Genomic DNA, 72,089 nt, shown 5'->3' on the forward strand with positions numbered 1-72,089 from the left:
CAGGTTGTTTTCATTAAACTTTGAGGTAGCACAGTCTCATTCCTTATAGTAGTTCACATAAAGCTTTGAGGTAGTACGTACCGTCAAAAGCCTCACAATAGTTCGCAAAAAGCTTTAAGGTAGCACTGTCCAAAACCTTAAGGTAGTTCACATAAAGCTTTAAGGTAGGACCGTCAAAGGCCTTTCAATAGTTTACATGAAGCTTTAAGGAAGCAACGTCAAAAGCCTCGAAATAGTTCGCAAAAAGCTTAAAGGTAGCACCGTCTAAAACCTTTAAGTTGTTCTCATAAAGCTTTGAGGTAATACCGTCAAAAGCTTTATTGTAGTTCACGTAAAGCTTTAATTTAAGCACCGGCTAAAGCCTTACAATAAGTCACATACCACTTTAAAGTAGCACCGTGAAAGGCCTCACGATAGAGTAGCACCTTCTAAACCATTAAGGTAGTTCACATAACGCTTTGATGTAGCACCGTCTATAACCTTAAAGGCGTTAACATAAAGTTTTAAGGTAGCACCGTCTAAAACCTTTAAGTAGTTCACTTTATATAAAGCCTTAAGGTAGCACCGTCTAAGGCCTAACAGTAGTTCATATAAAGGTTTAAGGTAGCACCGTTTAAATATTTAGAGTTGTTCACATAAAGCTTTGAGGTAGCACCGTCTAAAGTCTTATACTAGTTTACAAAAAGCTTTAAGGTAGCATCAAACTAGATATGACTATAGTCTACATGAAGCCTTAAGGTAGCACCGTCTAAAACCTTCAGGTTGTTCACATAAAGCTTAAAGATAGCACCGTCTAAAACATTAAAGTGGTTCACATAAAGCCTTAAGGTAGCACCGTCTAAAACCTTAAAGTAGTTCACATAAAGCTTTAAGGTAGCCCCGTCTAAAACCTTAAAGTATTTTGCATAAAGCTTAAGGTAGCACCGTCTAAAACCTTAAAGTAGTTCACACAAAGCTTTAAGGTAGCGCCGTCTAAAACCTTAAAGTAGTTCACATATAGCTTTAAGGTAGCGCCGTCTAAAACCTTAAAGTAGTTTGCATACAGCTTAAGGTAGCACCGTCTAAAACCTTAAAGTAGTTCACATAAAGCTTTAAGGTAGCGCCGTCTAAAACCTTAAAGTAGTTCACATAAAGCTTTAAGGTAGCGCTGTCTAAAACCTTAAAGTAGTTCACATAAAGCTTTAAGGTAGCACTGTCTAAAACCTTAAAGTAATTCATATAAAGCTTTAAGGTAGCACCGTTTAAAGCCTTACAATAGTTCACATAGATCTTTAAGTTATCACTGTTGAACATCTTACGGAAGTTCAAATGAAGCTTTAAGGTATCACCGTCTAAAACCTACCAGTAGTTCACATTAATTCTTAAGGTAGCAACAGGTAGAACCGTAAGGTAGTTCACATAAAGCTTTAAGGTAGCACCGTCTAAAACCTTAAGGTATTTCACATCAAGCTTTAAGGTTGCACCGTCGAAAACCTTAAGGTAGTCCACACAAAGCTTTAAGGTAGCACCGTCTAAACCCTTTTAGTAGGAGTTCAACTCTAAAAGGTGTCCAATTCCTTAATGATAGAACGGGGATTGTGGTAACGGCCGTATTTGTACCTAGCTGGTAGATTAGTCAAAGGGAGATAACCGGAAACCAGGACCTCTGGAGAGGTGAGACAAGACTTCAGGCAAGGAACATGCTTGCTGTAGTTGAAGGTTAAAGCCACTTTCTTATATGATTGTACGGGTTATGCAGATACCTTAAAGAAAGGTACTTGTCTTCAATAGTCTAGCTACTATGATATGAAATTGCCACACAGGCTTAAATCGCTGATAAGCTGACCCCAATATCCAACCCGTGAATTCGTCGAAACCATCTTCACCTTGTTTTTAATCCTGGAAATTTCACTTGGCAGGGGAATATGTCATGTTACCTTTACCTATACACGTAATGAGGTGTGTAAGCAGATGAGTACAAACGGCTTGGTAACCCAGATGGAGTGCCAGAGCACACGTCCCGATAGCGGGAGATCCCGGGTTCGAGTCCCGGCTTTGCTGCACATTTGTTGTTACCCTGTCCCATACGCCTCGCACTAGTTCACGGCCGTACTGTTTAAAATACCCCGGGTACGCCTCTAACAAGTTGTAAAGGGCATTCGTATGCAATCTAAATATTCAGTACACTTGTAACATTTTAACTTTTTGGTAAAATTATTTATCAGAATGGCTCAGTAGTAGTATTTTTAGTTATAAAGCATTCATGTATGACAATAAATGTTTTTAATACTTATGAAACATTTACATATCAAATATCAGACTTGATTTAAGAAGTATATCATCAACTTTCAGTCACATGACCTATTACGTAGGCTGGATATATTTGTATATGCACTTCCTTGTTTAGTAGTGAAGGAAAGAAAATGACAATTTAAAGCTTAAACGGCATTTGAACTGTGACAGAAATATGGCTTCAAATGTTGAATTCTCCATTCAGAGAGGCTGTGATTTCATCCACGATTTCGCCTGTTCTCCTTGTGAAGAAGATGGACTGAACACGGAAGCTCAACATTTCTGTTCACAGTGCACGAAACATTACTGTAACAACTGTGTTACAAAACATAATGGCTTATACAAGAGACACACGGTACTCGACCGGAAGGACGTTAAGAAATGGGCGGCGACACCAGGGACGGTGGACGTCCTTGCGGGATGCGAGAGGCACCCCGGGGAGTCGCTGAAACTGGTCTGTGGTGACCATGACCAGCTGTGTTGTCATTTGTGCGCTGCCGTGGATCATAGGTACGTTCAAGACGATTTAAACAACACAGTATGTAAACCTTACAAAACTCTTATGGCACATGCTAAACATTGTCTCCGGTTTAACACAACCTAACCAAGTATTTATTTGTCATTTATGTTTTATAACTTTGTTCTATTTTTTATTGTGCAACACTACCACCGAATGGCTCGCTTACATTTCTTGAACTTGTTGAAGAACATTGCGTGTTACATATAAATACTTATATCAATATATGTACTGTTTTATTTATTCTGATTAATATATAATGCTGTAAAATTATCAAATAATACCTCCCATTAAACAATATTATCTTTTATCTACATGATTTGTAAATCTGAAGAACTATTGAATGGCGATATGAAAATATTAAATTCATAAATGTTACATCCATTCAAGCCATATACACATGCACTTTTTATAACACTATCATGTCACTATCTTGGTTTAAGATAACAAATGTTATATATGGCAACTCGCGAGTCATGACAGATTCTATAAAATTAGTCCTTTTTACCAATTAAGAAATCTTTCAAGTATTCAGTATGTATTGGCAGCTTTTCTAGCTGTGTTGTATTCCTAGAAATGTATGGCGTGCATGTGATGCACGTGCTTTTAAAAAAAAGGTGTTAATAAATCACCAACAGGGTCGAAACATTCCTCCGTTTTTCTCAGATAGCCATGGGACATAACTCGCCATTTTTGTCAATTTTGAATTTTGATGTATGATGAAATGTTAAAATAGGTTTTGTAAGTTTCCTACGACGCCGTCGACGACAAGGCTTATAAATATGTGATATGCTTCAGCGATTTATGGTATTCTGAAATATAATGGCAATCTATAGCTTCTAATATTGATGATATAGCTGCTGCTGGTGATGATGAGGATGCTGATGATGATGCTAATGCTAGTGCTGCTGATGATCTTTTTTTCTTCTTTTTTTCATTCCAGACAATGTTCATCAATACAGCATATTGCAGACGTTGCTAAGGGCGTTCACAAAGATCCCGAGTTTCGTCAACTACCTCAACGGTTAGCTGAACTTAGGAAGCGTCTAGAAGATATGAAAAACGACAGAAGGAAAAATGGAGCCTCTTTGAGGAAAACTCGAACAGCCATTGTTGATGAAATCAAAGCAATCCGTAAAACGATAAACGAAGTTCTTGACAAGATGGAGAAAACAACAGTACAAGAATTAGACCGTCTTGTAGCTGATCAGGAACTGTCCATCAAGAAAGATATGGAATACTGCACACAGATGCACGACGAATTAAAGAGCATTATGGATGACATACAAAGCAGAGGCTCATCAGGCGAACCACCCCTATATATTGGGTTCAGGAAATGTGAAGAAAAAATAAAACAAGCAAGTAAAATTCTACAAAACATGTCAATTGTTGTAAAATACAAAATAACGTTTCGTAAAGAAAATGGAATAGAAGATAATTTGTCCTCGATGAAGACATTTGGAGAGTTAAAGGAATCGAATGTTTTTGGTAAACAACCACTGATAGTACTATTCCCCCGAGACCATGTATTCGCTACCCAAGGTTACAAGGAGTACAGTGTGAAGATGAGTTTAGACAAAAACAAATGTAGTATTGCAGGGCTCTGTGAACTGCCTGGTGGAGAGATTATTATTTCAGACCGGAAGAACTGTAAAGTGAAACTTCTGGACCAGGAGTACAGGATTTTGGACCACTGTGATGTCCCCGAGCAACCATTTGACGTTTGCAACATTGGCCTGAATGGGGTTGCCGTTTGTGTTAACAAAGATGATGACAGAGGTGAGCTTCATTTCATTAACATTACAAAAGGGAAACTTGTGACCGCGAGAAAGTTATGTTTCACCCATAGATGTTACAGCGTAGCTCACCACGGGAACAACCTGTACATTTCATCAGACACCGCGTTGTACGTCTACACGATGAAGGGGCAGCTGAAAAAGAAGCTGTACGAGGATAATTCCGGTGATGACACGGTGCAGAGAATTGCCATCAGTAAGGACGGGGAGACTATCTACATCACAAACTTCTCAAACCATCATCTTATCACCCTGGACAACCTCGGCAACAAGCTGGCCACATTCACTGATTCTGACTTGAGGGAACCTTACGGAGTACACGTGACAACTGCTGGGCACGTGTTCGTCTGCTGCTATGACTCCGATACAGTGCTGCAGATTGACAAGGACGGGAAGAAGAAGTTGGCCATCCTGGCCAGGAAACAAGACGGAGTGTTCGGACCAAGAGCTTTGTACTTCAGCAGCCGTACTTCCTCCCTGAGTGTTTGCGGATTGAATGACAAGCTCCTCGTCATCAATGTACGATAAATAATATCGAGAGGCCCACGTACAAGCGACAAAACGACAATTAAAATAAGTGCTTTGATTTACTTTAATCTTTTTCGTGTTAGTATACTCACTTTGATGAATGTTGTTCAATATAACACATGAATCATATTTGCTTAAAATACATATTCATTTATCTATTCACGTATTACAGTTGCTTTTAGCTACATAGTTATAATGTTCATTATGGGCGCATGTTATTCGACTTTGTCAATGTTAATTTTATACAATTATTAACATATGTGCCATATGTTGTATGGTTGTGTATGCATCTGTTTAAATAACTCTCTCTTTAATATGGAAATAAATCAGTATTATACGATTCGTTTTGTCCATGTCACATGTTCCAATAAGAAGATTCAATATTTTTACTACACCTACAAGAGTGTCAGTTTTTACTATTTTTACTGGACACCAAGATAAAAAAAAATAATATCAATGCAGAATTATGTTAATCCATTCATCCAATCCAATTATGATTAAAAAACAAACAATAACAGCGTACGATGTGTCCAGTGTAAAAATATTACCCTATATATATATATATATATATATATATATATATATATATATATATATATTAATTAATAGCTACGTGGCCATTTAAAAGCGCTTTAATATCACTAATAATCTTTTCACAAATCATGTTGAATAAAAGATAATGATGCATTCAATTTGTTTTTGAACCAACCTTAACTGTGCCCCTATAACAGCTAACTTGATTATTATTATTTAAGTGTTGCAACTCTCGATCTCTTAACATAGGGTTTAAAGGTATACTCCTACAGTTATGTCGCCAATACAGATCTTAATGAAATCCTGACTATCTTACGTTTTGTACGATCAGGCATAAAAGTTATCATGAATCACGCCGGTGAAATGTTAACAAACTACTTTTAACAATGATAAGTGATCAATCGAGCTTTTGTAAATAAATATAAGAAACTATGACAGTAAATGTTTCCTGTCACCAACATGAAATATGTGACAGAGTTGCTTTAACTTTCTTAGGGAGTCTACACAATGATAAATAAACACAACAATAAATGTACCAGATGAAATTATTTTATTGACATCAAACCATGTACAGACAAAATAATATTCAATTATAAACAACGATGAAATTTAAGCACTAAGTGAAAGCTGAAACTTATGGAGGTGTGTGTCTATTCTGTTATTTTAATGAAATGAATGAAAACGATAGAAATTTGAAACAAAATTTGCAAGAAGGAAAACAGTGATGAAATGGATATAAATAACGATGAAAAGTAAGCACATTTCAATAACAATTTTCTGTACAAATCATTAATGAATATCATAAACTGTCACCCAATACAAACATTACTTATACACTCTGACACTTGTTTAAAGATCTTATAGATAAAAATGGTGTTGAACTTGTTAAACAAGTTTCATGGGAACAAGTTGTTTGTACGGTGATCAGGTTTTAAGGAGTCAGACCCACAAATAATCTAGCTCCTTTATCCTCTTTGTTAGATGTTGACTGGTGTCCCCATATAATTGTAGTATTATTTCATGGCTGATTACTTGTTAAAAAAATACCATAAGTGCATTAAAGTTATAAAGGTTTGTAAATTTTATTTTTATTTTACTGAAATCGGACGTAAACTGACCTATCTTTAAAAACATGAAAAATGTTTCAGTTAACACCCTTAACAATTTCTCTTTTTTTGCCCTAAAAAAACCCTTTAGGTGATACTGACATAAAATGGGGTCATTCAGTCAAACCAAAAGTCACATATGTAAGGCTGGAATTTCTTGACTTCATTATGCTGACCTGAACAAATAATACTTTACAAGTAGTATAATATATATATATATATATATATATATATATATATATATATATATATATATATATATATATATATATATATATATATATATATATATATATATATAAATATTGATAAAGAAAATTCACAAAAATGACTGAAAGGTAACAAAAACACAAAATTTACATCTACACGAAAACAAATTCAAAGGTAACTCAGATAAAATATGAATAACTTTAATAATACGCACATTTTTACAATGCTTTAAAATTTTAAGTTCTGGGAAGAGCTTAAGCCTTTCAAAAATAAGGCTTTAACCGTAAAAGATCTTTGCCCCAATCATTTTTTTTCAAACAAATGTTGATTTTAACCAAATGATGCAAATTGCAAACTTATCAAAAAAACAAAACATGCATTACTACTTGGAATTCTGCCTTTAACCTTTAAACATGTTCCAATCTGTCCCACACTTGGTAGTGTTAAAAACCCTGGCTAACTCATATTTTGTTATGCACAAAATCAATTATACAGCACAAGAAACAGACACAATACAATACAATATAATACAATACAATAGTATTTTATTTCGCATAAAACACTAACAAAGTTTTATAGCGATAACAAACAGGATGATAGTAAAAGTAAATCATTTTCAGAGGAAAACGAGGTGTGGCATTAACATTTATCATGTGTAAGAGACAATGCATTTTAGAAAGTAAAATAAGTTTTGTACAAATGATAAAAGGTCAGGCATAAAATAAATTATCACGTGTAATGTTAACAAAATACTTAAGTCGTTAGTTCTTTTGTTAATATATTTAAAGATATGACAGTAAATGCTTCACGTCATAAACGTGAACTATGAGGAAGTTCTTTTAACACTTTAGGTTCGATGAACGATTAGTTCTAGGTGAGTCGCTAAGTGATACGCGTAAATGGAACCCTGAAAGCCCAGAAGACATGAAAGACATGGCGCGCTGATAGAACAAAAATCCTTTGCATAATGAGAGTTATACTCATGAGATATGAAGCTCATTAGTAACAAAACCATAATAATTTTCCCTGGTAATGTAAGATAGAGCTTAAATTATCACCGTCTTAATTCTTACATAAGTTCACTTAAGGCTTAGAACCGTCTAAATCCCAGAAGTAGTTCACATAAAGCTTTTAGGAAACATCGTCAAAAGCCTAACAGTAGTTCACATAAAGCTTTAAGATAGCACCGTCTATAGTCTTACGATATTTCATATAAAGCTTTTAGGTAGCACCGTCATAAGCCTAACAGTAGTTCACATAAAGCTTTAAGATAGCACCGTCTATAGTCTGACGGTAGTTCATATAAAGCTTTAAGGTTGCACCGCTAAAGCCTAACAGTAGTTCACATAAAGCTTTAAGGTGGCATTGTCTAAGGCCTAACAGTAGTTCACATAAAGCTTTAAGGTAGCACCGCTAAAGCCTAACAGTAGTTCACATAAGCTTTAAGGTAGCACCGCTAAAGCCTAACAGTAGTTCACATAAAGCTTTAAGGTAGCACCGTCTTAAGCCTGACAGTAGTTCACATAAAGCTTTAAGGTAGAATCGTCTTAAGCCTAACAGTAGTTCACATAAAGCTTTAAGGTAGCACCGTCTTAAGCCTGACAGTAGTTCACATAAAGCTTTAAGGTAGCACCGTCTTAAGCCTGACAGTAGTTCACATAAAGCTTTAAGGTAGCATCGTCTTAAGCCTAACAGAAGTTCACATCAAACTTTAAGGAAGCACCGTCTTAAGCCTAACAGTAGTTCACATAGAGCTTTAAGGTAGCACCGCTAAAGCCCAACAGTACTTCACATAAAGCTTTAAGGTAGCACCGTCTTAAGCCTAATAATAATAGTTCACATAAAGCTTTAAGGTAGCACCGTCTTAAGCCTAACAGTAGATCACATAAAGCTTTAAGGTAGCTCCGTCGAAACCCTTTTGGAAGTTCAAATAAAGCTTTAAGGTATCACCGCCGAAACCCTTACGGAAGTTTAAATAAAGCTTTAAGGTAGCACCGTCGAATCCCTTACGGAAGTTCAAATAAAGCTTTAAGGTAGCACCGTCGAAACCCTTACGTAAGTTCAAATAAAGCTTTAAGGTAGCACCGTCTTAACCCTTGAGGTAATTCACATAAAGCTTTAAGGTAGCACCGTCTTAACCATTGAGGTAATTTACATAAAGTTTAAAGGTGGCACCGTCTTAACCCTTGAGGTAATTCACATAAAGCTTTAAGGTAGCACCGTCTTAACCATTGAGGTAATTTACATAAAGTTTAAAGGTAGCACCGTCTTAACCCTTGAGGTAATTCACATAACGCTTTAAGGTAGCACCGTCTTAACCCTTGAGGTAATTCACATAAAGCTTTAAGGTAGCACCGTATAAAGTCTTAAGGTAGCTCGCATAAAGCCTTAAAAATAAATCTTAAAGGTAGTACCGTCTAAAGAAGTTCATTCAAAGCCTTAAGGTAACACTATCTAAAGTCTAACAGTAGTTTACATAGGAGTTAAGGAAGCATGATCAAAAGACAAATTTCAAATATAGCTATAAGGTAGCACCATCTACACCCTAAAGTAATTAACATAAATATTTAAGGTAACGCCATCTTATGCCTGAACGTAGTTCACATAAGTCGTTAAGTAGTTCATATCACGCTTGAAGCTAGCACAGGCTTAAAATACTCATCATAAGGCTTGAACGCAGCACCTACTAATGCCTTAGAGTAGTTAACATAAAGTTTGAAGGCAGCACCGTCTAACGCCTGAGATTAGTTAACATAACGCTTGAACGCAGCACCGTCTAAAGCCTTAGAGTACTTAACATGAAGCTTGAAGGCAGCACCGTCTAAAGCCTTAGAGTACTTAACATGAAGCTTGAAGGCAGCTCCATCTAACGCCTTAGAGTAGCTAACATGAAGCTTGATGGCAGCACCGTCTAACGCCTAAGAGCAGCTAACATGAAGCTTGAAGGCAGCACCGTCTAACGCCTTAGAGTAGCTAACATAAAGCTTGTAGGCAGCACCGTCCAACACTTTAGAGTAGTTAACATGAAGCTTGAAGGCAGCACCTTAGAGTAGCTAACATGAAGCTCGAAGGCAGCACCGTCTAACGCCTTAGAGTGGTTAACATAAAGCTTGAAGGCAGCACCGTCTAACGCCTTAGAGTGGATAACATAAAGTTTGAAGGCAGCACCGTCTAACGCCTGAGATTAGCTAACATGAAGCTTGAAGGCAGCACCGTCTAACGCCTTAGAGTAGTTAACATAAAGCTTGAAGGCAGCACCGTCTAACGCCTTAGAGTAGCTAACATGAAGCTTGAACAAAGCACTGTCTAACGCCTTAGAGTAGTTAACATAAAGCTTGAACAAAGCACTGTCTAAAGCCTTACAGTTAATAGTAAGCACTGTCTTTTAAATGCCTTAAAGAAGTTCAAATAAACCTTTTATGTAGCGCAATCGAAAGCCTAAGAGTAGTTTACATAAAGCTTTAAGGGAGCACCGTCTAAACGCTTCAAGTTGGATTGCAGCTCTTAAAGGTGTTCAATTTGGAACCTAAAGATACAACGGGGATTGTGGTATCGGCCGTATTGGTACCTAGCTGGTAGATTAGTCAAAGGGAAAAAACCGGAATCCAGGACCTCTCGAGAAGTGAGACGAGACTTCAGGCAAGGAACATGCTTGCTGTAGTTGAGGAGGTAGAAGCCTATTTCTTATGCACCAGTCAATTGTAACCACCTCCTCACCCCCGCCTCAGGTCCAGGGGTATACCGGGGATAGCCGGGGAAATGGGCTGTGTTTTTACCTTCCGGGTGGCTCTGCAGTGCCGGATTAATGCGGTGGTGTTGTCTTCGCGCCAAAAATAGCGAGGAATGGGCCTTACCTAGGGTCCCTGGGGTGCGAGGGCATTTGGCGGGGATTTAAGCGTCAGTTCGTCGCCGCAGGGCGGAGATTTTACCCGGGCTTGGCTGGACCAAACGTCAAAGTCCCCGCTATTACCCGGACCTGGGGGAGGGGGGGGGGGTCGTGGTTACAATTGACTGGTGTATGAAATGATTGTACGGGTTATGCAGAAACCTTATAAAGGTTATTGTCTTCAATAGTCTATTTACTATGATATAAAATTGCCACACGTGCTTAAATCGCTGATAAGCTAACCCCATTATCCAACCAGTGATTCCGTCGAAACTATCTTCATCTTGTTTTCTATCCTGGAAATTTCACTTGGCAAGGGAGTATGTCATGGTACCTTTACCTATACACGTAATGAGGTGTGTAAGCTGATGAGTGCACACGGCTTGGTATCCCTTTTAGCGGGAGATCCCGGGTTTAAGCCCCAGCCTTGCTGCACATTTGTTGTTACCCTGTCACATACGGCTCGCACTAGTTCACGGACGTACTATTTAAAATACCCCGGGTACGCCTCTGACAAGGTGTAAAGGGCAGTGTATGCAATCTAAATATTCAGTACACTAGTAACAAATTAACTGTTTTGTCAAATTGTTTAAATCAGAATGGCTCAGGTGTATTCACTTTAGTTATAAAGCATTCATGTATGACAATAAAGGTGTTTTTAATACTGAAACATTTACATATCAAATATCAATATTGATTTAAGAAGTAAATCAATAACATTCAGTCACATGACCCTTAACGTAGGCTGGATATAAATTGTATATGTACTTCCTTGTTCAGAAATGAAGGAAAGAACAGAAAGAACAGGAAAGAAAAGGACCTTTCTAAGTGTAAATGTCATTTGAACTGTGACAGAAATATGGCATCAGATTTTGAATCATCCATTCAGGGAGGTGGTGATTTCATCCATGATTTTGCCTGTTCTCCTTGCGAAGAAGATGGACTGAACACGGAAGCTCAACATTTCTGTAATCAGTGCAAGATCCATTACTGCAATACTTGCGTTGTGAAGCATAATGGCTTATACAAAAGACACACGGTACTCGACCGGATGGACGTTAAGAAATGGGCGGCGGCACCAGGGACGGTGGACGTCCTTGAGGGATGCGAGAGGCACCCAGAGGAGTCGCTGAAGCCGGTCTGTGGTGACCATGACCAGCTGTGTTGTCATTTGTGCGTTGCCTTGGATCATAGGTATGTTTCAAAGTCGATTTAAAGAACACAGTAGATGAAACTCTTATGGCACCTGCTAAACACTGTTTCCGGTTTAATACAACCAAACCAAGTATTTATTTTACATTTGTGTACTATAACGTTGTTCTACTAGTAATTATATTGGGCAACACTATCACCAAATGGCTCGCTTAAATTTCATAAACTTGTTGAATAACTTTGCGTGTTACATATAAATACTAACATCAATATATGTACTGTTTTATTTTTCTGATTAAAATGTACCGCTGCAAAGGTATCAAATTATAATTTACTTATTATACCATATTAAACTATACTGTCTTTTAACTACATGTACAATGTTCATGATTTGTAAATATGCCGTACTATGGTGATATGAAAATATTGATTTCAAAAATGTTACATCCGTACAAGCTGTATACACATGTACTTTTGTTACACTGTCATGTCACTAACTTCACGCACATTCTCGGTTAAAGGTAAGTAATCGTTATGGTACATATGGCGACTCGCGAGTCATGACAGATATGTTCTTTTCCTTTATTCCAATTAAGAAATATTTAAGTATTCAGTATGTGTTTGCAATTTTTCTAGCTGTGTTGAATTCCTTTAAGTGTATGGCGTGACCGTGATGCACGTGCTTGAAAAACACCTGACGGTATGATTAAAATCACAAGCAGGTTTAAACGCCCCTCCCTTTTTCTCAGATAGTCAAGGGACGTAACTCGACACTTTCATGAATTTTGATGTATGGCGAAATGATATAGTAGCTGTAAATAGTTTACTACGACGCCGACGACGGCGGTACTTATAAATATATGCTATGTTTCAGCGATTTTTGGTATACTGAATTATAATGGCAATCTATAACTGCTAATAGTGCTGCTGCTGCTGCTGCTGCTGCTGCTGCTTGAGGATGATGAGGATGATGTTAGGGCTGCTTCTGATGATCTTTTTTCTCTTTTTTCATTCCAGACAATGTTCATCAATACAGCATATTCAAGACGTTGCAAAGGGCATCCACAAAGACCCCGAGTTTCATCAACTACCTCAACGGGTAACTGAACTAAGAAGGCATCTAAAAGATATGAAAGACGACAGATGTAAAAATAGAGCCTTTTTGAGGAAAATTCGAACAGCCATAGTTAATGAAATAAAAGCAATCCGTAAAAAGATCAACGGAATTCTTGACAAAATGGAGAAAACAACAGTACAAGAACTAGACCGTCTAGTAGCTGATCAGGAATTGTACATTAAGGAAGATATGGAATCCTGCACACAGATGCACGACGAATTAAAGACCATTTTGGATGACATTCAAAGAAAAGACTCACCAAGCGAACCATCCTTATATATCGGGTTCAGGAAATGTGAAGAAAAAGTAAAACAAGCAAATGCAAATCTGCAAAACATGTCAAATGTTGTACAATACGATATGACGTTTTGTAAAAATAAAGGAATAGAAGATAATTTGTCCCCGATGAAGACATTTGGGGAATTAATTGGATCGAATGTTCTTGTCAAACAGGTACTTAGATCACTAATCCCCCGAGATCATGTATTTGCTACCCAAAATTACAAGAAGTACAACGTGAAGATGAGTTCAGACAAAAACAAATGTAATATTGAAGGGTTATGTGAACTGCCAGGTGGAGAGATTGTTATTTCAGACTACTGGAACTGTAAATTGAAACTCCTGGACAAGGAGTACAGGGTTGTCGACAACTGTGATGTCCCCGAGCATCCATGGAACGTATGCAACATTGGCGGGAATGAGGTTGCCGTTTGTGTTAACAAATATGATGATAGACGTGAACTTCATTTCATTAATATTACAAAAGGGAAACTTGTGACTACGAAAAAGTTAAGTTTCATCCATGAATGTTTCGCCGCAGCTCATCACGGGAACAGCCTGTACATTTCATCCTACACCGCGCTGTATGTCTACACGATGAAGGGGACGTTGGTAAAAAAGCTGTACGAGGACAACTCCGGTGATGACACGGTGATGAGAATTGCAATCAGTAACGACGGTAAGACTATCTACATAACAAACTACTCAAACAATCAACTTATTACCCTGGACAACGTCGGCAACAAGCTGACCACATTCACTGATCCTGACTTGAGGCAACCTTACGGAATACACGTGATACCTGCTGGACACGTGTTTGTCTCCTGCTATGACACCGACACTGTGCTGCAGGTTGACAAAGACGGGAGGACGAAGCTGGCCACCTTGGCCAGGAGACATAACGGAGTTTACGGACCGAAATCATTGTTTTATAGCGACCGTACCTCCTCTTTGGTTGTCGGAGGAGAGAAAGACACGCTCTTCGTCATCAAGTTACAATAAATAACAACAATAGATCCACCTCTTAAGCGATCAAAAATAACGTTTTCCGACATCGAAACGTAAGAAATGTAAAGTGGGGCTCATTAGTTTTTATTTAAAAATCTTCGAAGTGTGTGTGCCCTGTTACAAGCAACAACCATACTATAAAGCAATCTCATTTCTGCAAATGGAAGAGACTCGTTTACACTGGATATGGAGATACATTGAAACAAATAATTTTCATGTGAAATGTGATAAATATGCAAGTTTGACCGATTTCAAAAGTTCAAGAAAGCCCTACATATCTAATATGAATTTATATATTTACATATTACTTAGCCAATAAAGGGTTTATGAAATAATAAATTTTAATGAATCATTTTTCAAAACATTTACGTTTCAACATTGCTTGTGTCAATAGTATTCATACTTATAAACTTGTTCACATTACGGAGCTGAAAATATTATTATGGTTATGTTTGCTATTTAAATTATTTAGACATGCATGTCATTTCAACCAAATGTGTTTTATTACGTTTCATCGTTTGATTATAAGTAATATTTACTGCACCCTCTTTCCGAACTATTAAAAAGATACCGACTAACGAGGGCTGTGGGCTAAGTAAATGGTTTGTATCGTATTGTCACGGACACTACTTATCAAGTAGAGTGGGTTTATTTGATTCAGATCACAATGTAAATTATCCGCACATTACCTTGAAAGGTAAGAGCACTGCCTACTGGTTACCATTTAGATACAAACATTAATTAATTTCACGGAATACCTCATTGTTAATCATTATGCTTTAACTGTAAATAGGAAAAATGTCAGTTTCAATGCATATATCCCCAATGTACGAATTACCGGTGGTTACCTATTACCGGTGTATTCCGAAAAAATCTGAATATCTGAATATCTTATTCACGATGAGCACTTCCGGTATCCTTTGTTTACAATATCTCTTGCTATATGTCAATATGAAACGTTCAATAAATATGTAGTTCCTAAGGGTACAAAAACACATTTATTATATCAGAATTTATAGGAAACATATTTTTTTAACTTTTTCTATTAATATATGTTACAATCAATGAATAAATTTTGAATAATTCACACAAAAATGACAGTCGGCATCCATCTTGTTGATTTCGTCACCACTAATCATGTGCGTTTGAGCAACACTGCTACTCGACTAAACTTCTGACTTTTCAATGTTGAATAAAGACACCAAAATTGAATTTTAGAAAATGGTGGTGGGATCCTTTGATAGGGCTGAAATAACAATGTGCAAAATAGGGAAAGTATTAGCATAATTCATTTATTGTTAACTTGCTTTCAAACTTTTTATTCAACTAAACTATCGACATTCTCATGAATGGCACTGTATTGCTACATTTGATAAATGTAAAGAGGTCTATGCTCCTAAAATAAATATTTAAGGGAATATTTTGCTTAATATACACTTTATTTCTGCAAGGTATACTACAATTCTATACCCAGACCTGCCAACATTGCTGAGATAATAATGTTAACTTACTGAATGTAAGTTTAATTCAAAAGCTACATTTTCCATAATCCACCGGAAATAGGTAATTGAAAATTCAAAGATGGCGGCCACGGTCGGTAAACAAAATGCACCTAGAATTCGATATGGTGATCCCTGGTATATAAATCTTACTGTTACTGATGGCAAAATTATTTTTCTTAAATATGGTTGAAATTTAAAGAAGCTTGCATATAGCCTGGCCAAAATTCCATTGGATAGTTTCTTAATACACAGGTAATCGGTACATCCAGGATATTTTTTGTAGAAAAACAAGTTTAGACAATCACGTATTAAGGCACCAACCCAAATGGTGTTAATGGTCAAACACATGTTTATGGACAACAAATGATTGCAACATGTATACACGTCATTGAACAATCTCTATCACCATAAGAACTCCAGTAAAAATACAAAGTTTTACTTTTATTATAACTCTAATTCGTCGATAGGTTGTTGTTTCTACTGTTGGTGTTTGTTAGGGAGGAGGGGCGGTGTCCTAAGTAATGTCAACGTTTCGCCGCCACCCGTGGGTAAAGCGTGCATGGTCACCGCCCTTGTTTCTCATTAGCAAGAGGCAAAAGTTAACAATAGAATTTGGCCATACCTGGTAATGATGGACCAACGCGTCATTACTTTTAACATACCAGTAATTATTTTCATATGTACTGGTAGAATTTTGTCCACCATAGGTATTTTATGTATATGCGTGTTTTATGTATTTGGGTGTTTAAAAATTGGTGAATCATAAAGTAGACTTTTTAATAGGTGATCGATATATGTATCTGAAAGTGGACATGAATTAATACAAACTTTTACAAAGTGATAACCAACCCTAGGTATGAAACCCTATTATATTGTCCACAGGTTATCGTTTGTTTACTTTGCACATTAAAATGATTTGGTTGGTTTGTAGCATTTTTGGCCAAAACTTTTGACCAACCAATAAACAAGTTGAGTAACTCGGATCAAGCCAAAGATTAAACCAGTTTTATACTATAGGCTGCGAATTACACACTTTTTCTCATTACTATTCCATATCAATGTTCAAACACATTATGATTTATTATGATTCAAAAGTAAGTGTCGCAACTCTCAATCCTTACAATGACACTTTAAAGGCATACTCGCCCAGTTGCTGTGTGGCAAATACAGATCTCTGCTGAAACAAACAATTCTATAGGGACTTTATATGGTCAGGTATACAACTAAATAATCAGTGGCACGTGTAATGTTTACACACAATGATCAGTCGCACAAAGAAGTTCATTCACTCGTTCGTTTGTTAAAGTAATACATATTTTAAATTATGGCAGCAAATGCTTTGCTTTATGTCACCAACATGAGATATGAGAGAGTTCCTTTAACCCTTTTGGTTAAAAAGAACCAAGGCCTTCAAGTAGTTCACATAAAGCTTTTAGGTTATAAGCGCCGTTTAAAGCCTTAAAGTGTTTTACCTTACGCTTTAAGGAAACACTGTATTAATCCTTCAAATATTTCACATAGAGTTTAAGGTAACAACGTCTAAAGCCTTATAGTTTTTCACCTTAAGCTTTAAGGAAACACTGTCTAAATCCTTCTAAAATTTCACATAGAGTTTAAGGTTACACCGTCTAAAGCCTTATAGTAGTTCACATTAAGCATTTAAGTAGCACCGTCTTAAATACTTGAAAATAGTTATGTCATTCCTACATAGCCATAAAACATCCGAAGACCGTTCTAAAGAAAGGCTTTCACATGTGTAGACGTGTCACAGTATCCGGTTCGAGCTCCGGTATGGCTGAACATTTTTTTCACCCTGTCACATTTGGCGTTATAGTACGGTCGCTTTCAATTTTCAATCGATATTTCTGAGTAGTTTTGATACCTTTTTCGAAACTAAGAATTTTATCGTTCAGTTTAGGCAATGATTGTTTGATTCTGCGTGTAAAACTTTTAATTTAATTTGTAACACACGCATATTATTCAGTTGAAATTCTTGAACCTTTGATAAGATGACGCCAATATCCAACCCGAGATTTCGTCAAGACCATCTCCATCATGTTTTGATTTAAACATATTTTATTCAACATATCTATATATCTATATATACACGCTCAATATAATTTAAGTATTATCCTGGGGATGTAACTTGACACGAGAGAATATTGTTACGTTGTTGGTTGAGTTCTTATAACAACATGCGGAATTGGTTAGATTCATAAGATCTCAAATGGAGTTAAATGTTTATTCATTCACACCCAAGCACAAGCAACCAGTGAAATACAGTACTGCAGGCATCATATAAGCCGTATTATAATTATGAAACATATTATTCAGTATGAATAACTAGAATAGAGAATTATACTATAGTATAACAATACTTGTGTCCCTTGGTTACATTGAAGATTAAGTATGCAACATATATCATGGTACCTTTACCTGTACACGTTTTGGAAATCAGTCGATAGAGCACTCGCCCTGTAAGCGCGAGGTTCTGGGTTCCAGTCCCGATCTCGCTGTACATTTTCCTCACCCAGTCACAAACCGCTGGCTCGGTTTTGCACCAGTCAATTGTAACCACGTCCCCCTCCAGGTGCGGGGAATAGCGGGGACTTTGACTTTCGGTCCAGCCAACCCCGGCTAAAATCCCCGCCCTGCGGGGATGAACTGATGGTAAAATCCCCGCCAAATGCCCCCGCACCCAAGGGACCATAAGTTAGGCCCATTCCCCGCTATATTTTGCGCGAAGACAAAACCACCGCATTCACCCGGCACTGCGGGTCAACCTGAAGGCTAAAAACACGGCCAATTTACCCGGCTGTCCCCGGTATACTCCCGGACCTGGGGGCCGTGGTTACAATTGACTGGTGCATTACACGGACGCACTACTTAGAATGCTTCGGATACGCCACTGACAAGGTGAAAAGGGCATTTTTATGCAATATAAAATTTTAATACGTAAGTCACAACCTTTTTGGCCAAATTGTTTAAATCAGAATAACGCAGGTATATTGTAGTTATTAAGTATTTTTGTATGTCGTTTTTTTTAATAATCATGAAACATTTGCGTATCAAATACTATTCTGGATGTAAGAAAGTTTATCAATAATATTAAGACACATGACCTATTACGTAGGGGTAGGATACGTTGTTTAACTTACTTCCTTGTTTGAAAGCGAAAGAAAGAAAAGGACAAGTTTTGACCCTGTCTGTTGCTGGAATATGGCATCAAGTTTTGAATCCTCCATTCAGAGAGGCTGTGATTTCATCTACGATTTTGCCTGTTCTCCTTGCGAAGAAAATGGACTAAACACGGAAGCTCAACATTTCTGTAATCAGTGCACGAAATATTACTGCGATAATTGTGTTTCAATACATAATGGCTTATACAACAGACAGTCGGTGCTTGATAGGAAGGACGTTAAGAATGGACGGCGGTACCAGGGATGGTGGGGAAAAAATAAAACAAGCAATCGAAATTCTGCAAAACATGTCTAATGTTGCAAAATACAATATAAAATTTCGTAAAAATGATGTAATAGAAGATAATTTGTCGTCTATGACGAAATTTGGAAAGTTAAATTAATCGAAGGTAAACAAGTTCTTACATCATTTTTCTCCCGAGATCATGTATTCACTACCCATGGTTACAAGGAGTACAACGCGAAGATGAGTACAGACACAGAAACATGTAATATTGAAGGGATATGTGAGCTATCTGGTGGAGAAGTTGTTATTTCAGACTGGGGGAACTGTAAAGTGAAACTACTGGACCAGGAGTACCTGGTTGTGGGCCACTGTGATGTCCCGATGCATCCATTTGACGTGTGCCACATTGGCGGGAATGAGGTTGCCGTTTGTGTTAACAATCTTGATGAAAGACGCGAACTTCATTTCATTAACATTTCAAAAGGGAAACTTGTGACTGCGAGAAAGTTAAGTTTTACCCATAGCTGTTACGCCACAGCTCACCACGGGAACAAGCTGTACATTTCATCCTATACCGCGCTGTACGTCTACACGATGACGGGGAAGCTTGTAAAGAAGCTGTACGAGAATAAGTCAGGTGATTACACGGTGCAGAGAATTGCCATCAGTAACGACGGGAAGACTATCTACATCACAAACGACTCAAACCATCAACTAATCACCCTGGACAACCTCGGCAACAAGCTGACCACACTCACTAATGTGAAGGGATTGTGTACTTTGCAATTTTGCAAGGGATTTGCAATTCTTCACTAATGTGAAGGATTGTTATCTTTTGAAGACAGGTGCTATTATCATCTCTCATTACTTGTTTTCAAAAGCATGAATTGTTTGACTCCTTCGTACTTCACAGAATTGTTAACATTTGCCAAAAATGAGCACTATAACTTGCGTTCTTCAGAAAACAAGGATCTTTTTGTTGTAAAACCTAGAACAAACTATCAAAAATACATTTGCCTATAAAGCAATGAAAATTTGGAATAATCTTCCTACATACATAAAATGTCAAGATAAGCTACCAGCATTTAAACATGCATTAAAAGGCTACTTATTGGCAAAATAATTTTATCACATGAACAAAAAATCTTGACACTTTATTTAAATCACATTATAATAAATAGTTCATTGTTTACATGAATTGTGTTAATGTACGTATATGACATTCTTGCAACAACTTGTAATGGATACTACCAAATATGTAAATATATTGATTGAATGTGGTTTTACTGAATATATCTACATTATTTACAGTATGAAATTATTGCAATTTATAATCATCATATGTTGTGTTTGTCGAAGAAATGTATGATAGTGATAGTGTGAATGTATGTTTTGTATGTTGCTTAATATGTATAGTACATGTGTTTTTGTAATACTTTTTGTGTGAAGGCCATGCTGGAAATAAGTAGTATGTCTGTAATGATTGTACACTTAGTATGTAACCTTCGTTAAATAAAGTTGTTATTATTATTATTATACTAGTCCTGACTTGGTGCGACCTTACGGAGTACACGCGACAACTGCTGGACACGTGTTTGTTTGTGGCTTTGATTCTGACACAGTACTGCAGGTTGACAAGGACAGGAGGACGAAGTTGGCTACACTGGCCAGGGCACAAGACGGGGTGTACGGACCTTATGCTTTCTTCTTCAGCAGGCGTACTTCCTCCGTGATTGTTGGCGGATTGAAAGACACGCTCCTCGGCATCAAAGTACGATGAATAATAACAATAGATCCACTTACTAGTGACAAAAATATAATTTCATTTAATATAACAGATCAGTTTTTACTTTGACCTTTTTCGTGTACGTATTTACCCTTTAATGAAGGTTGTTCAATATAATACATGCATCATATATGCTTAAACATACATACATTTATAGGTCGACGTAGAACAGTTGCTTTTGCTATGTAGTTATAATGTTCATCATGCGCATGTTGTTCATCTGCATCACTGTTAATTGTATACTTCAATGTGCAAATAAATAAAACAGCATACGGTCTGTTTTGTCCTTGTGCCGTTAAGATGTTTCAATACTTTTCAATTTCATACACCTACAAGAGAGTCAGTTATTTGTTGACTATTTTCACTGGACACCCAGATCAACCCTTCATGCAAGGGCCGTCGTCATAGGTGGAAGAATCAAGCAGAGGCACTATTAAGTGAAGATCAAAACCCCCCAATAACACTGATAATTGTTTTTTTTTCAATTTAAGGCGCACAATACAGGTTGATGCAAAAACATGTTTTAATATTAATGCATAGTTATCTTTATCTTATTAGACTGTATGATCAAAACAAAAAACAGCATACGATATGTGTCCACTTTGAAAAATATTACCCTTCATATGTTGTTTTTTTAATTAATAACTACGTGGCCATTTAAAGCGCCAACATATATGTATCGTAAATATCTGTTTACCCTTTATAATATATTTTAAATAATAGCTACGTGGCCATTACAAGCGCCAGAATATCGCTCAGAAATTTTCCAAAAACCTTATTGGTTTTTTTATCATTAAAGTCAAAATAATAATCCATTAAAACTCAAAAAAGTCTTGCACCAACCTATACTGTCCCCCTTTAAAACTTCACTTGATTATCATGATTCAAAAGTAAGTGTTGCAACTCTCGATCTCTTTACACAGGCAATTTAAAGGCACACTCCTACAGTTATATCGCCAATACAGATCTCTGCTGATCTGAATGAAATCCTAAAGGGACTATCTCACGTGATGTATGGTCTGGCATACAAATAATAATCCTTTCAAAGTTAACAAAATACTTAAGCAATGGTATCTCGTCGATAGAAGTTCAAACAATAGTACTTGTTGATATCAAAAATCAGAAAGTCTGACAGTAGATTCTTCATGTCACCAACATGAGATATGTGAGGAAGTTCCTTAAACACTCTTCAGGAGTCTTCATCAGATAAACACAACACTAAGGTACCAGATGAAATTATTTTATTGACATCAAACCATGTACAGACAAAATAATATTCAATTATAAACAACAATGAAATTTAAGCACTAAGTGAAAGCTGAAACTTATGGAGGTGTGTGTCTATTCTGTTATTTAAATGAAATAAATGAAAACGATAGAAATTTGAAACAAAATTTGCAAGAAGGAAAACATAGTGATGAAATGGATATAAATAACGATGAAAAGTAAGCACATTTCAATAACAATTTTCTGTACAAATCATTAATGAATATCATTAACTGTCACCCAATACAAAAGTTACTTATAAACTATGACACTTGTTTAAAGATCTTATAGATACAAATGGTGTTGAACTTGTTGAACAAGTTTCATGGGAACTGGAGTAATGGAAATCAAGTATTCAATACTTGTTGTTCTAAAAATATGATCATAATGAGTCTTAATATTATAGGGAATACATGTAACTCAGTGTATGATTAAAAACTGTCTGTATTGTAATAGTTTTAAGATCGTATGATATATATTCATACATGTATCACTTCAAATATTACAAGTACTTCTAGTACTAAACTGCTTTTAGTTTAGAACATTTCTACCATAATAAATTGTGTTTTGGTAATGGAGAGAAAACTGTCCCTGACCTCATTTCCAGAGAAAAGGAAAGCTTTTGCTATTCCACTTTAATTTAGTGATATCATCGCAAGTTGATAATACATTTAAGCTGGATGCCGAAGACAGTTGTTAGATAATATAAATCTCTATAGGAAGAAACCAGTACTAGTGTCTACTTTGAAAGAATAAAGAATGTTTCCTTGGAGGGGTTCGGACCCACAACCCTCTTGGTTCAGAGATGACATACATACCACAAGACCCCTCTCATTCCCCAAGTTGTTTGTACGATGATCAGGTTTTAAGGAGTCAGACCCACAAATAATCTAGCTCCTTTATCCTCTTTGTTAGATGTTGACTGGTGTCCCCATATAATTGTAGTATTATTTCATGGCTGATTACTTGTTAAAAAAATACCATAAGTACATTAAAGTTATAAAGGTTTGTAAATTTTCTTTTTATTTTACTTAAATCGGACGTAAACTGACCCATCTTTAAAAACATGAAAAAACTGTTTCAGTAAACGCTCTTTTAACAATTTCTTTTTTTGCCCTCAAAACCCCTGTAAGTGATACTGACATAAAATGGGGTCATTCAGTCAAACCAAATTTCACATATGTAAGGCTGGGATTTCTTTAAAATGACTTTAATATGCTGACCTAAACAAAAAATACAACACTTTACAAGTAGTATAAAATATCGATATTCACAAAAATGACTGAAAAGTAACAAAAAACACAAAATTTACATCTACACGAAAACAAACTCAAAGGTAACTCAGATAAAATATCAATAACTTAACACGCACATTTTTACAAAGCTTCAAAATTTTAAGTTATGGGAAAAGCTTCAGTCTTACAGAAAATAGGCTTTAATCTTAAAAGATCTTTGCCTCAAACATGTGTTTTCGCCAGTTAAATTTTAGGTGCAATAAAAAAGGAAGTTATGTATTTAGAAAGAGTAATGAAACTTGACATGTTCCTTCAACTTCTGTATATTATAAAAGTATATGTTATCCTCCTGTATTTTTCCAAACAAATGTTGATCTTAACCAAATAATACAAATTGCAAACTTATCAAAAACAAAAACATGCATTACTACTTGGAATTATGTCTTTAAACATGTTCCAATCTGTCCCACAATTGGTACTGTTAAAAAAACCGGCTAACTCATACTTTGTTATGTACAAAATCGATTATACAGCACAAGAAACAGACACAAATCAATGCTCTGTACAACATGATGATATCTTCAAAGTAAACATTGCAAAAATATTATATCCTGTTTTTTTCCCCATTTCACTAGATGTCAGTTCCCATGGTAACCACTTGCTCACTCTGAGAGTCTACACTATTTCCACCAATAGAATACGAGGATTTTACTTCATCTTGTGAACTTTCGTCTGTCTCATACACAAATTGCGTGACCTTTGTAAGACCTGATAATTCACCAACACTCTTCCCACTGTGAATAGCCTGTCCATAACTTCCTGATACCTGATTACATTCATCATCGTCATTGTCATCCTCCTCCTCCTCCTCCTCATCGTCATCATCCATAGAAATCTCAACATCTTCATTGCACATCAAACTACCATTATCCTGCAACGACAATCTGTTCTCAATCACTCCACTCGCTACTTCACTCAAATCCCTCAATGCCCCAAGATCTGCGGCAAAATTATGCATTCCTGCGATATTCCTTCCAGTACTGTGTACAATTTGTCCTTGGCTTTGGATCTGCTCTGAGACCCCAAAAATACTGCTGACTCCCTTGCCCCCAATTCCCCCAAGGGCTGACCCTAGTGACCCTGGCGACCTTTGCATGTGCATTGACCCATGCTCTGCACCCATCCCGGGGGGTACCAGGACGGCCTGTTGGCCCCGCCCCTGCTTACAGTTGAAACATTCATACTCTTCCTCTTCAGAAACTTCGTCCTCTGCCAGACCGACACACAGCAGATGAAACCAGTCTTCACATCGGTCACATTGGACCCAGTTCACCTCTCCTGTGAATGGAAAAAAAGGTAGATCATTCTTAATTACTATTTACTAATGGTTTACATTAAATCATTACACACTTGTCTGTAAACACAAACTATGGTTACACCTTAACCTTAAGAGATGCCACTCTGTTTTTCAGCCTCACAAATTGTACTCCCATTTTGAACTTGGAACCCCCTGGAACACCAAATAATTTTGATCATGTGCAAATCACTAGAACCCCATATAATTACCAGAGAACACTGATTTGTCAGGCATGTGGGTCACAGATCCCATAGCTGAAAATATCCAACAATTCTTAAGGCCAGATTTGTAAGCCTCAGTATGCAATTTTGCATTCAAGTGTTGTCTCTAGCAACAGGTGAAACTAAAAACATGCAATACTTTATACATTTAACACATGACATACCGGTGGGTTTAAGACATTTGAGAGCAGCACAGTCCTCATCGCTTTCATCATCGTCGGCCATCATCACCTCCTTGGGCGTACGCTTCTTCCTCTTCTTCTTCTCAACCACTTGACCATCCTCCACCTTCACCTACAGAAAAAAGGAAGAGGTAAAAGTAAGCTTCATTTACTTGGCAATGATGAACAAATTTGTAGACCTTTTATAGTCACATAACAATAATAATTGAAATAGATTTCATTTCTGTCCCAGAGTGAACACCAAACACTCGTCTGTGTTATGTGGTAAAGGGGCATAACTCTTAATACCATTCAAGTCAGAGTAATATACCTTGTTTTACAATGTTTTATTTGAATATATTGAACCATTTTTGAGTGATAGCTAAAAGTTCATAGCTGTATTGATGTAAAGGAGCATAATTCATGATAATAAGTTACAGTAATGGGCCCTGCTATACATGTGCATGTTGTCACTGGAAACAAAATATTGATTTGAACTTCGTAATATGTCTTTGAGGTATTGCAATCAATAAAGCAAATTCAACCCAAATATGATTTCCTGCACCCAATATGGTGTCAATGATTATCACGTGGACAACATGTTTACACTGTTCAAGACACCAATAATAGCAGCGATTGTGGTACGAAATAGAGTTTAGTGACCAAATATGTTAACTAAATCAATGGGGTCACCTCTTGTCCTGGATTATGTTGGATGCATGAAATATATTTAAAACTCCAATATACTTGTGTAGCTGGTACAGTAACTATAACATACCGGAAGCTTGATCTTTTTCTTCTTCCTGGGTTTGTCCAGCTTGTCTCCTGGCTTCTTCAGTTTCTTCAGCTTATCTGGCTTGATGTCAATACACAGCGGCCCAGTCAACTCCTCTGTAGTGGGAATGATCTCTTCAAACTCTGGAAATACACAGGAATAAAATAAGAATTGGTCTAATACTTGAATGGTAAAAATAGTGTTTTTGGGTCAATCAAGGTAAAAGATAATCAGTCAACATCAAAATTAGGGTAACAGGTATTGCTATATCTGTAAGGCAACAGTCTCTACTTTTTTGTTTAACAGACCTTGAGACCAAATTTTTGGCCGCTTTAAAAATCAATAAAAAAATCCAACATGTACAGTCATCTTTAGGATGTATGAGCCAGAAGTCTTAAATAATAATTCAGAATTTTGTCCGTGCAAGACTGGGCTTGTGATAATTGTAACCATTGCATTAAAACAAATAATAATGGATTTGTGCTCGACAATCTTGAAAATCAAAATAACAATGTTGTTGTTTTCCTGACTGTCAGGACAAGCAATGTGCAATTTTGTATGGTTTTACAATTAAAACACACTCTTACCCATTCCATTCTCATCAAACTCTCTCTTTATCTTTGGCTTCATGACCTTCAGTTTCTTCTTCTTTAATTTCTCTCCATCCAGCCCCACAGTAATGACCTTGACCTTCTTGGGCTTAAGCGGGTCAATACCCTCCAGGGTTTTACGCTTGATTTTGTACTTCTTCTTTTCTGGGTCTCGTTCTTTCTTGATCTTGATTCTTTCCCCGTCATAGCCAATCTTTGTTTCATAGTCCTATAGAATGAAGGAAAAAATCAGCTACATGTACACTAATATCTAATTGTAAGCAGGTGTATTCAATCAACCTTAAATGTATTTGTTCAACTAATTTGCATTAAAGACACATGCGTTTTTAATCGCCACAAATCAATTATAAAAATTTGAGAAATGGTTCATTTTACAATATTGAAGATTTCTTATTGTTTTACAGCCACTTAAACAGTTTAAGTTACACAAGCCTTATGCTGTATAAAACATTTGTAAAAATTAAGTTGCAATAATCAGCCTCCCATAGAATTTTAATACAGAGTCAAAGTCCTTTTCTGGCCCAAAAAATGAAATGAATTGTTGGATAAGTTTCCAGGAATCTCACACACAGGTGAAATGCCTACCTTAAGACCACTCTGATAACCTGTAATTTCTTTGAGCAAAAACACAAACTGAATCAGAGTAACCATCCTTGAACTAAATTGTGATAAAAATTGTAGAATATCAATACTTATGATTATGTGAATCAAGCTTGTATAATGTTTCGAACTTTATAAGAATATAGAAGTAAGCAGGGCTAAGGATTTAAAATCTGAATTTCAAAGACTGATTCAAACCTACCTCATACTCAACCACCCCTTTCTCCTCCGTCCTTGGCTGGCAGGCCTGTAAGATCCTCCAGATATGCTGGGTTTCATCCAGGGAAACTTCCAACAAATCCCCCTCCATCATCAGTATCTCCAGTTGGACCTTGGCCTGGTCGGATAGCTCCAGTACAGGGTTTTCTAGTTGTCTTGGTAACAATGGTGTCTTCCGTTGTTGCTTCTTTGGTGTTGTTACTCCTGAAGAGGGAAGCATTGATTTGGTTTGGACTGCTATAAGTGTTCTTTATATAAGGAAAATAATAAACAGCTCTTATGTCTACTCTTGGGCCACTGATTTGATTAATATGGTTAAGTTTTATCAAAACAAATAACTTGAGCATAAAACCTTAAGAAAGATTGATATCATCAATATCTCTTCTTTATACAACTGTTGAAAAAAAATCAAACACTTTATCAAAGCAGACATGTATCCAAAAAAGTCATGCAAAAGGCATAATAAAATACACACCTGGTGCCAGTTTGGACATTGTAGAATATGCATGCTCTGACATGCCACCAGTCGGAGGGTTGCTATTGCTGTTTTCTCCAGAACTCACAACCTCGATTTCTAGTTGGTAATCCTCCTCCCCTCCCTGGGAATCATCCCCAGGGGGCAAAGGTGGGGAGAGGGGCATGTCCAGGGCACTCTCAAGGTCTATACCTATTCCTGAATCGGCAGTCCTTTGACCAGGCTGGCCGTCTCCTCCTCCACTCCTGCTGAATGCACTATGAGTCACACTAGCAAGGTGTCCTTGTAATTCTGGATTATTGGCAGCTTTAAGAAGTTCAGCATTGATAATTTTTTCAGTTTTTTCCCTTGCAGCTTGTTCAACCATCTTTTGACTGAGGACGCTTAGTTTGGCTAAGGCTGAGGCAAGTTCAGATGTGGTTAAAGCTTGTCGAGCTCTATCCTGCCATGCCATGGCACGTTCAGTCAGACACTGCAATGCTTCGCCCTCAGGTAGGCGGACTGGCAGTTTCTGCAGGGAGACAAGCAGTGAGAGGATGGTTTCTAGGCGAGGTCGACGGGATCGCAGGCAAAGTGGACAGAGGAATTTGAGATCTTTGGCAGCCTGTACAGCAGCCAGTTGTGAGGAACGGTTTTTGATGTTTGCTGACTTTGGAAGGGGTACACATGCACCTGAAATACCAAGTAGAAATAAGTAATACATGCATTCTTTCTTGTTTACTTGGAAAATTATGCTGCATTATACATTTATTGAATATTATCACTTACACACTTGCATAAACATCAATTTGTACAACTATCAGGTATTTCTATCAAAATGGTTGACTAGCTGTGTGTGTTCAGCTGATTTCGATGTAACGATTGTTAAACTGAGAGTTCACTTTGTAGCATGTATCCAAAGGCCCCCTTTTTGCAGATAAAGACCCACGCTTTCATTGTCCCACTTTCCATCAATGACCTCTAGACTAACACAGTAAACAGCTTATAAGCCCCAACTCACCATGAAACCAATCCTTGCAGAGTTCACACTGTAGCATGAATCCTGAAGCTCCCTTTCTGCAGATACAGAATCGCGCCTCCATTCCTTCATTACGGATCTTCTCCATATTTCTGATCCGGAGATCCATCATGGATTCCGCTTCCTTTTCCTCCGCCATCTTGAATGCTGCAACCTGGGAAAGGGGGAAAATTTAAATATGTATTAAAAATAACTCATATTTCGATCAAATATTTAGGTCAACATCAAATAACATGATATGTTTGACATGAATAACACTTATTTTTCTCATTTTCTGAAAAACTGTCAAAAGTCAAATATCTTAAATAAAACACAATTCAAAAAGGTTTTGGTTTCCTTTCGAAAGTATAAGAATATCAATAATATTACATGTATTAAGTTCATTAAAATTTGGGCCAAATTTGCAGTCACAACTACTTACAATGAGAGCAGGATCCCTCTGTTCCACAATCTTCACCTCTGACAAGCTGTTCTCTGAAATGCTACGCTCCAATTCTCGCAGTTTCTTCTTCTTACGGTTGCTGCTGTATATTCCAATGTCGCTTCTTGGTGACAAGACCTGTCGATGAGGAAATGCTCATTTTATCAATTGTTGCATAACACAACTGGAGGTCGAGGTTGTGAGTTCTGGGGAGAACAGGAATGGCAACCCATCTACTGGAGGCATATAGGGACATGCATACTCCACCATGTCCAAACAGGCACCAGGTGTTTAATATAAAATTGCTCTATTTCTATAGGTCAGAACATATCGCTCTTCACATGTAAACAGTTTAAAAGAAAAAAAAATCTGCTGAATAAGAAATATTCCAGCAAAACATACATTAGTTTCTTATTTTTTATTACAATCAAAGACTTATTTAAATAATGTAATCTATTTTCTATCTAAATTAAGCTGAGAACTACTGAAATCATCATGCCTTGGTATGAAATCGCTCCTATGATTCTAGAGAGACTGCTCATTTTATCCTAACTTTACTCTAATTTTATTTTAAACAGCAAGCTATTGGTCGCTGTAATGTAATATTTTCGCAATACTAACCACTTGTCGAAATGCACAACATACCTCAAGCAGAGAATAGGTAGAATTTTTCTTCAGGAATGTTCGTGCCGTCCTCTCTCTCCATGATTTTGCCGCTGCAACCTGGGACTCCACCTGTGGCAACTGATCGAGGCGGACTGGTATCGGTCGGCCCTTGTTCACGAGATTTTCCACTATGTCCAGATAGGGGTAGGAGTCAGAGTTTTGGATGGCTTCAACTTTGGTCGTCCAATCTTTTGCCTTGCGTAGAGCCTCTTTCAGGGTGTGGACATTTGGTAGGTAGACGGGAATGTTAGACGCCTCGTTTACAATGGCTTCCAATGTGCTCATTACATGGCGAGGTCTGTGCAAATATTAAATGATGGAAAGTTAAATATATGAAGCTCAAGAAGAGGGAAAAACACAACAGAAATGTTGTGGGCACATCATTGTTTACTGTACAAACAGTACAATACTACTTAAATTACATAAAATGAGGGTTAAGTACCAAGGCAAAAAGTAAATCAAATTCTAAATTTTAATAACAGTCATCTACAGCCTGGATCTTTGAAAAAAACAACAAAAAAGTAAATCAAATTCTAAATTTTAATAACAGTCATCTACAGCCTGGATCTTTGAAAAAAACAACACAATTTCTAAAAATTCATCAAAAAGACTTTTATATTTGTAATAAGTCCATGTTGTCACCAATATGAAATTTCATGAGAAACTTGTTCCCCTAAATAATATTGGAGTCCACAAGTGGTCTATTAAGTGATTTAGTTTTATCTGCACCACATATGTTCTCATGCACCCTCAAAACAGACATCATCCCACTTTTTACCAAGAAAACAGATAATAAACTTTAAGTAACAAGGTATAAGTATAAACTAAAGTTAATATATAAATGAACCTGGCTTGAAGACAGATCCTAGCCTTCTCTTCCCATCTCTCACTGAGCGTGAGCAATTCCTGTAGCTCGGCCATAGCTTTTTCGACTGCATTGTGGGGGGAGAGGCCAACACCTGACTCCATAAGCTTCCGCAGGGTCTCCAAGACGACTGACGTAGGGTCGGAGAGGGACTCACGGACCTCGTCAAGCCACTTGGCTTGCTGTAGAACCTAGAGAGAAGGGTTAATTGAGTGCCTGTGTAAGAAATTTTAATCAAGATCCATGTTCAGTCAGCCAACAATAAGGTGAGGACACTTAAGAATCAACATGAAATAGAGACACCCTTAATTGATATCAATTACCTTAAACCAATTAACAAACATAAAAGTCAAACATCCAAATTGTGATTTCAATAGACTATTTAGACTTGAATTTCAATCCGGTAGATTACTTCGTTTAACAATCAGTCAATTCAAATGACAATAACACAGGCCACCTACTTGTTTTAATTTTGGCATCTCGGGTAAGTCTACATCCAGTGTAGATCCAAACTCAATTAGGTGTTCTAGCTTGATCGAGTCCGGAGTTTCAGCTTCTAGGGCTTCCTTTGCCTCAGATTGGAAGTTAAGAACTTGGTCTAGCAACTCCTGAAATATATCATTGCATTGGTTAAATAGATTTCCTGAAGTAACAACTGTAAGTGGTGTTTTAAGCTAGCTAGAGTCTGTAGATTCAGTCTCTTAAGCCTCCTTTGTCTCAGAAATTGGAAGTTAAGCACATATTCTAACAATTCCTGAAATATAACATTTAACTTACAAGTGAAATGAACATGTAAATGTTAACATTGGTTAATATTACTAGTAATTAACTTTAGCTTAATTAATAAAACAGCTGTCATTAAAATCTGTTTCTAGCTAGAGACCGGTTCTGTGTCCTTGAGGCCAAAAGAACATTTCCCTGGTGGGAATCAAAGCCAATGCCTCTGGAGTAAGAGCAAAGGCATCTATACAACTACCGTAAATGACGTAAACATTCTCTCCCTTAAACATAACTACTCAAAGGAACTATTTATAAGTAAACTCCAGCATTTATTCTAACTTGTATAGCTTTGGGATATTGGAAAGCTATCTCACCTTAAGCAGTTTTCCCTCCTTGATAATACATGGTAGACTCGCCACTTGTTCGTAGAAGCAGTTTAATTCTTCCAGACTTAACTTGGCAATGTATTTCCCATCCATGCTCTGTCTTCTGAAACAAGGAAATCATGATCATCTGGTCGATTTTGGCTCCATGGTTACAAACATTGGCCTTTGTGTTTAAATAAATTAAATAGAATACAGAGTCAGTACTAATACAAGAAATATAATTTGTAGAGCTAATGCCAGAAGGAACTAAGTGACATTAAATATCGAAGGTTTAGGTACAAATTGCATTTACTCTTTGGATCATACTGGAATAGCTAGCTATACTTGCCACATCCACGTACATTTAGTCAATAAACGTAATTAAAGGAAAGGAATTGAAATCAGGACAAGAAATACCAGTCCTTCATTTAAAATGCATATAACATATACATAATAAAATATGCATGCAGTTACTTGTTAGTTGAGAATTGAAAAGAAATTGAAACCAATACCTTTATTCCATGTATTTTCAATGGTTAAAAAGTATTAAAAGTAAACATATGATTATTTTCATTATTTTCCCAAAAAGTGGATCACTCTTGAAACCTTGACAAATCCAAGCATCTTGCTCAATTCCAGCATAAAATTGCAGACAGTCTAGTTTCTTGAATACCCAACAATCGAGGTCATAACAATACAATGCACTTTACCTAGTTCTAACTTTCTTTGTCACCAGTTGGCTTGCGACGTTGGCACATTTCATGGCCTCGGTAACGGCACTATTTAGCGTCTGCATCAACTCAGAGTCAGGGAAATGCTTCTCTTCAGCGTCATTTAGAAGGTTCTTCAACTCGGATAAATCTGCAAAGGATGTGAATGATATAATAAATTAATGCTATAACTTTTGTTTATACCAATTTATATTAGCTTGATTATGTAGAAAGCTGCCAGCTTATTTTAAACACTCTTAAGTCCGCTTTCTAGGTCAAATTCACCGGTACTGGGTGTCCATGTAAGAAGCCTCAAATATGTTCCCCCACTGGGAATCAAACCCTCTCAGTGTACAGTTCTCTTATTACAAGCTTTGTTGCTGCTTGACCCAGTGGTCTTACGACTGACGGGATTTTACGTCAACCTGCGGCAAATTATGCCATTTAAACATCCAGTAACTTCAGTAAATGTCTCACTATTTTATAAATAAAACATAGTCATAAACTAGAGATCTCAAAGTGTTATATATCATTTTAAGTATACATCATTCAATCTATTGATTTATATCAATGTCTACCAAAATTTACAAATGGTCTATATTACGTCCATTTGGTTTTATTACGGCTTTAAAGCTCTGTAAAACTTATTTCAACGAATGGTGATCAAGTGACCTGATAACCTGATCTACATACCAACTTTATTGTCATCATCAGATGCCTCTAGTGCGAGTGTCACATGGTTATGCCATTTCTCATAGCACTCTGCCCTCTCCTTAAGTCGTCCCAACATGGACGGGAGTTCATCTAGAGTGTAGCGGTACCGCAGACAATATTGGCTGGGCGGGCAGCTACACAGCTGGTTATAGTGAATCAGGCAAACCAGGCGGTCTGAAGGAACGAATAAATAATTAAGTAAATGGAAGAATTTGTTCAAACAATTCATATAAGTTTTAATAAGCTGGTATGATTCACAATAGTAGAAACCAGTAATATGTCCTATTTGAAAGGCCAACAGATTGTAGCATGATCATCATACCCCTGGTGAGGCTTTTGTTAGTTTAACTAAAGTAAACAATATTCAAGTTTATTAGGATGATAAATAACAACTTTACAACAACAAAGTGTACCTGGTGAACATGGACAAGTGATAGCTGACAGGAAACAGGTGGTTTTACAAAAGGAGCACTGTCTTTCATCATCCGGCAACAACTCGAATGCCTCGCGTTCAGCCTCTGTCACTCCCTGTAGACAGAATACTGGTGGTTTATTCATTTAGTTGTTAATACACATTAGATAGTTATCTTACAGAAATAAATATATAATAGATAGTTGCCAAAGGCTACTGAATGCTACTTATGGATAAATATTAGAAAAAATGCAAAGCCAATAACAAATCATTCAAGTTAAAAAAAAAAATTAAAAGGAATTAAATGTCTCTCAATGATGCTATTTCAATTGACCTATTGTCACTTCCATAATGCAACAAATTCTGCATACAGCAAACATTTATGGAAGGAAAGGTTCCAAAAAAACGTTCAGACATTTTCATTTACTGCCAGGAAAAAGACACACAAAACAATAAGAGGCTTGGGCCATCGTTCATCTATGGAAAAGACTACCTACCAGTGACAACAATTTCTTCCTCATTTTCTTCTCATTGTCTGCAATGTCAAGTAGATCTTGATGTGTCATGGCTGCTATCTGGAAATCCAGATTGTCTGGGTCGGCAGCCATCTTGCACACCAGCTCCTCGTGGGAGAACACACACTGTCTGTGCAGGTCACGGTAGTGCTCAATACACTTACGGCCAATTGGGAGCTGAAAATTGGAATGGTCATGATTTTTCTGAATACCGTATTTAGTGCAAACATTAAGTCATACAATTATCATGTCAAAGTACTCATTTCATAAATTACTTTGGTTGGAAAAACATTTCATCGCCCTCCCTCCCTCCCTGTTGAAATTCATAACAGCTGGCAAATATTGAAGAAACCAATTGATTAAAATATTTTCCTTGAAACTTCTTAACTCCTGGTGAAAATCATGAAGTGATAACAGATAAAAATCGCAAACTTTTAAGTTTAGTTAGACTGATATGAGAGATTAAGGCCCCAAGCTGGGTTATGGGGCAAAGACTAAAGTTTAGCTTGTTTTAAAATCAGTTATACCCATATCAATTAAAGCAAATGCCTGGTGAAAAAACTTAAAAGTGACACTCTTATTCAAAATCAATACATACACATGTATAACAAACATAGATTTTGATTGATAAACCTTCAACTACTTACTAAATAATGCATTTACTGGTATGGAAAATATAAATTACTGAAAACAAGATTGTAACCGTGTATTTAATAGCAGAAAACGCAAAAATATTAAATGATTGGTGAATGCTAAACGATTTACTGTGGTCTAGTATAGTTTTATAATGTAGAAATACCGCGTTTATGCTCTTTTCTTTCAAATTCAACTCAGTATCCTTCATACGAATCATTGTTTTCGACATTTATTCATCCTTTTTAGAATATTAAAACAATATTATTAATAGTGGTAAATCTTATTTGGGAGTAAGTGTGCATCTTTAAAAATAAAAATATAGTATTTTGAAATTGAAGGTCTCTATCCTAATTTCAGGATAAACCCTGAATTAAATCATCTCTGGAAAATGCTTTTTCGTTATTATACCAACAGAAGCTGAAATCGATTCATCAATTCCACTCAAACTTAACCCACCCAGTCTGCTGGACAGAAGTTTACAGCCTCAGCAAAATTGTAGCCTTGGTTGAATCCAGCATGGTAGGCGCGGGGAAATGTGATAACAAACTCTCCCGCATGCTGGTTCGTGCGCACAATCTGAAGTTAGAAGTTTTGTGGGTTAGAACGGTTACAAACTAAACATTAACTTAAAATGAAATGTTAACTATGTTTACACTTCCTGTGATCTTAAAACACATCACACGATCAGGTACTCATATACTCATGATTATTCATCAACCAAGATCCAATTCCAAACTTACTGGCATACACCACCCTTAAGAATATTTGTTGACAATGGTTTAAATGCTTTGTAGTGTGCCAAGTCAATTCTAGAACAATTCCAAGAGTCAAACTACTAAGGATATGCAAAAAATCCCCGAAAAATACTTGTGTTTTTAACAGTCGTGTTATTATGAAGCAAATTGGGCCTATTCTACATCAGACCTGTTGCCAACTAACTAACTAAGACCCCAATGCAAAATATCCTAACCCATGTATACAAGGCACCCCTTGGCACAAGGGAGAAAATAGGACTCGGGACAACCAACAAGAAGCAGATGAGTTTGCAAGCCAGTTCAGAATAGTTGTGAAGCTACATCTACATAAAACTAACACATCTTTGCACATAATTTTAATATCTATGTCTGACAAGTTTTCAAGCCAACAAAAGTCCCTAAACTTTTAAAAATTACCGGCACCCCTTTGGACATAAGAATATTAGGGTTCATGATGGTTGTGATGTGATGTAGCAAATCAGGGGAGTTTTGGAACAATTCCGGGGCTAATGTCTTCATAACATCCTCAAACTTGTCCGCATCATGGCCCGATACACCGTACCATGTCTTTGGCTCTCCCCTGCAAACAATAAAATTATGACTGGATGGCAGAATAATATAAATTTCTGTAGCCTTCTGCAAAACATACAGTAAATATGTGTTGGAAACCTAAACATTGATAAGAAAAACAAACCTTGTTATCAAATTTTCCAAGAGATCAGAATGTCATTTTGTAGATTTCTAACCAACACATCAAGTCATATGCATTTACCAATGAGACATAAAATTACAGCATTGAAAACAGTGTGTATTTAATATGTAATCATCTTTTTGATCTCCCACACTACAACCAAGTACCTTTTAGCACTGCTCTTCTTGATGTTAAAATTTATATCTTGCAAAAACAAAGTTAATCAGTTAATACTTGACAAGAAGACTCAGATTTCAATCAATAATTTAATTTCAATCTAGCCAGGCCATACCAGTGCAGGTAGTTGATGGAGTAGCTCCAGTGATCCTCGTTATGCCAGCAAAAGCTGGAGAAACACATCCCCACATAACACCATGGCACCTGCGAAACATAAAATTGTTTTCATTATTAACATGATTTTTTATTATTATTACCATTTCTACAGAGACCATATACCAGTACAGCTTCATTTTTGCCAACAGAGGCTTGTGAAACACATCCCATTGGCACTTGTGAAATATAGTCAAAGAAGTTTTATATTATTAACATTCTACAGAGACAATATATCAATACAGTAACTCCATTGGACCTTGTTTTTGCCAACAGAGGCTTGAAAAACACATCTGCATAGCACCTAGAGGTAATATACAGTTTGCCTATGCATAATCATTAACTTTCCTAAATGTTCTGTAGAACTGAGCCCGATATATTTAACTTTCCTATATGTTCTGTAGAACTGAGCCCGATATATTTAACTTTCCTATATGTTCTGTAGAGCTGAGCCCGAAATATTTAACTTTCCTATATGTTCTGTAGAGCTGAGCCCGAAATATTTAACTTTCCTATATGTTCTGTAGAGCTGAGCCCGAAATATTTAACTTTCCTATATGTTCTGTAGAGCTGAGCCCGATATATTTAACTTTCCTATATGTTCTGTAGAGCTGAGCCCGATATATTGTACTTTTTATAACTAGCTGACCTTATAATTATCTTATCTTACATAACACATATGTATTGCCACAATTTGAAGACAAATGACTGCTAATACTTATGTTTACTGAATAGTTTTTTTTACAGGGATGCAAATGAAAATTTGCAAAAAAGAGGAAAAAAGCATGAAATACGAGTATCCCACTCACACTACATACAAAATATCATTTTTTGTATAGATATGATAAAAGGTAACAATTTTAATTTTGTGTTGTGAACAAAAAAGAGGAAATAAGCTGAAAAGAGGAAAATTGGCATCCCTGTTTTAGTGTTTTTTAGCTCACTACTGTAATTCCAGTATAATGTTGCAAATTGAGTTAAATGATGCAGCCAACAAATAATCATCAAAGTTAATCATATTATCTTATTTTTCACATCAAATACAAAACATTGCAAGAAAATACACAACTGTACCTTCATGCCAGAAATGTCAGCATTGATGTGGCACAGAACGGAGGCCTCCTGGATTGGCAGGTTGTTCAGATTCCAGCTTGAACTCATGTACTCCTGTGGAATTCAAGTGTATATATTATAAATAGATATGCTTCATTACAGACAGAACATATCCTTTTACAAATGACTTTCCAAGTCACCCCAACCATATTTTGCATAGATGGACAAATCCCCCCCACCAATTCTATTAAACTGTATCTTATGTTGTTTGCTTGTAAAAATGTTAAGTGCAATAACTTCATGTACCAAAGTTGAGTAAGGGCCTACTCATCTTATCACTAAACAAACTTTTAGTGTCCTTGTCTACATTGTGTATAAAGCCCACAACTGAATTTGAGTGCCAGAAAATAATGATAACAATCAACATGTTACAATATTTCTACATCAATGAAATCATCAATGTTCTTGTCCTTATTGTAAGATTTCCTGAGGGCAGCCACAACCATGGTCAATAGCATGTGAATATGGCTACTTATTTTTATTTCTAAGTTCTCATTTTACAAAAAGATAAAATCATTATCAAAAGGGTAAATAATTATATTTTGTCATCAGTAAATGGTTTTAATTTGGATTGTACTGATGTTAGAGCCCATACTGACACAAATCATTTGACAGATCTATAAATCAACATACCTCATCATCAGCAAACTGGTCCTTCAGACCTCGGGTAGGAAAACCACTGCCCTGGTCCATAGCATGTATATCAGCCCCATACTGGACAGCAACGTCTTCCTCTAGGCTGTTCACAAGACGCCAAAACTCCTTTTCCACCATCTCACATGGCACCATCTAAAAGAGATATGACAAATATTGGAAAAATCAGCATGAAACACTATCATGGATTGTTTAAATTTCTATCTGTGAAGCCAATTTTTAATTATCATCAAAAATTTAGAACAAAAAGTTCAGATATGCCACATGATTTTGGAAATATGGCAAATATAACTCTTGCTACTTTTTCTATGTTTTAGAGTTAATTTTCAACCAAAGAAGATCCTTAACTTTAAAAGAATTTCTATTGTAATACTAAATTTATTTCTCTTTTATTTTCATCAGACTCAGGCTGTTTTCTTCTTGTATGATAACCATGTTTGTTACAAACAGCCTTGGAACAATGGTAACAATACTTGATAACATGGTTCTAGCTATTGAGTTTAAGAAGGGTAATGAACATTCCCATTTTGAAAGCACTCTTTTGCCATCATAGATTTAAAGCTTAGTGTTAAAAAATATTTTTCATGCTATGTTCAAAAACTTAAAAAATGATTACAAAAAATAAAAATTCAAATTAGATATTTGACAGTTAAAACCTTAACTTAATTCAATAAAACACATTTTCCAAAAGGTTCTATAAATTCATGATATTTAAGTTTTTCATACACCAATACAAAGTGTCCTTTCTACTCTTAGCAACCAGCCAATTTTCTGCCCTTTTTAAAATCTCACTTTACTTATACCATAACCTATCAGACAGGCAGTCATTTTCTTTTAAGCATGATATTGGTTCAATTAATCATTTGTCATACTTACATGTACTGGCATATTGAAGTAGTTGCTTTTAAAGTTGTCGGCCATTTCTCCGAATGACTGGAGAGAGAACTCCCTCTTGGACTGCTCAAATCCATAGGCTTCCATTGGCTTACTGCATGCCTGGAAATGTCAACATAGCATACATAACTTTACTTTCAAAATCTTAATTAACATGATGCTGAGCGGCCCTGACATACATATATGTACTCTTTACTGTTAAACCAATTAAGAGGTTAATAAGTCACATGACAGCCACAGACAAACAAATGGTCTTGGATTAAATATATATTCCTTTGTTAAATAATTTGTTATTCGAGGACATTAGTTCTCAACTTTAAACCTAACAGTAACTATATCAATTAGTATCAAACAAAAAGGATTTTTACATTAAGACATAACCATCACTTTGTTTGCCCAATTAGAGGCCGCTGTAGAAAATCACTCCTTATTTTAAATTTGAGTCATCATAAAATAATCTCCCATCCAAATTTCAAGTCAAGACAGAAAAACTTGAACAAACCTGCTGAATGCACTTTGGGCACCGCCAGTCCCCTTTAGGGATCTCTGATAGAGGTGGTATAAGACAGTATGTGTGAAAGGCATCGTCACAACCATCACACAACAGCATGTACTCCTCACCATCCCCGCGCCCACACGTGTGGCAGTAGTACATGTCAACCTGGGATGAAAAAGTAATTTTCCTTAGATTTGTCAAAATATCTTGCCATGGTTCCATCCACACTGGCTGTTCATGCTTAATCATGGGTGACAAAGGATCTTTTATACATGTTGGGCCATTGAATTCAGGAAAAAAAAGAAACCAAAATTTAATAGAAATTTAATCGGGCTAGCAAATACAACTACAAGTTGGCATTTTTTTATTCAATCATAATATTCCTAGGCAATCACATATCTGTTTATTTAGCTATAATACACTCAAAATACAGGACAAGAATTCTGCAAAGATATGGCGTCTGTCAGAAGCATAAGACCATGACCTTTGACCTACTGACCCCTCAATGGAAGTTTTTAGCTGTAAACAAGGGAATGACAACGCTGGAAAATGTCATCCTTAATCGTCTGCCATGCTCTGCCGATGATTCCAAAGCTAAGGTAGGAGATTTAGTATTTAGCACTCACATAAGTGTATATTCCTGGGTTGGTGGCTTTGTTTCTGGTCTTCATCTTCTTGCTGTCTTTCACCTCTGGCTTCTCTTCCTCGGCTAAAAGAAATGTCTTTCATTAATATGATGAAATCACAATAGCCAAAAATGTCCACTGCGACCATGTTTTTTTCATACTTAATTAACAACATGCACTTAACTGTCTGACTACCCTTGAAAAAAAATCTGTTGCACTTTAATAGCAGATTGAAGAGATATAAAACTCATAACATTTGGGGGAAAAATTAATATAATGAACACGCTCAAATAAACAGGCTCAAATAAAATAATATACATGAACATGGGTGCAAAATAAACATATTTTGTGTAAACCCAACATACCGTAAATACCTAACAAGGCACAGGTGTTGTGTTTAGGACATCCATTAACATAGAACCCTGACATACTAAATGTAATTAAATTGCATTAAACTGGCCTAGAAAAGTCAAATTTGATCGTTTTATATATATATATATATAGACCTTCTCATTTTTACATTTTCGAATACAAACAGTTAATATTTCGAATACAAACAGGTTTTTACATTCACCTGAAAAATTATCAGAAATTCTATTTCTATTACTTACTAAATCTATTCATCATTATAAAAACAAAGTAACTCGGTCTCTCCCATTTTAAACTTTATCAGATAAAGACGAAATTTAATTACATTTCAAATCTACATCATGTAGAATTAACAAGAACTCTGCAAAGTGCAAAGTGAACACCAAATCCTCTCGCGTTTTTTAGTCTAATTTGTTTTGGATTTCTCAACATTGTTTTAAGAGTTATGGGCCATGTTATACATGTGAATATTGTTTCTGGCAACACATGAACCAAACTTAATTTTAATATCTTAAATGATTAAAGTTCTTGCCAGGGTTCAAGATTTTACACTTCAACTTTCATCTTCGCAAAACAAACCAGCTGAGACACTGAGACTCCTACTGTTACAAAAATACTAAATTAACTTTCCTACATTCCCAAAAAGCAAAATATATACCCCATACCAAAACCAGCCAGCCAAGGTCAAATAATAGGATGCATGCATGATCATGCTGTAATAATGTATGTTTACGTATGTTCGGCTCGCTAGTAGTAACTGTAGTTTCCATTTCGCCAATACCTTCATCCTCCTCATCTTCCACTTTTGGAATGGCTGCCTTTGGTCCGGCACCGTGGAATTGAAGCTTTTTTAGCTCTGGATTTTTAGTGTAGTCAACCACTGGTTCCTTGAAACATAGAACAAAACATACATGATCCATGAGGTACACTTTTTATCTAGAGTTTTGGAAAAACAGTTGAAATTTTCTTTTTCTGCTATTTTCCATTTTTGGAATGGCTGTCTCCCTTTCAGCACCATGAAATTTGAGTTCTGCAATTTTGTTGTAGTCTATTACAAGTTTCTATTGAAAGACATCAAAGTTTAAGGGCAAATTAACATGTTCATAAGTGCTCAGACATGTACAATGTATATACATGTTACGTACACTAGAAAGGCAAAATATATTAAAGTTTAGCAATAGCCGCCTTGAGTCCAGTGGAATTATAGCCTTTTTAGCTCAGGATTTTTGGTGTAGATGATGGCTTGTTCCTATATGATGACTGACTTCTTTGGAAATTAACTTCTGTAGTTTGATATCAAAATCTATGGTTTGTCTTTTTTTCTTAATTTATCCAATATAGAATATCTTTTCATTCCCTAATTTTGTGAATGGCCGTCTTTGGACGGGCACAGTGAAACTGCAGCTTTTTCAGTCTTGAATTTGATTCATAGTGAAATAGATTTGAAGAATATAGCAGTGTACAGGCATGATATCACATGTACGATAGTGTCTATGGTTCACAACGATGGCTTAGTTCAATTAATATATACATGAATGGATTAAATGTCTCTCGAAAAATAAGTTGTACCCGTACAAGTGCCCCTCCCATCAAAAAAACATTAACAGACAAAAACAACATGTAGCCAACAGCTATATTCATTCGTTAATTTAAAGTCACACTGCTGGTGAGAACCTGGGGGCCATTTCAACATTAAATTGAATCTTGCCAACATTGAAAATGAACATAAGTTTGTGAAAATAAAAAAAATCAATGTGTGCCCTTTGTGGAGTATATAGAGATTTAAAATTACAGAAGTTATGAGTAAAATCCTTAATTGAAACAGCCCTTGTAACTCTTTTTTATCTGAAAAACTTCTTTTTCATACAATTATTTTATTTCTTATAAGAATTGCTTGAAGTCTTTACTTGTTTTGTTTCCTTTTTCTCCATTCTCTCCATCTTTGGCACTCGTTTATAGCTCCCACTCTCCATCCTTGCCTGAATGCCGTGTGGTTTATAGTCGGCGTCAGTCTGGTTATCTATATCATCAGGGATTTTCAGGTTCTACAACGAAAAAACACTAACACAATCAAGGTGAGAAAAAATGTTTTAAAAACTGCAAACATCTTGCCAAAACATTTGTTTAACACTAAGAGTTGAATAAAGGTAAACGCAACTTTGACAGTGAACAACAGATACACAGTCAAGATATTTGGTGTCTTACACAAAAAAAGAATTTTTTACCCCATCAAAATACAGCAGACTTATTGGCTATTTACAGAAAGTTATTGCGATTTCTTTCACCAACCACAGTGGTCGGAATAAGGACAAGCCGCCCTGCACTTGAAAGATGTTTGCTGTGCTAGTTCAGAATGTGAAAAGTATGAAGCCAGGTTTGCTGCAATTTTTCAACAGCCAATAAGTAATGTTAATAGTCATTTTAAGAAAATCAAGCTTATACATGTATCTTTGGTCATGAACAGAACTGATGCAAGCATCAATATATTGCAGGATATTCAATTCATTTGCCATGTACTCAATAAAAACACTTACAGAGTGATGAAAACTCAGTTTCAAGTTTCTTTGAATACAAAATACACAAAAATGTGCAATGTTTAACAAAAGCTGACAGTAAGGTTCAGTTGTAATATAATCTCATTTACATCACCCATATTGAAGCCACACAAGTATCTCATCACATGATGGCCAAGTACAGATTTTTTCCCCCAATATCAGATTTATAATCTTCCATAATTTCTTAAAGCGTATCAAACGTCAACAAGAGCAAGCAAACAGTTGCCAAACCTTACTTGTCTTTTTTTCTCAATCAATCTGTGGGCATAACTAAATTAATACTTCAGCCACAGTTTTGGGCATAACTAAATAATACTTCAGCCAGAGTTTTTAGACTCGCAACACATGAGCACATTGGCATAATGAACAAATTTCATACTAATGTCCAATCTTTAGTCTGGTAATTTAAAATTTTGGCCATAATTAAAGTTTTGCAACATCAGGTTTTGATGAGGACTGTCACAATGATGCAAATACTACACTATGTAAGTGCAATCAGCAGACAAAATTGCCATTTGTTACTAGTGATTAACTTACATGTATCTTGAAATGCCCTACATGTAATTCTTTAACAATAACATTTTTTTCCCCATAATGTAAAATTCTAGCTTATATTTTTGATTTTCAGGTGTCAACCCAGCTTAGACAATACCTCAACCTTTGTCGCTTGAGCAAAAAACAGAAACGGTCATAAACTTATAACATCCTCGATCAACTTACCGCAGCTTCCAATGAGGCGCCGGTCTTGAACAGGAAGTAGGGAAACAGAACCCTCTCATAGTGGTTTTTCAGGGTTCCCCCAACTCCTTTTCCAGTTTCATAACCCATCTTGGCAGCCACCTGGCTCCAACGACGCTCTCTCGATATCTGCTCCATACCACCCTCACCCTCAACCGTCTGAAATACATGTATTTCAGTTCATAATGTGCAGTTACATGCATAGCAGATATTTTATCATGTTTAACAGGCTACTCCATGTTCGACATGTTCATTTACAAGACTAAATGAACCTGAAATTACTGTTTATAAGCTTCTCTTTGTCATTATTTGTTTAGGTGTTAATCCTGCACAAAAACACTATATTAACAAAAAGCTTGGTGCTAACTCTTTGTCATTATCATATTAATTATTAAATTATGTGTTCCAATCATATTCGGACGAATTATTTATTGCTGCATGAAAGCAAAACTGATGTTTCTTATGACGTATTTACTCATTCCTTTGTACTTATTCCCATCAAATATCATACATTCAAAAATATGCCACACTGGACTAGCTAAAGTATGACAAAGAGAAGGAACTCAGACAGACACTACCTTATTATTTCTGTCAATAAAATACTGAAGCGAGACAATTTAAATACCTTGTACAATTCATGATTCTAAATACATAGACTAGATCTAAGTATATTCCGTAAATCACTGTGTATAGGACACAGTAAAAAAAACATGAAAAATCAAAAGAAAGAACTTAATATCATGAATGTTAGAAGCATTTACACAACTCAAACATTTAACAGTTCATAAAGGTCCAGCAGTTCCTGTCAGACATGGAGAATCCTCAGCATACTGCCTTGGAGTTTTATAATCTTTGTTAAAGGGGAGTTTCTCAGACAAACACAAGTGGTCGAAAATAACACAAGCCCTCAGGCCCTGCACTGGTCAAATGTCTTTTTGGCTTGCTCAAATTCTGAATTTTATATAGCAAAGCTTGTTCAAAAACTTGATGCCAAGCAATAGTATAGGAATTCAGGCTTGTTCATCCAAAAGCCTAAATGACTGCAACACTTTTCCAAACAATCTCTATACAAAAGGGAGACAACTCTCACCTTGTACAGTTCATAAAGGTCCAGCAGTTTTCTCTCGACATGAGGAATCTTCAGTGTACTGCCCTGTAGCTCCCAAAACTTTGCCAACTGGTCCAGGAAATTCAGCTTGATTCGAGACTTTGCCTGTGAGAGTTTATATAACATGTACATGAAGGAGAGAAACTCTTGAGATATATATATATATAATCGTTTAAAAACATAAATTACGTAAATGCACTGTCATTATAACAGTGATTCATTTTTTATTCTGCTTACTTGTGTTCTTCAGGACTCCCATATTTCAAAACTATGGGTCCTGAACAAACATTTGAGGGTCCAGAGCACAGCTTTGTTCGCAGATTAAAGGAAGGCAATGCATATGACTGATGCAAATGTTTAAGATGAATGGGTCACCAGAGTAAACAATGAGCATCATATTTATTATAGGACTCTGATTGTGCAGCAAAATGAATCACTGTAATCATTATAATTTTAAATGCAATCTGTCAGGTACAAGTATATAAAGGAAAAACAAGTTCAAAGTTATTTTTATATAAATATATTATTATCATTTATTTCTATCAGGGTGGAGGTAGATTGGCAATTTTGTACACATAAAATTATTCACATTTCAGTTTTGTCAGCATCACATTTTTTTGAAAACTCAAAATTAAACACTGCAAAGCAGTGTGACATTTTATGATCTAGATATATGTTTCTAACAGAGATTGGATGAAATGCATTGCATGTTAAGGAATCATGATATAAAACACAACATCAAGTATGGAGTGGACAACAGAAAGCCTGATATTAACGTGTTTTAATGTGAGAGATGAGAGAAATTCTTCTTAATCAGAAACAGGAAGAAGTTTGGTGATTAAGTCAGCAAAGGAATATTTATTATCTCTGGTCTTTTGCCTTCAGAGTACATAAATCATGAAATTTTATTTATCATATCAACATCTATTAAGATATGTATTTCTTGTGGAAAAAAAAAACATTACAACTCAATGTCTAAAATCAAAAAGGAATTCCTTGTTGAACCAGTTTCAAAGTCTTATCAAGGCTATAGTATCAAAAGCAAGATATTATGGAAACAACTTGGCAATAATTTTTTTTTTTTTCATAATTCATAATATATTTCTATTTCTGATCACAAATTATTAAATCAAATAACTGTCCTGCCTATTTTGTGTGGTTTTGCAACTACCAATGTCATGCTTGATCTAACTTGCCTGGTCTTGACTAAGTGGGCTTACTCAAATGGCAGCCATCTTGAATACATCAATTCAATGGGCACCCAATATAATCACTGCTTTATTTACTTATCAGTTCACTGAATCACTTTAATTTTACAAATAATAAACATCCAGATCATCTTCTAATGCAATAACAGTATTTATTATTTTCATTTAAACATTTTAGTTTGCATTGAAAAAGCATGAGGAAGAAAGCCATTCTGTGTTTTCAAACAGGTGTTTTGAACTTTACATGCTTCATTTTTATAATGCCCTTCAATGGGAAACCAAAAAAAAATTCTCCATTCTACCAAGATTTTCAAATGGTCTTTCAAATTAACAATAATTAATCTTCAATTGGTACTCTATAAAAGCAGAACACTGCAGCCAATGAAGACTGGTCACTTATCTTTACTATTGGATGGTCTATCTTGAGTGCTATAAAATTAATGAACTACTTTTAGCTTTATTTCAGAGAGGCAAAAAATAATAAATTGTCTTACCTCAAGTTCATTTAATCTTTGAACTCTGGGCACAAACCGGAACTTGTCAACATCAACAGCAAATGGTGGTTGCCAGTCCTATAAACCAAGAAGCATCCAGTTTGAACACCAACATTTTCCATGGCAACTTTAAAATGTAGATTTTTTCACACACTGGCAAGATAATTTATTACCGGGTACTGTAATATCGATAACTTTCTTGAGAACTACCAGTACCTATTCTACAACTATGCTGATTTTTTTTATCATTGTCGACATGAAAAGCATGTAAGGCTAAGCTAACAACTTAATCCTCCAAATAATGGGGGTGGAATAAAAATGGAGATTCTAAATTAAAGCAGCTACATTTGATGCTGTCTGTAATGTATGTTCAACTCTAGAAACCTTTAAACCAAATGAAGGCATTCTTGCAATTACATGAAAGGTTTTAAATACAATTTTCTTCAAAATACGTAACTTAAAATTTATTTTCTAATACTAAATAATTATCAATTACTATCTCCAAATGACAGTATAATGATACTTAGGAAGGATAAATTTTTTCACTTGTTTAATCAATCATTGAATCAATGACATTGAAGTTAAACTAAAGAGGTCATGATAGAATTTATGAATCACACAAAATCTGTTGTTAAAATATGTCGCTAAAAGCATAATTTTCAGTATAAGTATATTGTTTTTGTCATGAGTTAAGACACATTTTGCAGGACCGCTTTTTTTTTATCAATTGGACATCTAAATTGTCTGATGTGCTGACCTAAATAACTTTGAACTAGTGTGTCTCATTGAACATGGGTTTACTAAATTTCATTTATTCCGGAACGGGCACGATCAAATCAAACATTTTTCTTTATTTCGGATAGGAAAATGATTAATTCCATCGCTAAAAGTTGGTTTTAATCAGTTGAAGTTCAAAATTGGCCTACATGACACTAAGTCTGGACAAACCATGTCCTACAGTGAAAAATTTGTTTATACAGTATCACACCCAATTTCACTAAATTCGCTTAAATTCAAATTTGCAATACCAATCCATTAAATATATTACTTTATTTCGATAGGAATATGATTAACACACAATATGGTGAAACAATTATTCAAATCCATCCAGATTTGGCTGAGAAAATCTAATTTTAGTGAAGTCGTTTCCAATGCACTTAATTTCTTAGCCAACAAAGCGTCGCCATCTTTGCCGTTTATACACGCACGTACACGGTCATTTTTCGCTGGTCGATTTCTCGCCACATTTCTTTGAAACAACTAATCCAAATAATTGAAATCCATTAACAATCTTATTTACTCCCATAAAATGCATTCACCTTTGGTGGTTTAATTTTGCATATGCCATATTTCTCAGCAATAGGTTTTATTTTCGCGATATACGCAAGAGAATCTGCAAATTCTTCTTCAGTCGGAGTGAAAACCGGTGCTTCTGGGGGCGGCTGGAAGTTGACATAAGATTCCTCCATGCTTGACATCTTCTAAACTGTAATTGCTAAATCCTTTTAAACAGTTTTGTTACATGTGTATCGTTTTATCCAGAAAAATATCCGAAATTTTGACAGATCTCCATAACCAAAACACAAGTCCTGATGGGACCTAACAACACAGCAGAGTTTGACAGGCGGAAGTCAAGATCAAAAGTAGTTCTCGTCGCAACAATTCTGATGCAGTCAGGGAGATTTTTCGATGTGTAAAGCTACTATGATGTTGTTTATTCCCAGTTGATTTATAGTGTAAAAATATTGAAAAATCATTTAATCGAGAAAAAGGGTTTTGTTATTGCCTTTGTTTATGCGCGGATCAATATATCGGTCACCTGCCTCTGATTGGTAAACTAAATAAGGCTGCCAACATACAATTATGTTTTTGTTTAAAAGTACAAACTGAATATATTATCGTGTTCGTTCAACTTCGCTTAAGTTTACTTCACTTAAATCTACCACAAGGTATCAAATATTTTAAAACTGAATTACGGATGCTGCGACTATCGAAACGCAATTAAATCTTGTTCGTTTCTATAGGCCAGTTGATCTGCTGGTTACAGACAACTATTATAAAAGTATTCAGTCCTAGTCACTTACAAACTCCACGCAGTGTTACTTCCCTTACAGTACATCTATTCTGGTTGTCATAGGAGATCAATTTCAGTTTCAGTATTTATTCAAGAATTAGGCCCGTATGGGCATCAATTTTATAACAATTTTATTCACAGGATTAACATAAGGATGAATAGTTTGGCAAATGATGAAAACACATTGAAGTGATCAATTATATTTGCATACATACATGTCTTTCAAAAAGAAACTATACTATTTAGTTAATATTAAGAGTCGGGTAGACAAAGTATTATGTTGTTTAGTTACTTCTGAATTAGGAATGTGGACAGTGAGGAGTAATTTACAACTTGCATTATTTTTCTCACAAAAATAGCTAATTTTAGGAGGATATTTATATCAATGATTTGAAATACCTTTTGAAAATGTATAGTATTCTGTCTTTTAAGGGAATGGCGCATGCATTAATTTAAATCATCATTCAATTTTGTACAGAGCAAAAGCGACATAGTTTATCATAACGTCCAATATCATTAAATCGGGATCGGTTCGCTAGATGTTAGGATCGTCAATATCTAAAAATAACAAACACTTGTTTTAGCTCCCGACCGAACGCTACCACGACAACTTGACACCGACAGACAGGCAGACATAATGGTTATTCAACTTAAGTATATAGCTCATCGTTATAAACACAAAAATAAATACACATACTAAATATTACAAAAAAAAACTAACATTGTTTTACCGAGTTTGCAAATTTTATTGTAAACTGGTTTGCTTAAATGATTGACGAAGAATGCAATGGCGACGATAGGAGATTAATATTACATAGTTATTACTTGTTTCACAATCGTTGTAAAACTGAATGAAGGCCATAATCTATGCTAACCTTATAACTGCATAAACTTAGGTTTTAACTCTTTTTAAAAACATTTTTCATACACTACCCCCCCCCCCCCCTAAATTATCCACACTTTCCGCCCTTCTTATACGTACCAGAGCAACCTTCACGTTGGCAGGGGCGGCTCGAGGATTTGGCATTTAAGGGGACGCAACTTGCAACGTTGAACGTGCGCCCCGCCCTTCGAATCGAACTATACGTAGGAAGAAGGTGTGGTTGGGGTTCTCCCCACAAAATGTGCTATTTTTAGTCTTAAATGGCATTTTGATGTTTACTATTTTATTTTACTCCGATGTTGACATAAAAAGTTTTTATCGGGCAATTTTAGGGTGGCGCAGGGTGTTTCGGGACTTTTGGACACGGGACATTAACTATGTGCCTCATACACTTGAAATGCGCACCCATATATGGTATTCATTAACATTATCAGTTTAATTGCTTCAAGCAAGTATATTTGTTTTGCAAAACATAGAGAAATTACACATAACACGAATAGCATTTCGTAACGAATACGCATTCAACACCGTTGAACGTTGAATGGAATTTATCCAGGGGAGGGGGTGGGGGTACACGTATTCCGAATCTGCAAAGGTTAAAGTGAGGTTTTTGAGCCTGATCTGCAAGATGAGGCGAAACAGCTACAACATAGGATTTTCAGAGCCTCATTTTGCCTGGTAACTAGTATAAAGTATATATTTCCATAATACCATGACACGCATTCGGCTCTACAATTACCGTGCCTCTCTCGGCTTTTTATTTCATGCTTCTAGGTTACGGAATAAAAAAAGTAATTGAAGGAAAACCTTCGACCGGTCTGTTGTTTACAAATGCGGGAAGCGAGATATTGATACTTTTAAGGTCGTTGAAGCTCCAAATACACACTTTTTGCAATGATTTCTCCTTCAACATTATGCTAATGTGTTATTTTAAATTCTCGACTAAATTATTTTGCTGTACAAGAGCCTTAATTTATGGTCATTTTTATTTTTGTTTAAACACCTAAATGTGTGCTGATAACAGTTCAACCACCTTTGGGCATCTGAGCTGAAAGACATTTGACAAGCTTTTATAAATGAAAACAAACTGTGTTAGAAATGAAACTTGTGACAAACGTTTTATAATATTATATTACCACGCGTTGAATACTTTCTATAAAATTTGATATTTAAAGCGATTTATTTGTCGACTTTTTACTGTCGATATTTTTTTACTACTCACATTATTAGTACTTTTAACCAATTGATAAAAATAGAAATTAGATAACATTATATTTCAATATGTCAAAATTTGATGCCTGGTGACTCCATAGGATAGGTAATCTTACCAATACAGAGAATGATTATTTTTATATTTGCTATTACATAATGGTCAAATGAGTAGCACCGGTAATCAAATGAAAATACTGTCTACTGTTAACAATGGAATAAACGTCATGCTTCTATTGATAGGGCCAACGATATGCCGAGATGCAAAAATAAATCACCACTGAGTGAAAACCGCTCTAGAAAATGGAAAACGGACAATCACTGTACCAGGCAATACAAGAAATTTCGTGTCACCGTCACACACCGAAAGAGCTACAGCTTTACATCAAACAGAAGCTCGAAACGTCTTAAATACGATACAAAGGATACAGACGTATCTGTTGCAACCCCAATCACACTTTTTGTACGAAAACCCGGTTCTGTCTCTCGAAAGTTAAGGAAGTTAAAATGGAAGTTTTCTGACAGTTCGAAAAGAACAATGAGCCAGGAGGAGTTCGGATGTTATCCGTCTACTAAATAGCCTTGCAAAAGATGGACGCTTTTCCATGGTTAATATATCATTTTAATTATTCCTTGACACTCTACGGTGGCATGCATCAGACAACACTTCTGGTATGCGGTATTCTGAAATAATCCGTGTGGACGGAGGATATACTATATTACAGGACCAGTCGACCCCTTTAGAGTCGAGCGTTTTTAATTGAATCTTTATTTCCTCCAATATATGAAGAGTTAAAAATAAGTTTACATAGTTATGATATATATATATATATATATATATATATATATATATATATATATATATATATATATATATATATATATATATATATATATATATATATATATATATAATGTACATGTATGCAATTGCACACTCAATCTAATACTAAATGTGCAGAAAATGTATATGTCTAAAACATAATATTATTATTAGACATATCAAGAATAGCATTATTTGACAAACCCAATACAATATTAAAAACCCTTATTAAAAAAAAATGATCAGTATACGGATGTTAAGGCAAAAAACGCACACACTTCTTGTAGTTAACCTAGCTCGAAAACGAAAACCTAGATTACCAAGGCGTGTTCCATAATATAGGTAATTATACACCTACAATATAATCGCAATAGAAGTGCTGCACTTGGAGCAATTAATAATAATAATTGCCTATGTCACATAATTGAGTGAACGTTAGCCCGACTGTATCAATTGAGCGTAGTACATGTCTATTCAGGGATAGTAATCGGGGATTTTTTCTCGCCACCATCCACAGTTCTGAAACAGTATTTTCCCTTAGTAGATGCGCATGTATATAATCCTTGTAGGACAATCGTTGAAACTACTGACTTCGTGTTTGAATAATAACTTTGAGTTCAATAATGTTCTTCCACATGTATTTCGGTGGAGAATTTCCGTTGTTGACATAGTCCCACAGTATGTCTTGAAGTTTGTAATTTTTTTTTAAGATTCTATGTATTTCGAGGACAAGCCCCATTGACTGGTTATCTAAATTGCAATAGCTCACAAGTCTTTAGTTAAAAAACATGTTTAGCCATGTATTTGTTTGTCAGGCGACACAGCTGCCCAAAGAACTGGAGCTTTTTCACGTCTATTAATGTTTCAGTAGATACAGTACCGTGTCCACCTAATGCGAAGTCTGTATTTGTAGATTTGTTTAGGCCATGAATTATTTTGATACAGAATCTATGGGAGTTTTCAATTTTTAATAAGTCGGTTGTTGACATTGTCAAAATTTAAAGCCATATAACTTTTTGGAATAACAATGGAATTGTATATAGTCAACGATGTCAACGGGTTGAGTTTACCAGGGTATAACCCGCTATTGCATATGTTTAAAAAGATGCCCCGCATTTTTTACACAAGCGTCGTCAACATTCCCAGAACGTGACGGGAAAGAGTCACACTTTAATCCGAGGTGAACATATTCTTTCGCGATGTGTACAATTTCATTCCCAAGGTTGAATCTGCGTATATCGTCATGGTTTACGTTATCATTGAAAACTAAGATAGAACATTTATTTGCATTATATTCGTATCGCCAGCGTTTTGAATATACGTTGCAAATGTCCGTTTGCTGAGTATGAGATGAGGAGCATGTCATCGGCCACCGTTGGGGAGCTAAGTGTGTTATTGAAAACACAAATGCCGTAGCCACTATTCTCCAGTAGACTAATAAGCTGGTTTATATAGAGGAGATAAAGAATCGGGGAACTTTTCCCGCCCTATCGATTTGGTTACTGGGAAACAGTCCGAGGTGTAGGGGCCATATCTAACGCGGCTTGACACACACGAATACATTTCAGCAAATGCTAGGAGCGAAGTATGATCTTGCGAGCATTCTGTGAACAGTTTGTACAAGAGGCCAGAGTGCCATATCTTATCAAATGCTTTCCGACATTCGAGAAATGCCATGTACAGTTTGGAGCCATGTTCACGTGCAAAGAAAATACTCTCTCTGAGGATAAATCATGTCATATTACACCCAGACCGTCCTGAAAACCACCCTGTTGTTTATTAATATTGCACACAATGTTGTCACGGGTCAATAATACGTGTTCAAACAGCTTAAAGATAGTTGATATTAGTGTGACGGCCCTGTGATGGTCTGGATTGGCTTTTCTTTTGTTACCCCCCTTTATGCAGTGTTATCATAATACCGCGTTTCATTGATGTAGGTATGAAGCCTTGTCTTAACATCTGCGTAAATAAGTTTGCAAGAATCGGTGACAATAATGTTTTTGCGCATTTCAAATGTTCGTATTGAATTCGATCGTCACAAGCAGATTTACCCGTAGGGGCGTCGCCTATGGCTGTAGCAACACACTCCACTGAAACTGTTTCCAAGGGATCATGTTGGACATGCATTAATGTGTCATGTACACTTGATTCAACAGTATCTTTCCAAGTATCATCGAATCATTCCTCTCTCATCGGTGTGTACAAGTCCTGAATGTATTCAGCCCACTTTCCAGTAATGACACTTGGGTCCCTGAAAACGGTGCCGTCAAAGTTCAGCCCCGCCCCCACAAGATTCTTCTTAGAACTTCTCCGCCTCTTCACAAGGCTCCAAAAATCTTCCGAATTTACCTCGGCCTTCCGGTCTAATTCCTGATCGAGCTTTATTAAGTACTGGTTAACGCTATTTCTATGCAGTCGTCTAAATTCACGTTTAGTATTTTTTATAGTTTACGTAGGACACACACGGCGCCGACCGCGGCCGTCCGTCCGCACACCACACAGTTTTCAAGATTTTCATATTTTTATGCACGGTTTTCAAAGTATGGTTTCAAAACTTTTTCAAATTTTCTTAGTGGCAAACATTTTGTGGAAAATCATAAATACGGGTTTTTATCAAGTCATACATATTCTCAATCTCTATACGATCTAGGCTCACCCATTTTAATGACAGGTCTCTGTCATTCATAAGCAAATTTCCGTACCGGGCTACACCTGCAGCCTTTACCTTGTCCCAATTAATATTTGTAAAATTATTCGAAACATAATCATCAAGAAGGTCAGGCAACAGTAACTTTACATATATCGACCTGTGACGTGAGACATTTAAGCAATCGTCATCAAGAATATCACAATTTGCAATACAGTCAAATATTTCAAATGGCATACAGATATAGTCTATAACTGAATGAAATCGACCATCATATGAAACATGCTTGCTTTTCTCTGAATGGAACTGCTGCGACTCTGCAATCTTACTGGCTAGTTTTTTTACACCCAATGCCTAGTCCGAGCTCCTCATTCAATTTTCTAGACCAGCTTTAAAGCATTGAAATCCAAACCCGAATTCATAGACACAACGTTTTTTATAAATACATGTTTATAATGCTAATTAATGAAACCTCGGTTTGAGACCATTACTATCAGCGGGGATGGGATCAGGAAGTTATATCACATTACCAATCGGCCACGGATTTGCTTTAAAAACGAATGATTCACTTTTCGCTCTGCACGACTGAGGGCGTGTCTGTTCCGAAAATATCATAGTATGGGTGAAGTCTAAATTTGCTCATTTTGAAGATAGATTGAATACCATCCTTGATTACTTTTCACCGAGGGTTTCACGCAAACGAAGGGTCTTTTATTAACGGTCGGAGTCAGTTTTCAACGTTAAAAATCCGCCGGTGAATAGACTTAACAAATTTCAATTAAGCAGATTGTGTTTTATAGTATAGGAAAACCAATAAAAGTGTAGTGACTAGACACACAGAATACTGCAAATTTCATATGGTAACAAACATATCATATATATTATATTGCAAGAACATGTACATGTATCAACACAAGTAAACAATAAAGTAGCCGTCTTATGAGTAAAACAAAGTGAAAAGATGTAAATTTAATTAATTCCCTGACCTTTGGAATAACAATAAGTTGATATAGAAATTGTAGCTGTTTTTAATTTCTTTAGATGGCCATGCCAAAAAATACAATCATGGCTGAATGAGCGAAATAATAAAGCTGTTAATTGGTTGGCTGACACGAAACAAATAAAAGCATGAGATTATACCGTACAGTTCAAAGATTACTCTCCACTAAATGAAAGTATTTGTATCAATATTTTCATGTTGGTAAACAATTCCATTAATAACAAACATAACGCTCTTATCAACATCAACACCTTATCGAGTGTAATACGAATAACTGAACAACTAAAGCCTTAACAGTATCGCTTATGAAGGATTGCTAAAGACCAATGCAATAGTCTTAACCAGGCATTAAACACATACAATTATATGGTATAATGGCATATAATGTCAAAAAGGCATGTACTTGGTTCATATTGCATGGAATTGCTAGTTCTGTCTTTCTTGCGGTCATTTCAAAAAGATACCGCTTGAACCGATGGTCTTGAGTGTTGCCATCGCGCCACAAACGATTCGTATTAATACACATTATCGGTTATTTTTATACTTCGGTTGTGTTTTGAATCATGTTCCGAAGGATTGCTCCTTTTGTTTATCATCAAAATATTTAACCATGGCTACATTCTGTCGATTTCTTCAATTTCCCCTCGAATACTAGTATTATGTCACTTTTCCCACGTTCATCGTTGCTGATAAAAATCCGATTATGTTCGCAACAAACACACGTAGCAATAGGCTTTGCAATTTCGTCATTTTGTCCAAAAATTGTTTTCATGTTTCCACTCTTTGTTTCGAGAGCAACGATGCCGTTATTTTTCGTCGCACAAACCAAAAGAATATTCTCTCCAGCTCCGCATATATTACCTTGGGCACGTAGACTTTCACCGGAGAATGTGTTGATAACTTGAAGAGACATGTTTAGCTTTATAATCATGTTTGCCTTTTGATCAGATACGTATATAAACGACTGATTATATCCTGTTTCAACCCTTAAATGGTTAGGGTATTGGAATATTTGTGAATGCAAACTAGCGTTCGAAACAATTTCTAGTGTTTCTCCGTTCACATCAAGTATTTCTACTCTTGGCAGTTCCGTATATGAGACGATAAATCGTTCATCATAATATGCAATTCCCCGACAAGACCCATTTACAGTAAATCTATCCACTAAAATTAGTTCTTCTTGTGTGTCCACAATATGTATCTGTCTTTCCATCGGCAAAGTTACAGCAACTCTGTGACTTGGTACTATGCACGAATCCGATGGTTTTCCAGCGAGTTTGAGATGTGACATAAAAAGGTTAGTCTTGGTATTGAATAACTTTATACATGCATTTTCCTGATCTGTGGCTAAAAGCCTATCGTTTGGAAGGACCTGTAGACTATTCAGACAGCAAAACGACCAGTCGGATGGGATACTTGCGTTGATACCAGGCAGTTTTTTTACAAAAGGCAAAAGTTGACCACAAAAATCTTTCGCGTCATCACAATCTAAAATAAAAAAGTGTATACAATAAAACGGTGATCGTATATCGTATACATATTTATCTGTATGGATTTTTTTTCAGTAACCTACATAGTTGGAAATGTCAATTTCAGACGTCATTCTCGGAAAATTAAGCATAATACATTAATGGCAAATAATTTGTAAAGGAGAGACGAAATGCTTTGGCAGAGCAAACAGTCTATAAAGGAAATAAGTAGGCCACTAAAGACCACGCCAGAAGGGTGGAGGGCTGGACGCGTAAATCTCTTATCGGGATTTGTAAAATGAGAACGAGGCTGTATTCACTATCGATTCAACCTTGCGACTGTCAACAGTTTAAGCACGTTTACGACATACAACAGTTTTAAAACATTTGCGACACACAACAGTGTTTAGCACATTTACAACAGTTTCAAAACCGAACTCTGCTGCTATATAAATTACTTTATTCTTTGGAATAAAGGTTTGGTTTTTTACGTAAGCACTTGAATTCAAGAGCATCAAAGATCTACATTATCTACATTAGTCTTTCTTACATAAAATAAACGCTCATATTCAATAGAAAAATGTTAACAAGAATGATCATAAAGTAAACATTGAAATAACCTGTGAGATCTTCTGTGAACTGTTCCTTTGCTCTGCCAACCATAACCTTTTCGACCATATCTTTACTATTTGAAAAAAAAGTTTTATACATGTCGAGTTTAAAAATAATCATACCATACCAGTGTATACAAAGACGGATTTCAGGTTTTCATGTGCATCGATTAAACGTGAAGTGTCGGCATACACGTACCTGTGATCAAATCATGATCCGTAGTGTCAGTAAGAGCATCATCGTCATTATCATCTTCTTTAATCGATCCTAACGCGTTGTTTGTTGCAAGCATACTCTCTGACAATATGTCCCCTTTGAATCGGTATTTCTGTATTGTGTTTTCTTTGTTCATTCTATCTAATGCTAAACGTAACTTGGCAACTTCTTGCTTTGCGCGTTTAGCTTCAACATATAGCTGGGAACTGTTAACATTCTTAGAATGAAGTGTAGACTTAATTGAATTAATTGAACTTAATACACCCGGAATTCTTGCTTTCATAGTTGTTAATCGCGTCTCGTCTTTTGTTTTAATTTCTTCTATCTTGTCAATAAGTTTACATTCGCTTTGTTCAATACGTTTAAATAAATTGAACTTGTAATCTTGTATAGCTTGTTTCTGCTGTGCTCCAAGGTGCTGAGCAGAGTGGATGGACTTTTCAAGAGCACTTTTAAAATATTTGAACTCATAATCTAATGTTGTGATATCTCCGACAATTGACGTATATTCCACTCCATTTCTATAATCCTTGCAAGCATTTGGAATGTGTTCAACCTCGCAATTCCTATGTTCTCTAATTACGCAGTCGCCACACAGAAATGCCAGATGGGACGTGCAGTAGTATTTCACGAATTCGCTCGGGTGCCCACTGCATATTTCAGTACAAATACCTTCGTTGGAAAAATCTGAAACAATGGAGCTAGGCATTTCGGAATTTTCTAGAAGAGCGTGATGTCTTGTTATTCTTTGGTTCCTATGGACTTTTGCACAAACAAAACAAAGAAATTCTTCACAGCTGGTACAGAAAGCTTCCGGTTTCTCGTACTTTCTGTCTTGCGAACAAGGTGTACATCCTAAACATTCACTTTTCCTCGAAAAATTGCCTTCCCTCTTTCGTGAAACCTCCATTTTTATTTACTATAAGTATCCATTTTTTAAAGCAAACACAAAAAGCCAACGATCACAAACCAAACTGAGTTATGAATGATGATTAACCGTCCTGTCTGTCGTATTAAAAAGTTGTAATCACTTCTTTCAATCAGGATTTACCGGTTATTGTAACACACTTCAGAGAAACAATGAATAAGCTCACTCCTCTTTTCCTTTCTTTTTTGCACTGTGAAACAATACAATCTTGTTAAAGTAGTATTGCATAACATTAACATATTTCTACAGGATAAAACTTCGATATGAAATACAAGTAGACTTAAACTTGACGTTTTGAATTACTAATGGCCTTTAACTTCCGCAATTTATTCAAGTTAATAACTATTCAATAATTGTCATATTAAATAGAAGTTGATTCAAAATTTTCATACGTATTTTAAGGGATTTTTATTTACTCAATATAATACCTATCCCACTTTCTTTAGTCCTGTTTTGAAAGGTAATACATAGAGTAAAAACGCAGATCATGTTTATATAGAATGTAATTAAATGCTAGAAGCGTAACACGATCGACGTACATAAATTAGGCCAATTAAGCGCAACTGCTAGTTTATGGGCTGAGTAAATTTCAGAAATTGAATTTGCAAGATAGTCTACTATAATTGAAAGCAAAACACAAATAATTTAAACTGTCACTTTTAGCTGAAATATAAAACATGCATGTGTCTATTGTTGCTTTAAAATCAGTAGATATGCTTAGAACACAACCTACATTTTACACCAATGAAATTGCAGAACGGCAACCATTAAGACTAGTAGACTTATTATTAACCATTAAGAATTTCAACTTTCGCGCCTGTTAAAAAGTCCGCCTATTCTGCCAACCATCGGATACAAACTCCCTGTGTCAGACTTAGAGTTGACAATGTATCAGCCAGTGAGATTGTATTTTACGTCAGTTGGATGACATGCTGTGAATTCTTAATGGTTAAGAAGGACTCGCGATCGTTCGCTACGTTCAATCCGTCCAATCTTAATAATAAGAATTCACTTCATGTCATCTAACTATTACTTAAAGAAGTTTATGGTGCTTACCTAATCAAAAATGAAGTGCTTAAATTATGTTGTTTTTTCATTTCTTTATTCAATTCTTGCTAGGTTTGCAATGAGTCATATATGCACGTTTCAATAAAGTGGCATTAATCTTGCTTTGAATCCTATTTTTGCATACATTGTTTTTTACCTATTCTGCTCTGTCTTTTCACAACATTACGCTGATATTTCGATTTAACCAAACATGTAATGCTGAGTTGAAGAAGAGTCAAATCCATAAGATAAATATCATAAGACTAAAAACTTGCTTAAAAGTGCACAGAACTGCCACCTTTTACCTTTTTAGCTGTACAACACTAACAGGTTAACTAGGTTATGGTTTGCGAATTCCACTTAATAAGTAACATACTAAATGGTTAACGTAATAAGATTCAGTTTATCAATTAGCTATAAATGCATTCCAGATTCAAGCAGTAACTTGTTAATTAGTTATGGTGTGCGAATTCCACTTAATAAGTAACATAATAACTGGTTAAGTGAAATTCGCAAATCATAGATAGATAACCAGTTGTTTAAATATATTTATAGATAAGTGGTAACAGGGACAAGCCAAGTCATAAAACACATCTTTAGAGGAACAAGGCAATGGCCAAAACGAAAAAGAACTAAGGAAACAAACGTACAGACGTCACATACACAATTACAAATTACACAAACAGAACACACTTGCATCAAAATAGCTTTTAATACCGATAAAAGTTGGGATTACCGCTTAGGAACGGTGAGTGAACCACGAGTTCACTGGACACGAGTTATTTTTTATTTTATTTTTTTTATTTATTTATTTATTTATTTTTTTAAACAAATCTGTATAGCCATAACCTCGCTCTTGTGCCAACATATAATTAATTACAAAATTAAAAAATAAGCCTTAGAACGAATGTTTAGAGTAGTGTTGTGCCGATGATCGATTGTAATCGACAATTGATCAGAAAGGCCTATGTCGGCGACAATTGATTATGAAGTTTGAACAATCGATTATAGGAACAAAGGACGTAACCGCTTCTGACTACCAGTAAAGATTTTGCCATGAAAATATGTTTTGTTTCTGGTTAAAGCTAGTTCAAGTTGTAATGTTAAAATCTATGTTATCCAGTCATATATAATCAAGTTAGTACCGTATACAAATGTTTTTGGTAATGCAACTGCTAAAGGATTGGTTCTCAACTTCTCATGTTTGTGGTTTGAAAGTGATTTTTAAAACATTTTACCGTTTACTTCTTACCATGACTGTAAGCATTTAGTTTTCTCAATTTTCTGAAAGAAAATGTTCTTGTAAAACATACAGAATATTGAACTTTTGTTGTACTTGTAACTGACTAATTATTAAAAAGAAATTGATATCTTTTTTATGTCTTTTGACACATGTAAACAATACTAAATGAAAAATGAAAGACAAAAATTAGAGCCTGGGGTCTCATGTTCGGAATAAGTGACTTTGTAAACACTAAAGGATAGTTGCGTTCTGAATAAATATTGTACTTTATACAAAGAAATGTATAAACACTATTGTAAGGGAACATTGGTGCTTAAAACTGGTGCATGTACTGTATCTGTATGCCTTAAATATGATGACCAAAGATAATTTAAATAATAAGTAAATCGATTAATAATCGATCATTGCTCGGTTTCATAAAGCAATTGTCGACAGTAATGTTTCTGTCCGATTCCCGACACTAGTTTAAAGGTACAAGGTAGGGCACCATACACAATCGCATAAACACAATTATACAACACATGCATCAAAATAGTAAATGATTGGTCTACCGCCTTGGAACAGACAGTGAAGTACTGTCGTATTTCACTGGAACACGACTTAAACAAGTCAATATGCGTATGACATCAAACATGTCCAATTATTTATTAATGATTTAAAAAAAAAAAAAAAACATATATAAGCATTATCGTAGCTAGCGTGAGTATGGAAACAATAGAGAATAAAATAAAACTAGTTTTCAGTTGCTCAATTATCACAAAAACACTTCAGTAAACTATTTTTAGCCACCTTATCTATAAGCAGGGCATGATTCCAAATTACGAATTTCCTCCTTTTTGAAGGCGCGATCTCTCATGTATAATATTTATAAACTTTTTATTTTCCAACAACAGAATTGTTTTAAAAATGACACTTTGAATAAACCAATTTTATGTTATTGGTAAAAAGTTCTTATATTGAACATTTAAAAACGTTTATTTTGCAGGAAGCACCTTTGTTTAAATATTCATGGTTCTGGGGAAGTTCGTAGATTGCCATTGTTTATATATTATTTTTGTAATTGTATGAGATATTTTTGCAAATTATTGCGACTTCCAAAAACTAGGTATCCCGTATCAATTGCAAGTTAATACTTAAGACTTTAGATGAACTTGGACGAAGTCGTTGGGTTACAAATGTTAAAGCTATGAATATATATGGATATTTCAAGACGTTGGGGATGAAAATTTATTCCTTAATATCAGAGACTTACTGTTTGCTTTAATCTTAACTGGCACGAGTCTACACAATGCAATTGCGTGTGTGTGTTTGTGTGTATGCGTGCGTGCGTGTGTGTGTGTGTGTGTGCGTGCGTGCGTGTGTGCGTGCGTGCGTGCGTGCGTGTGTGCGTGTGTGTGTGCGTGCTTGTCAAAATGATAAGAATACTATTGTTTTAGACTGTGAATACCATGTTTTTTTTAAATGTAAAATGTATAGTTATGCATGCCAACAATACACTTTAATTGGTATTCTAATCGCACATATTTGAATGACTTCTTTACTCTTTTGCAATTAACCCACCCGAAAAATCAGTATCATTACGTTTTATAGTTGAAGGGAAGTAATCATGTTTAATACTTAAAACTTGCTTGTATTGATACATTCCCATGACGCAATTAATGTATTTTTGCTGCATACTATTATTTTGGGCCGATGGTTTTTTTCATAACCAATTACACTATTGACTTGACTTGAAATACAGAACATTGTCAAATACGTATACTAAAAGTGATTATATAGCAGACCTTTACTTGAGTTAAAACTTAGATATAACGAATTAAACTCAATTGTCTTTTTAGATACCGTTCAATAACTTTCTTCCTAAAATATCGATAATACGCATTCTCATGTTACATGTCGTCACCTTAGTTCAATAACTCAATAACTGCATATAGATATAGAAACATATATTGAGTTATTGCACTAAGGTGACGATGTAATATGAATGTGATTGCTTATATATTGTAAAGTTCTGCTTCTTGTATATATTATTGTTTTTTGTTAAATTGCTATGCATAATCTTTGCCTATAATGGCTGCCCGCATGAATGGAGGATACAAAGAGATAAGTTTCAGGTTTCAAGCTTATTTGCGCATATTATAATGGTTTGCCTGTATTCCATAATTGGGGATACATTTTTCAATCGATTTACAACCTCGAGACAATAATTAGAAAGCACATTCGTTCTTTTTGCCTAAATGTTTATATCGTAAAACATACATGTGTATTTGGTCATGTCGACTTCGTCTAGTTTTTTAACATTGCAACCTTAATCTTTAAGCTACTATAATAAATATAGAACTAAAGTTGTTTTAACCTTAAAATCATGCAGATTCAAATCTAGATGTTCTCTTTCGTCTAGCTTTCTTAGATTTGCACTCTATAAATACCAATTCAATGTTTTTTCCCTTTCTATTGTGATACAAAAGTATTCTCTGTATAAACAGGTGATATGCATATACAATGTATATATATTCTGTGCATATATGTACTCGTATATCCTTCAATGTCATTCATTGATGTCTATGATGTTCTTGCTCTGTAAATAAGCAAGTGTATATTTTGTTTCTCTATGTTTCATTAAAATTGTTATTTCTCCCGTATACAATATAAAAATTATGTTATGTTCGCCGATTAAGGAGGACAATAAAAGCTCCATTCTCCATTAATTGGTATGTTAGTGGCAAATGTATTGCAAAACAAATATTCTGTTTTGAGACCAGGGCCCTGCTTTAAAATATAGCGTAAATTTCCATGCGTTACCTCGTTTTTTTTATGTAAACTGCATTTCATTAAAACTATCACAAGGACATTTATCGCATCAAAACTGCCATGATGTTTTAGGGTGTACCTGAGCACTCTTGACCAGTGCAAGGTTTACAAATTAATACATGTACTAAGATATCTTATTGAAACTGGCCCAAAAGCGTATTTTGTAACAATGAATGTGCATTGGCGTGTGCTAACAACAGTTAATAATATATACAAAATCAAACAGTTAATAATATATACAAAATCAAACAGTAAATAATATATACAAACTCAAACAGTTAATAATATATACACAATCAAACAGACACCGATTGCTTTACCAATACTTTTGACTTTTAAACGAAATGAATATTATTAAAGAAATACTTCAAAATCGTTTATTTCAGTAAAACAGATATTTCTCTGACAAATGTTGATTTGTTCTAGTTTCAAACATGTTTGTGCATGAATAAGAGTTCGAGAGGGTTTAAAGAGTTGTCAGCATGACATGCACGGTACCGAAAAATATGAATTTGCTTTAATAGACACTATCAGGTATGGTATACGTCAACACAATGTGCGCTCTCTATAGGCGGTGTACTATAGGCGGTGGTCTGGAGTTCCTCCCCCTTACACTATCATGGTCTGGAGTTCCTCCCCTTTACAGTATCGTGGTCTGGAGTCCTCCCCCTACACTTTCGTGGTCTGGAGTACCCCCTTACATTATCGTGATCCCTCCACCCCGTTACACTATCGTGGTCTGGAGTTACTCCCCCTTACACTATCGTGGTCTGGAGTCCCCCTTTACACTATCGTGGTCTGGAGTCCCCCTCCCTTACACTATCGTGGTCTGGAGCCCCTCTTACACTATCGTGGTCTGGAGTCCCCCCTTACACTATCGTGGTCTGCAGTCCCCCCTAACACTATCGTGGTCTGCAGTCCCCCCTTACACTATCGTGGTCTGGAGTTCCCCCTTACACTATCGTGGTCTGGAGTCCCCCCTTATACTATCGTGGTCTGCAGCCCCCCTAACACTATCGTGGTCTGCAGTTCCCCCTTACACTATCGTGGTCTGGAGCCCCCTCCCTTACACTATCGTGGTCTGGAGTCTCTCCCCTTACACTATCTTTGTCTGGAGTCCCCGCCTTACACTATCGTGGTTTGGAGTCCCCCCTTATACTATCGTGGTCTGGAGTTCCTCCCCTTACACTATCGTGGTCTGGAGTCCCCCCTTACACTATCGTGGTCTGGAGTTCCTCCCCCTTACACTATCGTGGTCTGGAGTCCCCGCCTTACACTATCGTGGTTTAGAGTCCCCCCTTACACTATCGTGGTCTGGAGTTCCTCACCCTTACACTATCGTGGTCTGGAGTCCTCCCTTACACTATCGTGGTCTGGAGTCTCCCCCTAACACTATCGTGGTCTGGAGTCCCCCTTAACACTATCGTTGTCTGGAGTCCTCGCCTTACACTATCGTGGTTTGGAGTCCCCCCTTACACTATCGTGGTCTGGAGTTCCTCCCCCTTATACTATCGTGGTCTGGAGTCCCCCCTTACACTATCGTGGTCTGGAGTCCCCGCCTTACACTATTGTGGTTTGGAGTCCCCCTTTACACTATTGTGGTCTTGAGTCCCCCCTTTCATTATCGTGATCTTGAGCCCCCCTTACACTATCGTGGTCTAGAGAACCTCCCCCTTACACAATCGTGGTCTGGAGCCCGCCCCCCTCCCTTACACTATCGTGGTCTGGAGCCCCCCTCCCTCCCTTACACTATTGTGGTCTGGAGTCCCCTCCCCCTTAACTATCGTGGTCTGGAGTCCCCCTCACTTAAACTATCGTGGTCTGGAGTCTCCCCCCTTACACTATCGAGGTCTGGAGTCTCCCCCTTACACTATCGTGGTTTGGAGTCCCCGTCTTACACTATCATGGTCAGGAGTACCCACCCCCTAACATTATCGTGGTCTTGAGTCCCCCCCTTACACTATCATGGTCTGGATTCCTCCCCATTACACTATCGTGGTCTGGAGTCCCCCCTTACGCTATCGTGGTCTGGAGTCCCCCCTTACACTATCGTGGTTTGGAGTCTATCCCCTTACACAATCGTGGTTTTGAGTCCCCCCTTACACTATCGTGGTCTGGAGTCTATCCCTTTACACTATCGTGGTTTGGAGTTCCCCCTTACACTATCGTGGTCTGGAGTTTACCCTCTTACATTATCGTGGTCTTGGGTATCCCCCTTACACTATCGTGGTCTGGAGTTCCCCCCTCCCTTACACTATCGTGGTTTGGAGTCCCCACCTTACACTATTGTGGTCTGGAGTTCCTCCCCCTTACGCTATCGTGGTCTGGAGTCTACCCTCTTACACTATCGTGGTCTGGAGTCTACCCCTTACACTATCGTGGGCTGGAGTTCCCCCCTTACACTATCGTGTTCTAGAGTCCCCCCATACACTATCGTGGTATATAGTGCCCCCTAACACTATTGTGGTCTGGAGTTCCCCCTTATACTTTCGTGGTCTGGAGTTCCCCCTTACGCTATCGTGGTCTGGAGTCCCCCCTTACGCTATCGTTGTCTGGAGTTCCTCCCCCTTACACTATCGTGGTCTGGAGTTCCTCCCCCTTACACTATCGTGGTCTGGAGTCCCCCCTTACACTATCGTGGTCTGGAGTTCCTCCCCCCTACACTATCGTGATCTGGAGTCCCCCCTTACACTATCGTGGTCTGGAGTTTCCCCTTATACTATCGTGGTCTGGAGTTCCCACTTACGCTATCGTGGTCTGGAGACCCCCCTTACGCTATCGTTGTCTGGAGTTCCTCCTCCTTACACTATCGTTGTCTGGAGTTCCCCCTTACGCTATCGTGGTCTGGAGGTCTTCCTCCTTACACTATCATTATCTGGAGTTTCCCCTTACGCTATCGTTGTCTGAAGTTCCTCCCCCTTACGCTATCGTTGTCTGGAGTTCCTCCCCGTTACACTATCGTGGTCTGGAGTCCCCCCTTACACTATCGTGGTCTGGAGTTCCCCCTTATACTATCGTGGTCTGGAGTTCTCCCTTACGCTATCGCGGTCTGGAGTCCCCCCTTACGCTATCGTTGTCTGGAGTTCCTCCCCCTTACACTATCGTGGTCTGGAGTTCCTCCCCCTTACACTATCGTGGTCTGGAGTCCCCCCTTACACAATCGTGGTCTGGAGTTCCTCCCCTTACACTATCGTGGTCTGGATTCCCCCCTCCCTTAAGCTATCGTGGGCTGGAGTTCCCCCCTTACACTATCGTGTTCTGGAGTCCCCCCATACACTATCGTGGTCTGTAGTCCCCCCTTACACTATTGTGGTCTGGAGTTCCCCGTTATACTTTCGTGGTCTGGAGTTCCCCCTTACGCTATCGTGGTCTGGAGTCCCCCCTTACGCTATCGTTGTCTGGAGTTCCTCCCCCTTACACTATCGTGGTCTGGAGTTCCTCCCCCTTACACTATCGTGGTCTGGAGTCCCCCCTTACACTATCGTGGTCTGGAGTTCCTCCCCCTTACACTATCGTGATCTGGAGTCCCCCCTTACACTATCGTGGTCTGGAGTTTCCCCTTATACTATCGTGGTCTGGAGTTCCCACTTACGCTATCGTGGTCTGGAGACCCCCCTTACGCTATCGTTGTCTGGAGTTCCTCCTCCTTACACTATCGTTGTCTGGAGTTCCCCCTTACGCTATCGTGGTCTGGAGGTCCTCCTCCTTACACTATCATTATCTGGAGTTTCCCCTTACGCTATCGTTGTCTGAAGTTCCTCCCCCTTACGCTATCGTTGTCTGGAGTTCCTCCCCGTTACACTATCGTGGTCTGGAGTCCCCCCTTACACTATCGTGGTCTGGAGTTCCCCCTTATACTATCGTGGTCTGGAGTTTTCCCTTATACTATCGTGGTCTGGAGTCCTCCCTTACGCTATCGTTGTCTGGAGTTCCTCCCCCTTACGCTATCGTTGTCTGGAGTTCCTCCCCCTTACACTATCGTGGTCTGGAGTTCCTCCTCCTTACATTATCGTGGTTTGGAGTTCCTCCTCCTTACACTATCAAGGTCTGGAGTTCCCCCTTACGCTTTCGTGGTCTGGAGTTCCTCCTCCTTACACTATCGTTGTCTGGAGTTTCCCCTTACGCTATCGTTGTCTGGAGTTCCTCCTCCTTACACTATCGTTGTCTGGAGTTCCCCCTTACGCTATCGTGGTCTGGAGTCCCCCCTTACGCTATTGTGGTCTGGAGTTCCTCCCCTTTACACTATCGTTGTCTGGAGTTCCTCTCCCTTACACTATCGTTGTCGGTATGGACTACCAGTAAGCATATTTCGCAACAATCTATTACGAGAATAAATGTGTATGTCATAACAATAAGTATATAGTTATGGCAGGAAATAAACTATTTTTCATATATATTTTTGAGATGTAATATCTTATTAAAAACAAGACGTTGATTTCAATTTGCTGAAATGTTCGCTACTGTTGGTACTGAACATTTTATATACACAATATTATGAAAATGTACTTAAGACACACGCAAGTTATCAATTGTTATTGTTACCATCATGATATTTGCAGAACATAGTTTCAATGTTGCTATTTATTGTAATAAATCGATTATCATTTTCTTTCTTTTTTCATAGCAAGAGAAATCTTTTTAAATGGTTAATCTTGTATATGCACGTACTACACAAAGTCATTGAGACGGTATACATACTAGGGCGTATTTTTAATAACTCTTTCTTGATTTTATGGTATTTTTGATGTAGCAAACTTTTCTTTCAGGCGTTGCTGCAAGTATAGAAATATTGTTTTAAAGTGGGAATATGTTTTTTAAACATTACAAACAATATGTAAACTGGATGAAATATTTTCATAACTAAGAACGAAAGGAGGTACAATTTTATATTGGAACTTTTTATTCAATAAATCACTCGCTCAAAATGCAGACATACATGTTTCTGAGCTGAAACAATAGCAATGTTTCAATTCAATTTCAACCTCTTTCTTTATATTATCAGCGGACCAGCACACGGTGGTACCATCGTCAAACACGTTTTGACCACTTAAAAATTAAACCTGCACACGACTGAACGGTGCAAATGTTCTATACAATGGAACTATAAAATGTTCGAGACCGTATATTTTTAAAGATATTTGATAATATTTTTTATTGACGAACATATACTACTTTACGTTTGCCATCGTATACCTCTGGTTAACTATGATAGGTCGCTAAGTAAAAAAAAAACAGTTAGAAATTCCGAAAAATCACCTACATTATAACTATATGTTTTAATAGGAGATTTAAATATACGCCTTTGGTATAACGCATAATGAATCATGTATTTGTGATTTAATTTCATACATAAAGTTGTTTTCACAGTCTTTGACCGATACCTATGTGCGAGAAAAAAATCTTATAACGCACATCTGTAACCAATAACAAGGGATTGTTGGTTTCCGGCCGACCTAGAAGAACTATTGACTCGAACAGTATTTAAGTAAAAGCTTTGAGAAAAGTTAAAACCTTTCTTGACAGGCAATTTTGCAAAATGTTTCACGACATCATCATCTTTCACCATTGATGTTGTAGATGGTAATACACTGTCAGAGGAATAGAGGCATGATCAACGACGATATTTTGATATTTGTATAATGTTCGTTGTTTTGAAGGTTGTGTCCCTTGTCTGTTTGGCTTTGATCAGTTTGCGCTAAAACAGGCTTTTGGCTATTGGGCGAGTCCCTGTAGTTTGCATAGCCTCTTATAGATCCTACTTAAAGTCTTGTTTCGAACACTTCAATGTCAATTACTCGCTGCTCTTCAAATGGAATATCAGCATTTTTTATCTCTGCCTGGAATGTTAATAAATTTTATAATAAACAGCTGACCATATTAAATAAAAATCAGTTTCGGTGTATTCTTGAAAAGAATATGTTCCACAAATAACTAGTTCCTGATAGCACCATAAACAATTATGTTATTTTTTATGCTTGGTGACCCCATGTAAGTGTGCTTTCAAGGTTTTTGCTTGATTTTTTTTCATTGTGTAAGATAATAACAAAAAGTAAATTTTACGTAAAGCAAACACTGCTCTCTTTTTCAACTGAAACTGGACTCACTGTGACCTATTTTACATATATGTTTACTTAATGTGAGTGTCTGTTACATTTTCTTTTTCTGCACACACAGCCCTTTCAAAGTTAAATAGACTGCTGAATTCAATCTCAGCTCCTGATTGGTTTGTTTCATTTTTTGTACCGCATGGATATGCACAGGGAATCGTACTCTAACGTTTTTCAATTTCAATTTATCTCGATACAATTACATGTACCATAACAGAAAATGTTTTATGGATCTACAACAAAACATTCATATTTCGTAAAACAATAGTTTCACCTACCGGTATTGAAAAGCATGCATACATGAAATACATGTATTTCTGGATGAGTTTTCTGTAGCACATTCCAACGACAAATGACAACAAAAGTGATGTTACCAATATTATAATGGGAGGTTTCTTCTTGTAGCAACTAATCCAAAGGAAGTCAGTGAACAAATATCCGTCTGGACAATACTTTAAGCACATTCCATCATAATTTATCATTACTGTCTCATTACAAGCTTTTGTATTTATACATTTGACAATAACTGCATCCTCACAGTTTTCGCAAGAATAATCAGCAAGTGCTCCTACTCCACACTTCTTGACACATGTGTTATTCAGTTCGAAAGGCTTCTCAATTGGACATTTGGAGCATTTATTGTGGATCGCATGTGCCTTGTCTTCCGGGCATTTGTCTACGCATACTTTGTCGTTGATAAACTTAGTTGGACATTCATCAACGCATTGAGCATATAGGTCTCCATTGAGAGTAAATTTAGCACAACCAACACATTTTCCTTCCAAAACATGGTTTGCCTCAGACGGACAGGACGGTAAACAACTTCCATTAAAATAAAATGTTTGGTCCACACATGTGTCTGCGCATGTATCTGCTTTTATCTCAGTGGTATAGAAGGAGAAACCTGATTTTCCATATACGCTTCCCATCTTCCCTTTTTCTTTCACCCCTTATGATATTGAACAGTTATTCCACCCGACTGTAACAAAGGCACCGATGCTGGACATGTTATAAAACAGGACCTGTTCCACGCAATTAGGGGGTGCGAACAAAATTTTACACAAGTTTGATTAAAAATAAATTCATTTTCTGGACAAGAGTCCTTGCAAAATAAATATTCAAAAAAGTCCGCCTCTGGAATCCAACCGCATTCAGGCTCTGTAATGTTGCATGTGAGCCGAGGTGTAACGACCACAATTATATTTTGATCTGGTGGACACACTTTGACACATGTCCTATTCATTAATAACGGCATATCGGCAGGGCATTTGTCTACACAAGTCTTGTTGTATACAACCAATTCCTGGTTACATTCATTTACACATTCATATTCTTCTTCGTTCCCCGCTAAATACTTCTTTATTTGAACTAATTCTGAGCAGTTGGTAACACAAGTTTTATTTTCAAGATAAGGTCTGTCTTCTGGACATTTGCAGGCTGAAAGTATTGAGTGATCATTGCATTCTTGAAAGCATTGACCATTTGAGACAATAGTATGAGAATCTGGACAACTATCCATGCACTTTTTGTTTAAATGTACCATTTTGATGGGACAGTTTGTCACACAGTAACCATCTAAAATGAATGATTCACACTCGCGTATACACTGTGAATAGTAGATATTGGTATTGTTTAACAAAAACTGTTTATCAGCGGGACATTTGGAAACACAACGATGGTGAGTATCTTCAATGTCTAAATACATTTGAGACGATGGGCAACGTACGAGACATTCATTGTTGAAAATAACCTCACCATTGTAACAATTATATATGCACATCTTTTCGATAAACACTTCTTTTCCGAAAGTCTTCAATGTTTCTTGATACGGATAGCCATCTGGACAAGATGGAATACACTCTCGAGCTTCGTCAACGAAGTCTTCCCCACAGTCAAATACACAAGT

General features: G+C 36.5%; 4 protein-coding genes across 8 annotated transcripts; 2 read left to right on the top strand and 2 right to left on the bottom strand.

Moving 5' to 3' along the window:
* The first annotated feature begins 2,375 nt into the window (after positions 1-2,375).
* On the top strand, positions 2,376-14,947 carry LOC128215961 (uncharacterized). The gene is made up of 5 exons (XM_052922561.1): positions 2,376-2,781; positions 3,732-5,103; positions 7,583-7,593; positions 11,593-12,042; positions 13,018-14,947. The coding sequence occupies exons 1-5, from the start codon at positions 2,447-2,449 to the stop codon at positions 14,396-14,398; spliced, it is 3,549 nt and encodes a 1,182-aa protein (XP_052778521.1). The 5' UTR covers positions 2,376-2,446; the 3' UTR covers positions 14,399-14,947.
* Positions 14,948-19,124: 4,177 nt separating this feature from the next.
* Positions 19,125-21,214, top strand: LOC128215963 (uncharacterized). The gene is made up of 2 exons (XM_052922562.1): positions 19,125-20,114; positions 20,851-21,214. Exons 1-2 carry the CDS (start codon positions 19,573-19,575, stop codon positions 21,110-21,112), a joined length of 804 nt encoding a protein of 267 aa, XP_052778522.1. The 5' UTR covers positions 19,125-19,572; the 3' UTR covers positions 21,113-21,214.
* A 1,128-nt stretch (positions 21,215-22,342) lies between these two features.
* On the bottom strand, positions 22,343-48,709 carry LOC128217355 (lysine-specific demethylase 5A-like). 3 transcript variants are annotated; one of them, XM_052924464.1, is made up of 30 exons: positions 48,431-48,709; positions 47,112-47,189; positions 45,392-45,514; positions 44,284-44,460; positions 42,916-43,053; positions 41,790-41,895; positions 40,640-40,722; positions 40,020-40,178; positions 39,500-39,619; positions 38,603-38,758; positions 37,931-38,023; positions 36,819-36,907; positions 36,253-36,415; positions 35,537-35,656; positions 34,427-34,621; positions 33,931-34,045; positions 33,497-33,691; positions 32,804-32,954; positions 32,103-32,217; positions 31,470-31,616; positions 30,991-31,199; positions 30,123-30,441; positions 29,478-29,615; positions 29,039-29,210; positions 28,039-28,710; positions 27,547-27,767; positions 26,721-26,952; positions 26,137-26,276; positions 25,362-25,491; positions 22,343-24,957 (listed from the first exon to the last, which is right to left on the bottom strand). In XM_052924464.1, exons 1-30 carry the CDS (start codon positions 48,587-48,589, stop codon positions 24,251-24,253), a joined length of 5,622 nt encoding a protein of 1,873 aa, XP_052780424.1. In that variant the 5' UTR covers positions 48,590-48,709; the 3' UTR covers positions 22,343-24,250. The 3 variants fall into 3 exon arrangements, with proteins under 3 accessions (XP_052780424.1, XP_052780423.1, XP_052780422.1); XM_052924463.1 differs by having other exon boundaries at positions 32,103-32,214; positions 41,742-41,895; XM_052924462.1 differs by having other exon boundaries at positions 41,742-41,895.
* Positions 48,710-55,539: 6,830 nt separating this feature from the next.
* On the bottom strand, positions 55,540-59,266 carry LOC128216820 (tripartite motif-containing protein 45-like). 3 transcript variants are annotated; one of them, XM_052923501.1, is made up of 3 exons: positions 58,030-59,266; positions 57,840-57,904; positions 55,540-57,238 (listed from the first exon to the last, which is right to left on the bottom strand). In XM_052923501.1, exons 1-3 carry the CDS (start codon positions 58,955-58,957, stop codon positions 57,191-57,193), a joined length of 1,041 nt encoding a protein of 346 aa, XP_052779461.1. In that variant the 5' UTR covers positions 58,958-59,266; the 3' UTR covers positions 55,540-57,190. The 3 variants fall into 3 exon arrangements, with proteins under 3 accessions (XP_052779461.1, XP_052779460.1, XP_052779462.1); XM_052923500.1 differs by lacking the exon at positions 57,840-57,904; XM_052923502.1 differs by lacking the exon at positions 57,840-57,904 and having other exon boundaries at positions 57,959-59,266.
* Between the last annotated feature and the right edge of the window lie 12,823 nt (positions 59,267-72,089).

Source organism: Mya arenaria, chromosome 14 (assembly GCF_026914265.1).
Source record: "Mya arenaria isolate MELC-2E11 chromosome 14, ASM2691426v1".
NCBI classification, from domain to species: Eukaryota; Metazoa; Mollusca; class Bivalvia; order Myida; family Myidae; genus Mya; species Mya arenaria.

Coding starts and splice junctions, on each gene's coding strand:
- LOC128215961 (XM_052922561.1), top strand. CDS start 2,447: ATGGCTTCAAATGTTGAATTCTCCATTCAGAGAGGCTGTGATTTCATC. Junction 2,782..3,731: donor TGCGCTGCCGTGGATCATAG/GTACGTTCAAGA, acceptor TTTTCATTCCAG/ACAATGTTCATCAATACAGC. Junction 12,043..13,017: donor TGCGTTGCCTTGGATCATAG/GTATGTTTCAAA, acceptor TTTTCATTCCAG/ACAATGTTCATCAATACAGC.
- LOC128215963 (XM_052922562.1), top strand. CDS start 19,573: ATGAGTACAGACACAGAAACATGTAATATTGAAGGGATATGTGAGCTA. Junction 20,115..20,850: donor GTGAAGGGATTGTGTACTTT/GCAATTTTGCAA, acceptor CGTTAAATAAAG/TTGTTATTATTATTATTATA.
- LOC128217355 (XM_052924462.1), bottom strand. CDS start 48,589: ATGTCAAGCATGGAGGAATCTTATGTCAACTTCCAGCCGCCCCCAGAA. Junction 44,461..45,391: donor ACCTTTATGAACTGTACAAG/GTGAGAGTTGTC, acceptor CATGTATTTCAG/ACGGTTGAGGGTGAGGGTGG. Junction 32,218..32,803: donor ACAAAGAAAGTTAGAACTAG/GTAAAGTGCATT, acceptor TCCTTGTTTCAG/AAGACAGAGCATGGATGGGA.
- LOC128216820 (XM_052923500.1), bottom strand. CDS start 58,957: ATGGAGGTTTCACGAAAGAGGGAAGGCAATTTTTCGAGGAAAAGTGAA. Junction 57,239..58,029: donor GGATCATGATTTGATCACAG/GTACGTGTATGC, acceptor TTTTTATTTTAG/ATTGTGATGACGCGAAAGAT.